The following is a 72,089-nucleotide window of genomic DNA, read 5'->3' as shown; positions in this document are numbered from 1 at the left end:
CCTACGACGTCGTTATATCAAACTTTAAAAACTACCACCCAGACATTGAACCAGTTTCTTATTCTCCAAGAAAAGACATAACGAATGGAGAAATTTCAAATGGAACATCAACTGAAGAAATCATAAATAACGGCAATAACGATATCGACAGAAAGGCTCAATTCCAATCTAGTTCCAGAAAACAAAAAAATAAACGTAACTCAAATCTAATTTCTCGGATTATTTATTATATACAATATTTGTTAATGAGATTATGAAGCTATTCATTACAGAGCAGTAAATTTGACCTTTTGTATGAAAATTTAAAAGTGAAAATGTGAAATACTAGATTCTTATGTCATCTAACGAAAACCCTTTTCTATCTGCGAACATTTCAATTAATTTTCCGTTTATGAATCATAATTTTAAAAGACATCGGATAATTTCATTTACCGCGCGTAAAACTCTCACCATCCACGGGATTGCAGTTGGGCATGATAAGGAGGGTTAGCAGCGCCACCCAGTTACGGATCAAATAATCTATTTGCCTGTTAATCTCTCGCTGGGTCACTTAACTATTTAAAACCAATTTGGTTCTGGTGTTTCAGTTGGGCAAGTTTTGTTGTGTTTCTCCGCTGTGAGAAATGGTAAAGTTCTTTTGGACACGTCTGATCGGCCAGGACAGATGAATTGCCTCCACGGAATAAGGTTCATCAGTATGACGTGGATCATTCTAGGGCATTGTATTACTTTCGGTTTTGGACAATTTGGTAAGTTATTTTGAAAAATTGACCGTTATGCGCTGACTGGGCTGAGCAAGGAAACGCAAGGGAAAGGACAAAAAATTTCAAAAATCGTTGTGACGAAAAATAACCCAATTTTTAAAAGGCATCGTATTTTGTCTAAAATTCTGTGTTTATTACAATAAAACTAATTTTTTCATAAGGTTATGTTTCCCATTACCTTTTTCTATTGCGAGGACTTTCAGTTTATAGTACATCATAATATATGCTAAAATTCAAACTACTACTACACTGCTTATAGTCCAAGAGCCCATAACAAAATAAGCGACCGATTAAGTACACGATGGGTCTATATATTTTTAAATTACCATTATGAAGGGTAAGTAATAATTTTTTTCTTACGGGCCGGAGTGGGGGCTTTTGGGAGATTGGCCATCTTACGTCACTTTTGGGGACCCACTGAGCAACTTATAAGTTCATAGCTGAAAAACACCTTATTTATTAGGCATTGGTGTGGGTTTAACGAAACTATTAAGTCAGATGGACAAAGTGGGGCCATACGTCATATCAGACTGATTACATTCACCGTCTGACACGCCCATTAAGCAACTCATAAAGTACAAAGCTGAAAAAGGTCTAATTCCATAGAACTCGACGTCTACTTTCTGAAAATTGTTATTATGACTACCAAAGTGGGGCCATTTAGTATATCTGACTATTTTTATTGTACCCCACCTTATAATTTCTTTAACAAATTGATTAAGGAAATGGATTAAACATTGGTTCCATTTCTTCATAATTAAAATTTGTACATTGTTTTAGTCAATTTGGCAAAGCCGATTCTGAATATGGAGCTTTCCAGTTTCAAAAAAACTTCCATATTTGAGAAAATTTTATGTTTGTACATAAACCTAATATTTTCTCTAAAAAAGGAAATGGTGAAATTAATAATAAAAATCAGCTAGGCTAATACCCAAGGTACCAGCTTATTGTTTAGGGTTTACCTTTATTATCCCTTTTTTAATGGACTAATCTACTTATTCGCTAATTTTATCATCCTTTACAATACAGTCCATAGGGCTATTTTACTTAATTTAATTTAGTTTTCACTGGTTTGAGTTTCGCGTCTTTTTGTTTGCTCGAAGACCTATCGGTACGAGCTATTAGTAAGTTTTTTTAAATTTCTTCAAATTTGTTTAGGGTTAAGTTTTATTATCCCTTTTTTAATGGACTAATCTACTAATTCGCTAATTTTATAATCCTTTGCAATGCAGTCCATAGGTGGTTCCTTTTAACTTGGTCATTTATGGTTTGTTATAACCATATTTGCAATAAAAATTCACTTACAGAAAAATGGGGAAATTAGCTCTATAAACATAAGAATTTCTCAAATAATAAAGTTTTTTTGAAACCGGAAAGCTCCATTTTCTCAAATTGACTAAATTCAATGTACAAATCTTAATTATGAATAAATGGCATCAATTATGTATAACCCCATTTCCTAAATTATAAGGTGGGGTACAATAAAAATATTCAGATTTACTCTATGGTCCCACTTTGGTTGTCATGAAGACATTTTTCAGAAAGAAGACGTCGAGATCTATCTAATGAGATTATTTCCAGCTTCAAACCTTATGAGTATCTTAATGGGCGTGTCAGACGGTGACCTAATCAGTCTGCTATGACGTATGGCCTCACTTTGTCCATCTGACTTAATAGTTTCGTTAATCCGACACCAATGCCTAATAAATAAGGTATTTTTTAGCTATGAACTAATAAGTTGCTCAATGGGTCCCCAAAAGTGACGTAAGACGGCCAAAATCTCCTAAAAGCCCCCACTCTGGCCCTTAAGACAAACATTTATTGGTTAGCCTTCGTAATGGTAATTTTAAAATATATAGACCCATCGTGTACCTCTTATTTTGTCATGGGCTCTTGAACTATTAGGGCTAAGAAATCACAGTGTTTAGAGAAAATATAAATAAACACGAACCAATGGGAATAATCTTAACGATTTCAAAATAAACTAAATACATTTATTGTAATGAGGGTTTAACCCGTTTGAGGGTGTGGTTGCTGACGAATAAATACCTTTCAACTATAGAATGGCATTCAAATTTCGATTGCACAAACTCAATATTTATAACTAAAAATGAACTCACTAAACGATATTAGGTCACGTCACTGCGTGTACTATTTCCCAACTGCCCACTTGCTTGTATACCTTGTTTGTGGTTAGTCAATAAATTTGTACAATATCAAATAAGATTCTGTTACTTTAATTTAAAAGATTTACCCCTACTTTATATAGAGGGTCCCAATTGGTTTGAAATTTTCTCATTGCTAAGAGGGCATCGTTTTTTTTAGAACAGGTGAACAAAATATTATTCGGACTTCTGAAAGTGATTGCTCTTATTAAATTTGATATTAGGTAACAGATTAGACATATATATGCTGTTGAGAACCTGGACATTTCAAACAATAATAAATGGAAATTTTGCTGTCGATACATATTTTTTGTTAAGGTAATATTTTAAGCTAAATATTTATAAATTTTAATTTTCTGGATAAGTACCTGATTTTCTATATTTAGTGGTTTCCTTGTCACCTACCTTTTCCTCAAGGAGAAATCATCTTTTACCATTTGGAAGGTGGCACCACTTTACTTGCATCGCTTCATAAGGTACTTTTCGGATCAAATACTTGTACATTTAAGCCTTTCACAGAAAGTGTGGAAAAATAAATCCCGAAATATGATTCGCCACATATCATATATTAAAACAAGTTATTTTAAAGTAAATTAGCATTTTATTGTTAGGAATAGATTTTGAGATTTAATGAATTAAGAACAAACCTAATTTTGTAGATTTTTTAAATGTGTTACGTTCTTAGAGGAGAGGGGTCTTTTCTATTTCAATTGCTTCTCTTTGTCACAAGGCAGTCAATTACGTAATTTGTCAACTGCCCAATCGAGGTGATGATGTTTATGATCAATATTCCAATGATCTAGCTGTGCTGAGAGACAATCCAAAGAAATAAAATAACGACTTACTTGTAGATATTCTAGTACAATATCTTCAGAGATATCTTTAAATTTGAGTAGAATCAGAATTAAAATATGTGTTAAAACCCATTTGTACCAAAACTAGCACCAATTATCCCTAATTTATGTGGTACAAAAATGTGAAACTCGTTAATCCACTTCAAAATATTAATTTTCTACATGGCCATCTCGACTTTGAAAATGCCATTCTTCCGCTCAAAGAGGTCGCTCTTGAAAATAAAATCGGTAAATGAGAAATAAATCTTATAAACCGGGCTATCACAACCTTCAAAATTACGATCTTCTAATTGGAAATACAGGAAATATTACTGTTTTCAGATTGACTCCTGTGTATATGGCGGCAGTTTTTGTTTATACGACTTTGTTTACCTTCATCGGTGACGGGCCTTACTGGCTGTATTCAGCGCAACAAGAAAGTACGTGCACGAAATACTGGTGGAGAAACCTCCTTTACATCAACAACTTATTTCCGAGTTCAGAAATGGTAAGTTAATTTACTTTGCAATGATAATAATTCTTATTAGTATTCATTGCACGATTATAATAATAATAATAATAATAATAATACTAATAATAATAATAATAATACTAATAATAACAATAATTATAATAATCGGCTAGGCTAATACCCAAGGCACCACCTCAAAAACAATACTTGAAAATCAAATCAGATAACTATTAAATATATTTTGAATTTTTTTAAATAATAATGGTGAAAATCACGTGGGATTTTATTTATCTTATATTTTACCTCATTACACTGAAGCACCTACGGAAAGGAAACACTACTAAGTTTTCGTGTCGATCGATCTCAGTTCTTTATGGTCCCTAAATTAGTTAATTGTCTCTGTATTATAAATTCATTAATAATTTATTTTTTAAATTGCAAACAATATAAGCAGACCTTAACTAATTAAGAGCCAAAAGGCAAAACTACGGTCAGTGTTATACCTTTACTAATTCTGGTACAAAATTTCTATTTCAGTTCAAATAAAAATCTGAGTAACTGAAATTTAATGTTCGCTAATTATAAATATTAAATAAATAAATTTCCTTAAAATTCACACGTGTAAAAACGAAACAGAAATGAAAACGATCCCAGTTAGTTTGTTAAATTTAAATTTCCCGCTGTCTCCTATAAATTAGGCTGCACTCAGTACTTCTATGCATTGAGGGAATGTCCATAAGTATCTGAAGGGGTTTCACAGTATCGGGCACTTCATCTATATGCCACTTTTTCTTTGGCCAAACTCTCCTATGGTAGAAATGCTAAGTGATCGAACCATCTCTCTACAACCCTGATATATAGTTAAGAACCCCTCGCAAACGAACAACACTGTTAAGGTGTTTAATGGCAGATAATTTCCACACGTTATTATCTGCGCAAAATCTAAAAATTCAAACGCAATCCTGCCAAAGGAGTGGCGTTTATTCTTCGAGCTGTTTTTACTGACGCTATTTCCTATTTTTTTTTATGCTGAACTTTTAGTGTTTTGGACACTCGTGGTACTTGGCAAACGATATGCAGTTCTTTCTACTCAGCCCACTATTTCTCATTTTCTTGAAAAGGTACGATGTTGTTTGTTTGGCTTTCTTCAAAATTTCAAGGTTTCCAAATTTAACAAAATACTGGTGTTGTAGATTAAAACATTTATTTCCTATAGTACAAAAAAGGCGAAAAAGTGGATTGGATTCATAATTTTGATGGCTCTTCTTGTCACCTCTTGTGTAATAACTGGCGTTCTTACCAAAATTAATAACTTTACAAATATGCTGCAATCACTGCAAAATACTGGGTAAGTTTAGTTACTTCCTTATTTATAAACTCATATGCCATCTAAATTTTGCTATTTCGAACAAATTATCATTTTATGAGTTTAATCATTTACACTCGCGAATACCCTTCACGACATCAGCAGGGGCATAACTTACGCCTCATCCCACAATCCTTGTCGCTATTGCACAAAAGAAATTAAACCACATGTATGGGGAGAGCAGCTCTCTCATTGTCTCTAGAAAAACCAATGGGCACATTTGTCTAGCTGTAGTTTAAAAGTGTCGACGATGCCGTTGATAGACCAACTCCTCATTATATATTCAAGGGCCAATTGGAGAGCGGCTTCAAAATAAATGAATGTGTTCCTGCCTCAACGACAGACAAATCGTAGTCAGGCAATTAATGTGCGTTCTATATTGATTTTGGTATAAGAAGAATTGTTTAAACTTTGCTAAGAATAAAATAGTGAAGTTCAAAAAACGATGAGAAAAACTTACTCTTAATAATTACATTTTATTGCTATTCGACTCTTTTACTTATGCAGGACTGACAATTTCTTTGACATTATCTACGACAAACCCTGGACCAGGATTGGAGCATATTTAATTGGTTGTCTTTTGGGCTTAGCAATTAAGTTCGAAATCTCTCGTAAATTTATGAATGTGGTAAGTTGTGCTACATTTTCCATTCAATTCAGCAAAAAATTATCACTAATTGGCTAAAACAATATTTTTTGGCCATTGAAATCGTATCAGTATTTAAAAAACCTTGGCTGATCCTTTAAATCTAACTTTTTGCCACAGTTAGCGTACAATTATCAATTTAAGCCGCATAATTGATTATAACTGACTAAATAATTGTACTTCTGAAGATATCACAAAATATTGGGATACGTTTTTTATTAATAATCTTGTACACATATTTTATTTATTTAGATTTTATGATTCGAGTAATTCGTATTAGAATATCACTGTTTATAAACGAGTGATTTGTCTCAAGATAATAATATCATCTTCTCAGTTCTCAGTGGGTACGACATATTTGAGTCATGATAAGTTGTGAAGTTCTTCTTTAGATGCAGGAATCCGAATACCAAAATCTTACCATAAGATTATTTTTGATCGGGAGATTCGTCCGCCGTTTAAATTTCTGCAAATTTATTTCCGAAATATTGCCATAGTAATCAACAAAATGATTTCGACGTCAAATAATAACCAAAATTTCACGACAACTTGGTGTAAAACCTAAAAATCTAAGAAAAAATCAAAACAAAATAACATAGAGAAATAAAAATTATTAACGTTAGGCTAATTTAATTTTGTAAGGAGTTTAACTATTAACACAGACTTTTAACCGGTTTTGCAATTCTTGATTAAGCCACTGTTTTGATCGTGATCTTTTCAGTGGCGGCTTAAGAAGGCTGGGTCCCCGGGGCGGCGGCAGTGTTTTGTGACACCCCCCAGGACCGTGCAGAAGTTTTCACGGGTCCATCTTCTTCAAGTTTAATCGTTCTGATTTGCACCCCCCTCGAGCTTCTCTGATGGCACCCCCTGCTGCCCTGGTACCCGGGGCGGACCGCCCCCGCCCCCCCCCTTAGGCCGTCACTGGATCTTTTATCGTACATTTAAAAAAACACATTTTAATTTACATATTATCAAGTGAATATTTTTGTTTTAAGCCTGTGGCCTTGTTCGGTTGGAGTGTGGCGATCACAATCAGTTTGTTGGACATGTATGGACTCTACGACAAAGAAATTACACTGATGACAGCCATAGTTTATTTCGCCTTATGCAGATGCGCTTGGGCCTTCTCTATTGCCTGGGTGGTTTACGCTTGTGTAACTGGTTATGGAAGTAAGTTATTGGGGTATCCTACTGTTGGATCGATTATAAAATAAAATGTCCCCATTTTGCTGATATCCAATGAACCGAATTCTATTAGACCGATTAAATTCGCATGTATATGGCATTTTACAAATATAAAGCAAAAAATATATTAGATAGGGAGCGGTTTCCTTCGTGATTGTGTGGTCGTAAATTAATATGATGTTCCGTAATAATAAAAAGGGTTTCGCTTAGGTTAAGTTGGGTTAAGATTTGCTTTTCTGAAGTAATCTTAGTCGGTCGTAGTTGGTTTGGCGTCTATGGAATTTTTTATTTAAATAACGGTAGTTCGAATAGGACATTTTGACCGAATGCCATTTGACCTAGTGGAATCGACCCAATGGGACAGAAGCATTTATTGGAAAAACTCAAATTACGAAGCTAAAAAAAATATTTTTATCTGACTTTGGTCCCTTCCAATCGTTTAATAGAGTAACAATTTGTTAGGGTTGGTTATTAATTAAAAAGGCATTTTTAAATATAAAAATGACGTAGAACATGCTGACTCTTTACACCCCACCGTCCTGACCTAGGATATGATTTTCTTTCTCTCCCCGAAACTTCTTGCTTCATTTTCAATCAATGTGCCATCTAGCGGTGGATGGTGAAACTAATTATACATACATGTATTATCATTATCCCCACATTACTTTCCCTTTTCCTTCAATGTTCAAAGATAAAAAAATCAAAGGTTCGTAAAGAGACGAGGTTGAACGTCGAGATTGAAAACCACGAGGCTGTGTAGGAATAAACGAAGGCGGTTGGGCCGCACTGCTTGATAGTGGTGGAGGTAGAAAATTAAGACGTTTTTGTATGGTAAGCTGTTGGGTGGGAACCAGAGCTTGAGCTGGAGACTGTCGCAACGGTATTTGCACCTGGGAAACTGGCATCGGCGTATGTCTCGGGAAAGTCATGAAAAATTAAATGAGAGGACCAACAGATTTACTCGGTGATACAACTGGAACATGCTTGGGTTCCGAAATCTCCTTGGCTGGGTAGACATCGTGTATTGAAGGCGGTAAAACATTAAAACGAATTTGATTACGGTGACGTCTCTGTATTCCACCTTTAGTTTCCACTTCAAATATGACGGTTCCCAAAGAGCGAATGATTATACCTGGAATCCAGAGATCACTTCGTGCATAGTTACGGATGTATCTTTACATTGATCAACAGATTGAGTGGTGGGGGTGTGTTATTTTGAAGCGGGTAAATTCAATAGTTGGTGAAGTTTGTCTATTTAATTTTCTTAAAGTTGATTTATTTAGTGCGAACAGATCATTCAGCTTGTCCGTTGCTGGTAGGGTGATAAGGACGAGTTGTCATATGACGAATACCAATTTCTTTTATGAACTTCTGAAAATCGTCACTGGAAAAACATGTAACATTGTCAGTAACAAGTGTTGGCATGATTCCAAACCATTTGTGTGCGAAGGAAATTAATGACTGCTGACGAAGATGCAGATGATGTTATGTCGATTTAGAGCCATTTGGAAAATGCGTCCGCATTAATTAATAGATAAAGATTTTTAACAGACCCTGCAAAATCCATATGGACACGTTGCCAATGTGAATCTTCTTTTTGCCAACTAGAGAAATGTTTTTGGGGCCTAAAGAACATGATTTTGAATAATTGTTCAACTTCTTGGTTAATACCTGGCCATCATACCTTCGATCTAGCTAATTCTTTCCTAGATCTTGAACCTTGGTGTGTACTGTGTAATTCTGATAAAAAAAGCATGTCGCAAAGAAGTTGGTACAATCACTTTGTTGGATATAATTAAAATGTCCTCAGTTGCTGTTATGTTTGTTAATATGTTTAAAGTGCAACTGACAATTTAGTGCAATTACGTGGCCATCCATTCATGGATAAGTTGAGAACCTGTGAAAGTACATCATGGTCTTTAGTAGCTTGGGCCATCATTTTAGTTCAAAATTGTTTTAAAAAATTGACATTTATCATGATTCAGCTTTACATTTTAGACAATTTACATTCCCGAAAGCTTGTCCAGCTTGATTCAAAGGTCATAATCATCTTTACCACCAAGAAGGATATTATCCTGAAATGGAATGGTGGGCAGTCGACTAAACTTCAAAAAATTAAAAGTAGATCGCGATATACGTTTACCGTGTGTCGCCATTTTTAAAGCCAGTGCTGTTTATAAAGAAAAAGCGGATATACCAGTTAGGTACTAATAGGGTATTTTATTAACAGGTGAGGTGGGTATTTTAAGAACTGGTTTTTCATATTATGGTTTAGAGATGTTAAGGTTTGGCATGCGGGCTACCAACTATAACTACGAAACTTGGCCATCTTTAGAGCATGAGAGGCCCCTGGGCAAAGCAATGCGTTTCGCGCCCACCCAAGAGCCATTTCAGTAACACTGAAGGGGCTTTACATCGTAGAACCCCATTTGCCCCTATCTAGAGACGTTGCTTAGTCTGAGCTTATACATCAAATGCCACGTACGCCTTTTTTGGTAGATTCCTTGAGTGGCAATCGAGCATTGTTTCACTATAACTCTATTCCCTAATTCAAAATAACTTTTTCAATGCCTTCAACATCAACCATTTTGCATAGCGCTGCACGGAATATTTTTCTTAGCCAACAAAAAGGGCACAATGTGGCCAGATTTAGACTTTTTTTTTAAATCATAATTTGCGATAAATATGGAAGTTGGATTAAATATTTGGCGTCATAGTGCCTCGGCTAAATCTAGTAATTTGAGCTTTTTTCCGGTTTCACAGAATAATTGGAAAAACTCGAGGCGTGGTAGCAGATCCTAACAATCCATTTCTAGAAACTATCACGAGAAATCATTAAAAATTAAACTTTTATGTATCCCTTTAATGTAAATGATGCCTACCTTAGGCTACGTGGTGCGCACAAAGGGTTCAGGGAAATCCCCCCTTTTACAAATAATATAAATGAAAAATTGCAAATTTTCTTTATTATTTTTTGGTAATTGCGAAAAATCATGTAAGAAACCGAACTAAACTTCTGCTCAATGGTTAGTCCGTTGGGCGTTAAGACATAATTCTTAAGTAGGTTGCCTCATTAAATAATGAACCCTGAGAAAAATCAAAAAACAAATTTTGAAAGCTTACTCTAACTAAAATGGGTTTAATTCATTTATCTTAAAGGTTTCATTGATAAGTTCCTGTCCTGGAGGTTTTGGCATCCGTTGAGCCGTCTTACATACTGCGCATACTTGATTCATCCATTGATTATGTTATTTTACTTCCAATCACTTCGACAACCGCTTCATTACAGTCACCCTGTTTTGGTAAGATTATTTGGTCAATTTTTAAAAACAACGTTCTACGAATTAATAAAAGATTAAGAACACGATAACCAAAGGTTCAAAGTATCTTTTTAAAATAAGCAAAAATTTTAAATATATACAAGTATTCATTTTCCTATCAAGATATTTCCTTAAAACAGGTCTACCCAAATGGGCGACCTTCAAAATGCTTATCTTGAAAATATTATTAACTATAGACTCAGTTTTAATTTCGGAACCGAATACTCTTTTTAAAAAAACGAAAATCTTTACTTAGTCAAATTTTTATGTAATAGATATCTATTTAAATATAATTAATATTAAATTGGTTTAGGGAATGTTTGGTTCTGTACCCTCGTCCATTTAAGCGCTTTTATGGTTGAAGTTCCCTTAACTACGTCGAGTGTAAGACGTAACACGACATTTTAAATTCATTGGCTCGAGGTTTGACGAGAAAATAATGCGTCGTCATGGTAACCAATAGGCGATCTTCCCGCGCAAAAAAGGCTTATAAAATAATGGATTTAAAAACCTCAATTTGTTATCGTTCTTAATATTTTGAAGTGATTATAATATTTTTCGCGAAAGAAGTGTAGTGATACCTAATTTCAGGTATTTGTATGGTTATAAAAGAGATAATCAGGTAAGCTAATAATATAATAACCATGACTAGGCTTAATGACGAGTTTTCGTCGAATGAGGGTAGCGAGGCGCGAGAGTTTTTCTCGTGAGTTTTCCCGCTTTAAGACACGCCCGTTTCTACGAGCTTCATCACGGCCATAAAAATCTTCCTTAGACAAGTGTATACTTATATAGTTTCCTGGTCTTATTGTTTAACTTTTAACATTTTTATTGACCTACATGTCTTACCCAGTGGCAAATGAACCTTTAAGCGGCTCATGCTTATGTTCAAAGACCCTTATCTAGCCGAAAAGGTAGGGGCCACCCGAGACGAACTTAGAGTAAGGTCACAGGAGCCCTAATTAGACTCAAGTCTAAGGGCTAAATAGTGTACTTTTATCAATAATAAATAAACTAATGAATTTAATTTTTTCTAGACGATTCACTTCATAGGATTAACAGTGTTATCTTACGCTCTCGCCCTGATTGTGTCCCTGATGTTCGAAGCGCCGGTAATCAAGGTGGAAAAGCTTCTTCGTCAAGGCTTCTCAAGATAAGCTGGTTTTACAAGGTGTCAATAGGATGACATTTTTTTAAAATTATAAATCTTTTATTCAACCATGGAGATTATGAGAAATATACTTTAAAAGAAAAGCCATTTCAATTATAAATAGATATACTTTTGTATGATTAAATATGAAACTTTGAATAGACTAGTTAGTGAAAAAGAAGCCTATAAGTTTTTCCAGTTTACTAAGCGCCAAGTATAGAGGCCAGCGCAGTAGTCTGAAAAAATGCTGTATTTTCGTTAGCTGATCAGATGTTTTGTGTTTTATAATTATTAGAAGCAGACGAAAATTCATCAATTTCTGATCTTCTCCTGCTGGCTGCTATGCAAACTGAAAAGCCAATTAGAACCCACATTCAAAACAGCTAGTCCCGATTATCTCATAGAGAGATTTCGTCTTGATCTCTTTTTCACTATGCCAAAACGGAGCAATGTCAACCGTCGACATTAGAAACTATGTAAGGTCAAAGAAAGGTGCTATTGGGCCCTTCCACGAACAAGAAGTCACATGTTATCAACCCTCCGCTCCCCACAGATTTATTTTAATATACGTTTTTGGGGTCCGTTTCTTCGAAATTTTCCATCCGATGAATAGTCTGTGAGGAAAAAATGTCATTGACCTCTAAAACAGGCAAGTAAATATCATAGTAAAAAAATATCCGATTATAATGAAACAAACCTTGATTCCATAAATAATATTAATAATAATAATTTAAGAAATTTGGTACATTGGACTCTTGACCTCTTTAATTTAAATAAAAATCTAAGACCTTTGACTTTTGCTCTTAAAGACCGAGAGGAAAGCGGATTTCCACTCTTCTTATGATGTTCTAATTTTTTTGACGAGTGACATCTGATTGACATTTCTGACAACTTTCTTGTCAGCTCTGACAGATTGAGTGATGCTCAATATCGATATTCTATTAAAAAATAATCTGAGCCGTCGGTCAAGCTGTCCACGCTGTCACTCCTCAAGAAATTTATTAGTTCAGTTTTGCAGAATTCGCGCACGAGAAAATAGAATCTCTCTACTCTGCCTTTAACCTACTTGTAGGTTCTTTTTTATTTCTTTATTTCGAATTCCCTGGATGTAGTTCAGTAGAAAATACTAAAATCCAAATATTATATTTTGTTCACGAAAAATATAATAATTTTTAGTAACCCCATAAAAAATATATTAAATTGACCAATTTTATTGTAATTAAGCTCATTTTGAAACAATTTTCTTGTGTTGTCAGATACAATTTTAGAAAACTAATTTTCCTTAACCCTTTACCCTTAAAATGCGGATTAAAATATTTGACCTCTGACCTTTATTTGAACTGAAAAACTTTTCCACCCTTGTTTTTGATTTACCTGAGTGTTTTTAATATAAATTAATTTCTAGAGGAGATAAAATATTTTGTACCAACCCTCCTTTTCTTAGATTTTAAAGACAGTGTTTTTATTGGTATGGGGTTATAGAGTGTATTATATTTCTCGAGAACTATAAATATTATGTAAATTGGGATTCGAAATAACTAATAAAAACACCTAGGTTAAAACGAAAGTTGAAAGATTTCAAACTAGAAATATTTAGGGAATGTGCCGGATTACGTCTTTCAATCAAATTTTGTTTAATTAAAATCGGATAATTTTTCATTATGATAGTTTAATTGCCAATTTCAGAGGTCAAGGCCATTTTTTCAATTATACAATGTCTAATATCTCAAAAACTATTTTTCGGATGTCAAATATATTTCGGAAAACACCTTTTTCGCAAAACAGAACCCCAAGAACGTATTTTAAGAGAAATCTGAGGGGGTAAGGTTGCCAACCTGTGACCATTTGTAGTGGAAGGACCTAATAGCGCCTTTTTTATGCAACGTTTTGGCATAGTGAAAAACAGAATCATAGGAATATTTCTATGAGAGAATCGAAACTAGCTAACTGGTCAAGTATCTATGTAATAATTCATATCAATACATTCAATGCTTTTTTGAACCGGCTGTTATCCCAATGGACTGTTGATATTGTCGGTACGGAGATATTTTTAATGTAACTAATCAAGTTTCTCATAAGAAATCGTCATCCTTTTTAAGTATCCTTTCAATTTGACTTGATGTAGTCATTAATTTTGGACCCTTAAAGCAAGTGGTATAAGTTATTAACAAAATTTGGGAAGTTGGGAACGTGTATTTCTCTGTTATTTTTATTATTTAAAAAATCCAAGAGGATTAAAATAAATTAACCAAATGTGTTGTAACAAAAATTAAGAAATTGTAATACTGAAATAAAATATTAAAATTTGTAACAAAGCAACTTGCAACCTTTTTAGGAAATTCCGAATCGTGATGATTGATAAGAGATATTCCTAGCCCTTGCTCAAAGATATTAATTAACCAAGGCGGGGGAAGATGGCGACAAAATGCGGTTCGTGGCATTTCGTGGCGTGAATCAGATCTGAGAGAGGGGGTTACATACGGGGGAAAGAAAAAATGAAAAAAATGGGGGAGATTCGAATTCAGAATGGAAACCCCTTGTCTCTAGTCAATCACAAAATCTTTATTTTAACATTTATACACTATATACAAAACAAAAATGAACCACATTGCAGGTGGACTGAGGGGATAATTCTTTTCGTTAGTAGTATGGTTAAGCCATCCCTAATGCTAGTTATTACTTTTAAGCGGGGGATAACATGCACAATAGATATAAAAATTAAAACACTCTTACTAACTGGTTAATTAAAAGATTTTCTTACGATTCTCAATAGGGTCAGTTCCAACTTCTTTTCTTTTGGACTTAAATCAGCGGGGGAAACAAATAAAATGTGTACACTAAACTCTTATCACTACAATTAAAATAAAACACTACAATTACAACTAGCTACAATTAAATAAAAAAAATTAAAGAATTCCAAATAACTCAACAACCAAATAAATATACTACGGTGAGGGGAAGAACAGCAAAAATTTATTCGTAACAGTACAACGATACAAAGTGGATATGAGCACTCGAACTCGGGGGGTCTATTTTAACCTTTCCTTGGACAATAGCGAGGGACTGCACCTTTCTTAGACTTTTTTCTCTACGTTTAAACAGTTATTTCAGACTTGACCCTGGGTATTCTACGAGGGGAGGGGGAAACTAAATTTGGTACTTATCACTAGATTTTCTTCGTGGCTGCTCGTGGTTCCGGATTACGCAAGACACACGAACACGCGTTTTCTTGGAGGGGCTCGACGGGGGACTTCTTGTTTCGCGGTGACAGTTCCAAACCGTCCGCTGGTCTCGCTTACGGCACGGATGCCCGGATTACGGTAACTAACGAGCCGGATTACGGTACGAGTGTCCGGATGACGACGACGAACTTGTTACAAGCGGCGTAGGTACTTCGGGTTTCGATCTAGAACATCTGGCTAGGCCAGGGATCGGATATCATATCGTCGGATGCTTACTCTCGGAATCATCGGTGAATTAACTCGTTCGAGGGGGCTCATGAAACGGCTCTGGTTGCCTGTCCGAAGAGTTAGTTTCATCGGAATTAACTTTTGTGGTATAGCGGGGTCTGACGGTCGAGGCCGCTAATGCCCTTAGCGGGCGGTCGTTCCGGACTTGGGCTCCGGAAGTTCATCTCGGGTGCAGGTAGAGGTCTCTTCTCGTGGCAATCGCAGACTCCTCTCGAGAATCCAAATTATTTTCTTTTTGGGGCTCTGTCTCTTAGTTTTGTTCGGGTGATTGGGGGGGGGGGGGGGCGTAGTTGAAATAAAAAGCAACTGGTGACCTCCCATTTTACGTGGGTCGTTGGTGTACTTAAGACTCGTGTCTAGTCATGCGGTGGTGATGTTGTCCGATTTACGAAAGGTCGCTCGGGATTGCGGGGGGGGGGGGGGGGGGTACGAGAGAGTCTCGAGGTTCCCGATTTTCTGTCTCCGAGCGGCAACGTCCTGGTGCCCTCTCGACCCTGTGGCGACGGCTCTATGGGATCACTGTTAGCTGATGGGATATTACTGGTCTAGTTCGGGAAGTTTTAGAAAAAACCTGGGCTGGGAAGGTTTGCGGAATGTATTGCACCATGGTCTTGTGACCGAGAGCAAAACACTTTAATTAGCCGCACAGAGCGAGGAATTTAATTTTAGCATTGCCGAAGGCAGGGATTTCGTTTATAATTATATTAAGTACACTGTTTAATTATTTAACCTAATTTTATATTGGGGGTTGATCGAGTTCTATAAGATTTATAAACTATTTTTAATTCATGTGGCGTTCAAAGTTATTTAAGTTTTTAGTTTATCATTAAGTTTTATTATTTCTAATTTGCGGATGAGTATTATTAAGTATTAGATCTTAAAATTATAAGACGTTTGGTATCTGGGACGTTACTAGGGGTTAAGAATATCCCCCAAAATTTATTAAATTAATAGAAAAACAATATGTACTAGACCAGATGGGTCTGACGCGGGGCTATAAGAATCGGTAATCAGAGTGCGTGGAGGAAATGTAATTACAAAAGTAAATACCATACAGAAAATTTAAAAACAAATTGAGTATGCTGGGGAAAAAGAACCTGAATGGTTACAAACTCTTATTAAATTCCGAAAGACAATAAAAAGGTTTTGGATTATTGAACTCAATTCCGTGTATAATTAACATTTGAAACCTAAATACAATAATTGATTGAATAAATAAATAACTTATTATTTGGTAAACTGAATAGTGTTACAACTTAATTTAGAAATGGCTCAGTTAAAGCTTTTTAAGGTAAAACTAATTTATTTTTGTAATAACTGAGTGAAATTTAAAATGTTTCGATCCAAAAAATTTAATTTGTAGGCTCGAAAGTACGACCTAAAACTTTCTCATTGAAACGTTTTGTCTAACGCCTATAGGTTAAAATAATTTAAAGAAAAAACCGAAACACTTTCCCATTTTTCCGATACTTCAAAATGTAAGTGCTTTTACCAAATAAATATACCCTAAAAATTTCAGAACTTTAGATTTAATTTAAACCAAAATTATTTTACAAATGTAGATTAAAGGCAGATATAAGACTAAGTTGGGACCTTTCAAGCAGTAATGGGCATTTTCGATAATAATAACTTTGATCAAGCTTTTATGAAAATCGTTTCTTAAAATTCAAATCACCCCTCATATTTGGATTTCCGAACTCATTTGATTCGGATGACCTTACAGATAGGTTATCACTCTCCTCTCCAAAAATTACAACCAATGACAAAATCTTCTCGCTCTCTCTTAAAAATAATTCCCTAACACTTCATCTTAACATACACTCTTCAACCATTTGATCTACTGAAACTCTCTTTAACCTAACCGCCTGAAACTAATTCTAATACCTCTCACATATTTCTAAATTAATCTTAACTTAATCACTCTTTTCTCCCAATTTCACTTTTGAACTAGAACTCATCTATCATGAATTTTCCATTTCCTCTTCTTTCTCAATTTGTATCCCTCTTCTCACTCTCCACTCACTTTAATTGTGAAAAGTATTACCCTCTCAAAAGTTTTCCACCATTTACAATAAGTTTCGTTAATCACATTACCATATAATGAATTTAAGCTATTTGCAACGCCACTAGTTTCTAATGAATATTTTAAAAATTAACATTTCTTTGAGGTAAGCTGTTTTTAATTTTGTGTAAAAGCATTTTCAATTAATTTTCATAAATGAACCATGATGGCGCCTTTCTCTCTTATTGTTTTAGTTCACAAGCTTCACTCGGGCATCAAGGTCAATTGTTATTGAAATGAGTTGTTTATTAGCGTCGAATATGTGTGGAGTCTGTGTACATTTTATATGTTTAAGTGTCCTCAAATGGTGTTTTATCTTTAGAACAACGGTGGATTTCGTTTTTTCACATCTGTGTACATTAACACCATCATTTAAATTTGCTACTTACCTGATCCGCTACTTAATTTACTTTCCTCATATGATGATTGACTTAATGAATTTTCATCCAGTGGCACTGATTCCGATTCCGAGTTTGGAGAATCTCTATTTTCATACAAATTATTCAAGTCTAGTGTAACGGATACAAACCAGCTGCACCTGCTTCCATAACGTCCCCCCCCCCTTGGAAATAAAATGGGCCCAACGCCGGCCAAAGGGGCAGTCGAGTTTCAGCTCAACTCCTGTTCTAGTTGACCTCCGATTTCCTGCTACTCCGTTCTCGCCGCTGAACTCAGCCTTGCACCTGACGCTTCCGCCGCCTGACGACCTACCGGCCACGCCACCTTCCGACCTCTCAGTTCCGCCACCGGAGGCCCTACCTGACCCGCCACTGGATGGCATGCAAGACCCACCAAGCAACCCGTAACGCTAGTCCCTACAACACGGCCGATATACCGTGACTGACCAACATTCTTTTTAATACGTCAACCCAATAATGAACTTTTTACCGCAGAGTAAAACTTGTAGTTTCACTAGGCAAACTTGATGAATATTAGGCCGAGGGGTAGATACATTATTTCTTGTCATTTTATTTATTTTACGCGAGCCTTTTTCATCTCAGATCCTTAACTTTATTCACATAATCCGTAAATCAGACGAAAATTATAAAAAAATTCACTACAACTTGTGAAAACAGGACACAAACCACTGAATCCGATCATGAAACAGACTTTCGACCACTAATGCCAGTTCTGAGTGTCGTTAATGAAACTTAAACTTAGCCCGAAACCAAAGCTACGTCTGCATGAAAGAGGGAGAGGCAGCGGAGGGCAAAAAATTAAAATACATCATCAAAATTTAAAATTTCCGCCACTTCAGAGCCCCCTAGTGAAGTCTTTAACTTGAAATTATTGAGTAAATAATAAAAAAAATCGTGCCAGGCTTTAGGCAATATTTCCACTTCTTACGATCTCAAATAATTGCAGTGGGATGCCACTCCTATCGATCTCCTTCCATGAGGTCTAAAGTTATTATTGTATCATCTTTTCCTAATAAACTGCTCTCTTTTCAAAGCTTTGCTTATATCATTTAATCTCATTTCTCTCACTGATCCCATGGTGAGAGGAAATAATAATTATCTGATAATTGATAGCAGAGATGTATATACACATCTCTGTTATCAATTATCAGATATTTTTTAGGAGCTCCCCTCTCGGACGAGGCTATCCCAACTTGCTTGTCCTCTAAAACCGAGGCATTGAATACCATGGTCGGAAATCTTCAGCAAATATCTGCCCATCAGGGTTTTTTTCTGTTGAAAATCTCAATTGCTATCCCGAAGCTGTCGTATCTCCTCCACAGTGCCCCCGTTTGGCGTGACGTCTCTGGCCTTACGTCGTTCGAAAACACCCTTCGTTCGGGGCTGCAAACAGTTACGAACAATCTCATGGACGAGGCACCTTGGCTACCGTCGTCGCTTCCCGTGTCTCGAGGTGGCCTGCGTATTCACTACGCCTCTACTCTCGCTCTCCCCGCCTTTCTCTCGTCGGTATCCAGCGTGGAGGCCTTAATCCACGCTATTCTCCCTGCCTCTATCGAACCTTAAGGGTTGGATTTTTCCGACGATTCATCTCAGTGGGAAATCCTTCCGGGTGCGATCTTGCCATCACCGGATCTCCGAAGTCATCAACGCGCGTGGAAGGGCCAACTTGTCGAGCAGTCTATCATTCGGTTGTCCACCCGTACTTCCAGTGACAGGGACAAAGCCCAGCTACACTCGGTCAGCTCTGCGGACTCTGGGTGCTGGCTAAACGCCGTCATTCTGGGCGCCCCACTCGGTGATTGTTTGTACTCGCTACCTTAAGTTCGTGTGGGTGTTTTTGATTTTATTTTGTACTATTGTTCATATTTGTTAATAAATAATGCATTTATTAATTATAAAAAAAATTAGTAGGATATATTTTGGGACTCAGCGACTTGAGTTTTGGGATATGAAATATGGCGCTGATTAGTCGTGGGCGGGTATTACAATTGAACGAGAATGGAAGAGTGCGGTGAGAAAATCTGTGTAGCGATCATGGGGTTGAATATACATCCGTTGGAACTCATTCTTCTATGCATCGTACTATTGGGGTTGATATTGCGTTGTTACGGGACTATTTCCCCCAGTAAGTGGCATCTTTATTACAAACCTAATAGAGTTTATTGTTAAAAAATATACACTTGAACTCTATTTTTATTTCAAAGAAATCGTGTACTGAGTTTCTTCTGATTACCTTGAGAATCTTTGGCGAATTAGTTTTTCAAGCTTGATAACGGGAGCTTCTAATGTAATTGACGTAACAAATGCCAATCCGAAAGTAAGCACCACAAATCCAAGGTAGTGAATAGCCTGTTAATTAAAAAAAATATTAAAAAAAAAATTTACCAAATGGATTTTGGGTAAAAATATATTAGTTAAATGAAACTAAATATTTAATGGATGACTTTTAATATTTATTTAACAAGGGTAAATTTGTGAGGGAAATTCTAATATACTATAGAGATATAGTGCAAATACGGTTGAAAATGGTACATAATAAATAACAACCATCCCATAATCTTTTTATGAAATTAAACATTAATTATCTATCTTTAATGTCAATAATGTTGGGAAAGCTTTAAATGTCGAATTTTATGGCAGTTGAAAAATGTTCATTGTTAACAATTAATTTTCTTCATTAAACAATGTACAATTCTTTACATACGGTTATTTACGTTCATTAATCAAAATAACAACATTTACCAATTTTTACAAATTATTAATGTACTAAGGGATAGAGACAAAATCACCGCAGCCTTCTTTGCGTCGCGCATGCATGAAATAGATTGAATCGTAAACCAATATGTTTAAATATTCCTTCCTCTATCTCGTGAAAACGTACTTCGTCTACGTCACAGAGCCGTTTGTTCTATCGTCTAACCTTTTTGTAGGGATAATTAAGAAAACGAAAACGATGGAACATACGACGTTGCTACGTACGGGAAGTTCATGTGTCTTTACAAACAGGGAAATGGTAATCCTCATCCACTGATTAGGGAAATCGACGTGTTTTTCACACAACAGAATGTTACGGAGTCTGCGCACCCATTTTCCCTCTCTGTATATCAAAACAGTTGAAGACTACATTTTGGTATATTTATAAGATTCTCCAACTATATTGATGTTTAGTGTAACGTGGTATGTGTCACTTTTGTATACTCACTGATTTTGTGATATATGAAACAAACAATTACCTATAATTATTAAAGGTTGATACGCCTTTCGCTCATGGATAAATGTTTTTTTTGCATACTCAAAATTATTGAGTAAGTAAAAGCTTTTTATTTAATTAACAGATTAGTTTCAGAAAGAACATTGTGCCATTGTTAAGGCATATGAAGATAAACTTCATTTAATGCCCCAAAATAACTAACTTCGACCAGAACCATAATAACCTGCCAATACGATAGAAGTCTTAAGTTTACAATGATTATTAAGTTTTTTTTAATTTTAAAAAGTTTTATCTCTTTATAAGTCTCAATGGATTCACTCGTACTTCTTTGTTTGTCAAATTTGGATTAAGCTTTAATTTGATCGTCAGCAAAATTTATGGAGTGCCCCTTTTCGTTGAATTGATGAGCGACTGCTGATTTTACCCACTATTCCGTCTTATAATACCATTATGTTCAATTCTTTTTTTTGCCCAATGTAGGATTTTCCAATACCATGTTTTAAATCTTTATGGATTTATCTTTACCATTGGTAAGTATATTTTTCGAGATATTTTGGGGTTTAAATGCCACATTGATATATTTTTTCCTTAGTTGATAACAAATTTTGGCAAACGCTTTCTCATCATACGTTAAAGCTAAAAAATTTGGTTCTTATTAGTTGTATAAGTTGGTACCAACTTAATTTTTTTATTTTCTTATTTTATCAAAAATGTTATCAATAATATGCGGTTTAAATCCTCCGTGAATAGCTTCATTTATAAAATATTCGACTTCGTAAATTACAGACTCAGAAACCGATAATGTGCAGTGCATTACTGTTTTATAAACACCAATATTTTGTGAGAGAGGGTGCAAAGATCGAAATTAACTAATTAATTAATTGTTTCTTACCACTACTGTATTCGTTATGAGAATTGGAGCTCGCAGCGTTTGGAAATAATAATTCATGATTATTGGATGGATCAAATAAGTACAATAAGTCAGACGACTCAGAGGATACCAAAGCTTCCAGGACAAAATCTTATCGACGATACCTATACCAAAAAAAATAAAGGAAGTTATTGTGTTTGCGCAGTCCATATTACCAGGATGTTTTTAATAAAATTTATCTACCATAGAACTAACCCGTATACCGCAAACGTAGCGTGCATCTGGTAGGAAAAACAAAGAGGATACAATGTGTGTGTCGTTGAGCCATCTAATAACCACCATTGAAATTAATGTGATGTTTGACGCAGGATAAGAAAATTAAATTTTGATGTTAATTTCTTTGAATCTTAACATTTCATGATAAATTACAATTTTTGTTTGAATAAAAATGTATTTTAAGAAATTATTATGAAGAAAAAAATTTACATAAATTATTTGTTTAATGTATTTAAGTGGCTTGCGTTGAGGGTGTGACCGTCAGTAGTAGGGTTCTACTCAGTGGTGTAGTCGGGCCAGGGCGGGTCAGGGCGTCGCCCCGGTGCTTTTTTCAAAGGCAGGGCCCCGCCCCGCCTTGGTTTTTCCATTTTGCCAGGGCGGGCCCTGCTTCAATTTCGTATATCATTTTTCTGCAATAAAGGGTGTGTGAATTTATGATAAATTTTTTCCGCGGGAAAATACCATAACAATTTCAAATCGTTACCTAGTTACGGCCAGCTTCGATCACGCTAAAAATCGAAGTTGGACGTACATTAATAGAGGCCGGTACAGCCAACTTCGATTTCGCGCGTAATCGAAGTTGGCTGTACCCAGGTAGCGCCCCGGTTCTTTTTATTTTAGGACTACACCACTTCTACTACCCATGACTGTTTTTGCCAGGCTTGTGGACGCTGGCGTAGGGCAGTGTAATGTAGTGTAGTAGGCGTTAAGAGTTATATGCTGAGCTTGGAGCACTGGTATATAAATATCTGACCCCCTACTTCTAGTAGATTGTGGTATTTCTGAAGTGGTGCTTACCGGCGTTTTTAGTGTGACAGGCAAGAATAACCCATGCAACAGATAGAGACCATGCTGAACTGGAACAGGCGTTGTATAAAGCGCTAATACTAATCGGAATTTTCTGTTTGTTGAGGCCGTACACATTAACCAAAGCAAGCGTTATAGCTCCCAACCAACTCGATATTACGGAAATCTATAAATAAAGTAACACAATTTAACCGCAAAAGTATCCAAGAAAAAGAAGATTATATTCCGTGTTATATTGTTTTTATTTATCACACTTCTACATTAGACACATACATGTATTTATATCTATTATGATTGCATTAGGTAGACTGACTTCAGTCGATTAAATGGACGTGGCAAAAATTCTGTTGATCGGAAAGATTTTTAAACTTGGCTGGAAACTAGCCAAAGCTTAGCCAAGGCTTAGCACAAAATTTATTTCGTGATTTTTAAGGCGCATCTGTTTGTTTAAACGAAAACTGTTATAATATTAATAGCGATTGTATGTTCTATATGGTTTTCAACTGATGGTAATACAGGTATTTTTTCAAGAATAGCTATTATTTTACTTCGTCGGTCAAAATACGCAATAGCGTAAGTATTTTATATATTGAGTCAACGACCAACTCGTTGGCCTGGTCTAATAAAGTCGTAACTCTAACGTAATCTAAGTTAGAGTTACGACTTTATTAAACCAAGCCTACTGAAATATCATAGGGATAAACTCAGAACTATTTATTCTGCGTTGAGTTTGCAATTTCTCTCCCTACTCGTTTAAAAGGTTTTCACCCGAGTTCTACGGTTTCCCCTTTTCATAAAAACTTGTAGGGCTTAACGGTAATATCATGAAGGGCTTGACACCACCCTCCTATACGCATTGTAACCCGGCCCGCAGTTTAAAGTCATTCAAAGTCGCTAGATGACCAGGGCCTAAGGTGGTGCTTTGGATATAAGCCTAGCTGATTATTTTTATTATTTATACTTAATGCGAAGGACATAACACTTATGGCGCCGGAAGTACTCTGCATATCCAGCTCCGGAGACGAATTCGGCTACATAAATAGTCGGAGCCGGAACCGGATTTGCAATTCGGCTCCGGAGATTTAATGGAGCCGGATCTAAGCTACGGGAGCCGGCTGCGCTTCAACTTTTAAAACCTCAAAACCAAAGGTTAAACCGAAAATAAAAGCTGAACTGTCGGTAAATAGAAATTGAGGTTTCCATAAATTAAACAAAAAAATAAAAGTGTAAAATGTTTATCTTAGCGTCACGAGCTATTTATGCTTAATTGGCACGCGCGTTTCACTCATAGATTTCAAAATATAAAATATGTATCGACTCCAGCGAGTCCTTTCTATAGACAATTACTATATCTCGTGACGTTGAAAAAACATATACACGTGACATACTATAGATCTTAAAAGAAATTCATTTAAAAAACTTCAAAGGTTACATTGCATAAATAGCCGGGCGTAGGTTCGGAAAAGATAAACTTATTGGCTACGTTCAGTAGCTTGCAACAAATTAAACGTTGCAGTATTTCGGAACTGGTTTTCTACTGTACGCTTTTTTTCCATTCCCGGTTTGACGTAGCGTTGCAGAACCGTTGCTGAAACATTTGAACCTGCTCTTCCAGTCGGTTTCTTCGTTGTTAAACGGAATCGTGACGTCTTCGCACGCGTGAAAGGCTAGCTGCGGACGACACAGCAGACGATATTTTATAAATTTACAACAATCGTAAAAAAGCGTTCAACAAGACAGGATAAAAAGTCTCAACGGAATCAACGCAAACGTAAAACGGTTTAAGACCGTTAAGCTTCACTGAACGTAGATATTGTCCAAGACAAATGCGGATAAATATTGTAAAATTAAACATGCGCGAAAAAATATTTTCGAGATTCCCGCGTTTTGAATTAACAAATATTTCCTATTGACGGTTTTATTTTTACGCGAATAATTTCTACCATAATGTAATACACATTATCGTCGATTACGTGGCTAGTAATATTCTTACATTTGTAAACTTACTCTATTAAACAATTTTGTAGATTTTTCTAAATGCAATAATACAAATGCTGTCAGGCATCCTATTAGATAAGGTCCAATTCTCGTCCACGGTTTATCATAGATTGTGTCAAACATTGTGCTTTGGCTGAACGAAATAAAATAATTTAACAATTTTAACTTATAATATATAAAAAAACACTTACGCCAGTAAATTTTTTAGTGCGTCATCTTCCTCAAAATCTCCAGTATACATGATAGTGTAATTCTTCAATTTAACTATTACTCCTGTGTATATCCATGACGAAAAAAGGAGACCTAACACCACTGCGAAACCCAGCCATCGTTTCTTGACTTCAGAACTACAAATATGCAAACGTATATTGTCAAAAGAGCACCTGACATTACTACGAAACCCAGCTATCGTTTCTTGGTTTCAGAACTACAAATATGCAAACGTATATTGTCAAAAGAGCACCTGACATTACTACGAAACCCAGCTATCGTTTCTTGGTTTCAGAACTACAAATATGCAAACGTATATTGTCAAAAGAGCAACTGACATTACTACGAAACCCAGCTATCGTTTCTTGGTTTCAGAACTACAAATATGCAAACGTATATTGTCAAAAGAGCACCTGACATTACTACGAAACCCAGCTATCGTTTCTTGGTTTCAGAACTACAAATATGCAAACGTATATTGTCAAAAGAGCACCTGACATTACTACGAAACCCAGCTATCGTTTCTTGGTTTCAGAACTACAAATATGCAAACGTATATTGTCAAAAGAGCACCTGACATTACTACGAAACCCAGCTATCGTTTCTTGGTTTCAAAACTACAAATATGCAAACGTATATTGTCAAAAGAGCACCTGACATTACTACGAAACCCAGCTATCGTTTCTTGGTTTCAGAACTACAAATATGCAAACGTATATTGTCAAAAGAGCACCTGACATTACTACGAAACCCAGCCATCGTTTCTTGGTTTCAGAACTACAAATATGCCAACGTATATTGTCAAAAGAGCACCTGACATTACTACGAAACCCAGCCATCGTTTCTTGGTTTCAGAACTACAAATATGCAAACGTATATTGACAAAAGGGGACCTGACACCACTGCGAAGCCTTGTGATCGTTTATTGGTTTCAGAACTACGGAGTATTAGTGGAGTGACGGAGTATTAGTGGGGTGGCGGAGTTGTTATAGTACTTTCCCCTAGCAGCTTGTGGCACTGGGTGAAAACTCGGAACCATTCCTGCGTTGAGTTTGTAATTTGTCTCCCCGCTGGTTAAAGGGGTTCTCCACTTGGCTCTTCGGTTTTCCGTTCCCATGAAAAATTTGTAGAATTTAACGGTAATACTAAGTGTAGGGAGCTGTTGGCACGAAGGGCTTGCCAACACCATCCTACTAATTGTTACCCGGCCACCTGTTTAAGAGTCGCTTGATAACTTGGGCGGCTTGCCTAAGGTGGTGTATTGGGTAGTAGCCTTGTTTATTATCATAATATTATATTATACTAAGAAATCTTCCCTATTTTTAAGCTGCTGAATTCTAGATAATGCATGGGACAAATTACACCCGGCAAATTTGGCATTGCCATCAAATCTGTCTAAATAAATAAATTTCTAACATGGTTTTAATTAACTTATCCACTGATCTGAAATTCCGTTAAAAAAAACCAAGTGTATTGTCATTCTGACGGAGTTTGAATAATGATTATGAGTTTATAGAAGCATTAATTCTGACCCGCTGATCCAACTTCAGAAAAATTGAAACTGATGAAATTTAGGAAACGTTAACTTACCTTTTAAATAAAACCAAGAACAACGGGCTGATAATGAAGAATTGCATGTCGTTATCCAGGTACCATGACCACGACATACACTAACAAATGATAAATGTACAGTTTAAGAAAGTTAACGATCTTGTGTCACATTTACATAACGTTAGTAACGTTTTAACCATGGTTAAAAAACCTAAAATATATTAATAAAAAATTGAAATTGAAATTGAATAATTGTTTTGTTTAGCAAATTGAATTTGTCTAAATTTAAATTTCACTTTTGAATTGTTATGGCTGCCCAAGATATAACAGAAAATCAGTAACTTAAAGGGAATATAACCTGCAAAGCCATCTTTATGGAAGACCCCTTCAATATTTCAAATTTCCCTGCACAGTGCCGCCAAACATTTCAAATGCCAAAGGCAAGAGCGGCCAAAGCTGCAAGCGTTGGTGTTCCACACCAAATACCTGAGGTTATATTCCCTTTAAGCTCAGTCTTTGTTTTAGAAGTTTTGTAATAATATTTTATAAAATTTTGATAACAGGGTTAATTACCAGGTCTTTAGCTTGAAAAAAATTGCTAATATAGAATAGATTTCTCCACCAATATTGGGTACATGGATTAACTTTCTGCAATGCGTATCCCCAATATGGGCCGTCACCAATGAAGTTGAACCAAGTTCCGTAGAAAAAAATAACTACCAAATAGACTGGCGTTAATCTGCAAAGGATAAATACATTAGGTTAGTTCCCGACAGTATTCAGAGTAAGAAACTGCGTAAAATAATCCATTGAAAACATTATTTTTCTTGTTCTTGCTTTCCTCTCCATACACGAATACCCTAATTATAAATATTAACTGATTTAAAGTCATGGTTGCATGATGACTTAGGCCTAAGGTGGTGCCTTGAGTAGTAGTTTAGTTGATTATTTTTATTATAAATCCAAAATGTCTTATATACATGGCTGAAAATTATAAACTCGTTTAATTAAAACTTATTTTAAAAACATATGCAATTTGTAAAAAAAGTAAATAGACACAGGAAGCTCATAACGCTCAAACTAAATCGAGCAGATTCGGCTCTGGCTGGCTTGTTTCTTTGAATTTCAGACCCAAATTTCAATTGTAATTTTAAGCAAAATATTTTTTATCATTCCATTTTAATATTATTAATTTTCAGAAATGCCAATAATATTATCTTGTAAAAATTGACCAATTATTTTTATTTATTAATGTATAATTTAAAAGTATAACCGTTTATTTTAATTAATTTTAGAAGAAATTTTTTGAAGAAAAATCTTACGCATATTAAGAATAAAACCGCGGGACGGCACCCTACACTCTCAAATTATGAATACAAAACTAAGAACGAGAATTTGAAATACTCACTTACAAGCAGACTACCCGAGGTGGTTATCTCCGATTTGGTTCAAACTCGGGTGGTAAGTAGACCTTCATGTAACTTGAAAAGGCCTAATAGGGTTGACAAGAATGGGCTTTCGTTTTGCCATGGCAACCAAAAATAATTTTCGCAACTTAAAAACTGATTTTATCTATGAAAATTAACATGGGAAAATCAATATTTTCAAAAAATTGAAAAAGGTTCATCAATTAGATACATTATTCAGATCATGGCTAAATATGGTACATTTCGACCAATATACGTCAATTTTGGTAAAAAATGAGTAAATATATATATATATTGGGTAAATACGAGTAATCAGTTTATAAGTTGTTAAAAACATTTTTGGTTGCCATGGTAAAACTAAAGCCCACTCTTGTCCACCCTTTTAGGGATTTTCAAGTTACATGAAGGTCTACTTACCACCCGAGTTTAAACCAAATCGGAGATAAACACCTCGGGTAGTCCCCTCGTTAGTCTGAAACCCATTAAAAATGAATGTCCTACTCGTAATGGTTTGCGGTATTAAGGAAACTGACAGACTTATGTGCAAAATATTTTGAATATTAAATATATACAAATATAGCAACCAAAAACATGTCTTTTCACTAAATTCTCTGGTACGTTTTTGGAAATTATAAATATAAATTATATTTATTATTTATCTTATCAATAGTTCTGAACGTTTGTGTGTCTGACAGCTTTTCCCTTTGAACGCCCAAGGTACCACAAACGCCTAAAACAACTAAGCCACGTTCACACTTACCCCTAAAATCGCTTCGTTTTAGATAACTAGTTTTCAAAACCAGAGTGAGAAATCGGTTCGTGTTGGTTCGGGAAGCAACTCGTCCAAGTCGGTTCGCTTAGAATTGATTTCAAAATGACAAAGCAAGGCGGGGGAGCAAAATTGCTCGTATTTTCAAAAATAATGGGAATTAAATTCTAAATATTGTCAATTAATATTACTGAATGTATAGTAAACATGATTAACTAATTGTTTTGGGATATATCAGTATTTAGAAATTTGGATCATATTTTGAAATGACGTTAAGCCTTGGCTATAAGTGAACCGGGGTGAAAAGATTTCACACGTGTGAATTAAGATTTATCGTCCGCGGTGAAAACTGACATTCAAACCAACCTAAACTGGATTTTTAGCTCTAGTGTGAACATGGCTCTAGTGACTTAAGAAACCAATTAGTGGTGGGCGGTTAAAATTGCTTTGAAGGGTGGTAGCAAAACCTTCAAAGACCGAAAAGCTTCCTGCACTTACTGCAAAGTAAGTTAATCGTTTTTTTCAACCTTCGCGGGCCCTTTTCGTTTGTCGTCGCCTTCCTTAAGGCAGTTTTCCATTTATTTCAATAGTGAGGTTTTAAAACTTAACAGTGTCCGCGGGCCCCACAGGTAATAATTCTGTAAACTCCATGAGCTAAAGCCCGTATAGTGGATGGTCGATGTAAATAGCTAGTGTTTATGAGAAAATTACCTGATGTATCTATGAAAATAGAAATATGCCATTTTTTTTAGAGAAAACGCAGATCGCTCTTTAAGGAAAAGGTATGAAACCAGGAAACCGCTGAAAATAAAAACAGAGATCTTGTGAAAATGAAAATGTTGAGACTATTCGCGGGCACCTTATGACCTTTGTCTAGTTTCCCCTATCACGAGAAGGGGAAGGAGTTTACGTACCATCGTTGCGTATATCAACTTCCTTAATCCTTTTGGAAGAGTAAGTTTTAAACGACTAATGAAACATCGCTCTGATATTTTACCAGAAGGGTTAGGTTTTATGTGCAATTGTTTTTATTTTAACCAAGTGATGTAAGTGGCTAACCACTTCCTTAAATTCTGTTCACTGATTACGGATAGTGGTCAGCCCCTCACGCAGATGTTTACTGAAGAAAATACTTGCTGATATAGCCTCAACATAGTAATTATCCCAAAGTATCAATAATTAACTTTTTTGGTGTCTAATAGTCATAATAGATAATTACCTTAGTAAGAAAAACGTGTCAACAGAAAATCCTCCTCTGAGAATAACTTGAAAAGACCAGGTGTTGAACATTTTTAATACTTCCAATGTGTTTGCTGAAAGACCATTATCAAAATTTTTTCTTTAAAGTTATAATGGCTATGATTTTAATGTATGTAAAAGATCGTCACTTGTGCGCCATCTACGAGAGTTTTTCGAAAACAGATACTACTTAAGTTTTATATAAATGGGTTTAATATTAATTATTGCAATGGGAATGGTTTGATCAGATTTTAAAAAATTACATAATTATAAAAAGCATAAAATATTTAAAAAAAATGTTTATTTCAAAAGTAATACTCTGGGATCTTTTCTTAAAAACTTTATTTGACCGAAACTTTAATTATTTAATCGCATTAGCATGCTCCAAATATCAAAAAATTTCACCGAAATCTATTTCCTATTGAATAACCCTATTAAGGAAACGGTTACTTAATTTAACTAAAATATGGTGGCTTATTCAGTTGAAATAAAATATTATGCAAGAAAAGACGAAATTCCAATTAAAATTGGTTAATTTTCCAGGATTATATTAGTATAGTAAAGAATAGGTGCAACTATCTAAGCTCGAAACCTGTTCTAGAAGCACAATTAATACTTGTATAGAAACTTTCACAGAATAACATTGTACGAAAAGTATATTTAATGAGTTCCCTTACCAAAAAATAAGTGGTCTAGGAAATACTTTAAATTGGTATTTGGAACAAATACCAACTTAAAACCTACTTAAAACCAACTTACAAATAACATGTAATTTCCTGACAACTAAAAACCAACTAATTACCAACTTAAAGAAAAAAGTATTTCTCATCGATTTAATTACAACCTAATAACAACTTATTACCCTTTAACTAGTTTATTGAAATATTCTGACCACTTGAGCCTACACTGTTAAAAATTACTGTAGCTTCCTGTTAAATTTTAACAGGTAAATTCCAGTACCAACTTTTACTGTTAGAGTTCCTAGATAGTTGCTGTACGCAACAGCTATAGTCCTGTTCGTCGATTAACCGTTATATTAACAGTAAATTTTCGGTAATACCGTGTAACCGACGGCTTGAGCCCGCCATCTTGTGGAGGTTGCAGTTTTCACTAGTTTCAAAGTGTAACGGCTTTGCTGTGGTGCAATTGAAGATGATCGTATCACGGCACACAAATTATCATCAAATACAAAATAGTGAGTAGAATTTTAAATTTCATTATTTTAAAGTAATAATTAAGTTAATAATGGGGCCATTTTAGTTAAGTAGATATTTGTATTGTGTATAATCAGTGATGGGCGCGCTCGTATCTTTGGATACTTTTAGGATACGAGATGATACTTTATCCGAAAAATAAAAATTAAAATATACGATTTTGATATGATCTTCTTTATTGCAAAATGGTCGCGATAGAATTTTTAAGAAATAAATTCGGGAGCGAACTATATTTAAAAAGATTCTTCTCTTACCTAGCCTAGCGAACAAAAGAGCGGAATAGAGCTAGTGCTTCCATTTTTTGTATTAGAAATTACACGATAGATTTTTTCTGGTTTCTCTTCAATTTTGTTTGTATTTGAGATGAAATATTTTAGCGCCATCTAGATATGCCGATATACACTATTTGAGCGGCGAACGTATCTCACGTGATACCGAAATATAGCCAAACCCGAAACAATGTTAAGTGATAGAAGGGAGAGGAGCGGTCAAAGGTCGCGCCGTTTTTCTGGCTGTTTTTTAACGGGGGGGGGGATAATTCCCTCTATCCCTAGGCAGACAGAGGAGGGAAAGCAAAGACTGATTCTAGCCATAAAAAGCTGCGCCGCGTAGCCAGAAAGGCGATTTCAAAACTAAAACCAAAACTTTCAAAAGTTATTTTTCCCACCGTCCCAACTCCCACGCAGTTAGAGTGTCACGTGTGTTGCAAACTGGCAGCGTGGGCTGTGGCGATGCAATAGCTTTATTTATTTTCCATAATTTAGTTTTTGAAAATACGAAAATTAAGATCGATTCTAATCCATAAAATCAAAATCAAATATTGGAGGGTTTACTACTGAATTAATAATCAAAAGATAAAAATTGAAATATTCATTTTAATACTTCGAACTTTTGATATGAAAAAATTTGATTCTACTTTCTCGTGAAACGTACTTGAAATATTTTTAAATATACTTTTCAAAATAATGAAAACTAAAGAAGTATTTGAAATGATACTTATCTAAATCTTTAAATATTTCTACTGAAATTTTTCAGGAAAGGGAAAAAAAGAATTGAAAATAATTGAAACTCTCATATATTAAAGAAATTTGAAAGATCGTCAAAAAATCAAAGGGCCAAAACTGAATAAAATGAACGATTGTGAATGATTTTGTCACCATCCATACTCAAAAATATCAAAAATAAAATGATATTTACAGAAATTTCAGAGGGAAAAAATTGAAAGTATAGTATAGCTGCTGCCATCTATGTAAAAAGATAGATTTTTTTGTGCATCACAGTGTATTTGGTCAAGAATGTATTAAGTTATGCTTGATTGGTATAAACAAATCGCCTAGGCTTAACTCAATAACGCGTCAATTTTTAAATTATCCCGTTAAACGCTATAATTTAAAACTTTAATTATGATTCTGAGTGATAAATTTGTATATATTATAGTTATCACTTTGAAGCAAAATAGCAGTTAAAAAAACACTTAGCCAATTTAATACTGTAATATATACAAATATTTCACCCAGAATCTCAATTATTGAAACTAAAAATATTTAGCATAGCTATTATATTATATTATATTATTACCCTAGTCAGACTTAGGGAAGGTTGTTTTAAGTTATGATTCAAATGAATTTGGAAAAAATTTGCTATAGCTTTTAAGTATATTTTACACGATGATGGATACCAAAATTTTAAACTTAAATTTAGTAAAAGCTGGATAAATTAAATTTTTTCACTCGTTAACATATTCAGTGGGTGAACAGAAGACTTCGCTCTGAAAACACTGAAGCTTCCATCAGTCCAGTAACTTTACCATATGAAAATTTTTCATCAGGTTTATTTTAAACCATGAAGTATCTGTCTCTATAGTATATTACTTACTATTTACTAGTTTAAACTAACCATGGTTAAATTTTGCATTTATGATTTCATCAGGTCAATTGAACCAAAAACATTTTCTACGTTATTAGTACTTTGCACAGCTATTCTGACTTGAACCTGGTTTTTTAATGCTTGTTGGATTGAATGGATAAATTACTTCAGCTTTTATATAAATTATATAGGTAGGATAGAAAAAAATCTTATTCAAAAGCTGAAGAATATTTTTTTATTTAACACCATCACTTAAAAACAACCTTGCCCAAGTCTGATAAGCTGCGTTGGGTAATTTTTCGATTCAATAATTGTAATTCTGGGAAAAAAATTGCATGCAATTAAGTTATCATATTGAAAGAAGCTTGAGTGTTTTCATAGTGAAATGTAAGGGAAGTTGGCTTTAAATATAGTGGAAAATTACCTATGTTATTCTATGTTCACCCATTGAGTATGGTTGCAGATGAAACAAAATTAATTAGCCAAACTAATACTGTAATATATGCAAAGTTTTCACTCATGAATCCAAAAAATATTTAGCTATTTTATTATTACCCTACAGAGCTAGTCAGACTTAGGGAAGCTTGTTTTAAGATAAGTTAAAAATGAATTTGGAAAAAAAAATTGCTTGAGCTTTTAAATTTACGATACAGATTGGATCACATTTAATGTGATGATTCTGAGTGAAAAATTTACATAATTCAAAGTTATTGGATTGCAGGAAACTAGTGTTTTCAGGGTGAAATTTAAGGGAAGTTGCCGTTAAATATAGTTGAAAATTATCTTTTTAAGTCTGTGTTCACCCAATTAATATGTAAGGAAGTGAAAAAATGTCATATAGCAAGCTTTTATTAAATTTTATTTTGAAATTTTGGTATCCACCCTTTATCATATATTTAAAAGCTCAAGCATTTTTTTCCAAATTCATTTTAACCAAATCTTAAAACTAGCTTCCCTACACATAACTGAACCAAGAAATATGTATCTACGTTATTTGTACTCTACACAACTAATCTGACTTGCACAAGGTTTTTAAAGTGATGGTTAAATTATAATAAAAAAATAAATTATTTCAGGTTTTATATAAATGATATAGGGTGGATCCAAAAAAAATCTTATTTAAAAGCTGAAGTTATTTTTTTTAAATTGAACACCATCACTTAAAAAACAACCATGCCCAAGTCTGAATACCTGTGTTGGGTAATTCAAAGGTGGTTACATATTTTTTTCGATTCAATAATTGTAATTCTGGGGAAAAAATTGCTTGTAATTAAGTTATCGCATTGAAAGAAGCTTCAGGGTTTTCATAGTGAAATGTAAGGAAAGTTGGCTTTACATATAGTGCAAAATTACCTTTGTTATTCTATGTTCACCCATTGAGAATGGTAGCAGGTGAAAAGAAAATTAGCCAGCCTAATTCTGTAATATATGCTAAATTTTCAATAAGAATCACAATTATTAAACCTAAAAAATATTTCGCTATTTTATTATTACCTTACAAAGCTAGTCAGACTTAGGGAAGCTTGTTTTAAGATATGGTTAAAATTAATTTGAAAAAGAAAATGCTCGAGCTTTTAAATGATACAGGGTGGATACCAAAATTTAAGAAAAGCTTGCTAAATGAAAGTTTTTCACTTCCTAACATATTCAATGGGTGACCACAGACTGAAAAAGATAATTTTCAACTATATTGAAAGGCAACTTCCCTTAATTATCACCCTGAAAACACTGAAGTTTCCTTCAATCCAATAACTTTAACATATGCAAATTTTTCATTCGAATCATCACATTAACTGAACCAAGAAATAATTATCTCTGTTAATAGTACTCTACACAGCTATTCAGACTTGCACAGTTTTTAAAGTGATGGTTAAATTAGAATAAAAAAATGATATGTAAATGATATAGGGTGGATACAAAATAATATCTTATTTAAAAGCTGAAGTAATTTTTTTTAAATTGAACACCATCACTTAAAAACAACCTTGCCAAAGTCTGAATACATGTGTTGGGTAATATTAAGGTGGTTACGTATTTTTTTTCTCTTCAATAATTGTGATTCTGGAAAATAAAACTGCATGTAATAAAGTTATGGCAGTTAAGGAAGTTTCAATGTTTTTACAGTGAAATGTAAGGGAAGTTGCCTTTAAATATATTTAAAAATTATCTTTGTTAGTCTATGTGTGACCATTGGGTATGGTAGCAGATGAAAAATTTTATTTAACCAACTTAATACTAGTAGAAATTATGTTTAATTCAGAGAAAACGGCATGGTATTAGAAGATAAAACTTATTTTATACAAGACGTTTCGAGCCGAGGCTCTTCTTCAGTCGTTCGTTAGTTTTAATTTGATTTAAAATTTTACCACGCGCCATATTCAAGTTCTAATATCACGCGAGCAGAAGGTCAGCGTGTTAAAAAATAAACAAAAGTTTTACTGATTTTAACAATTTACGTGTGTAATAGAATCAATGTAACCGATAAATCCAAAGTATATGTAAGTCAGTGTGAATTATTAAAATATAAATATAAAATAAAATAAAATTTTAAATCACAATATTACCCCAATTAGTTACTTCTTGACATCCTTTATCTAAATTTAAATTACCTAGTTTACGAATATACAATCCTTCATAGAATTTTCTTTTGTACCAATTGGTTTCCCGTTTTAAAATTTTGTAATCATCCCATTTAATAGAGTGGTTTAACGTAGACCAAATATGTTTTGAAATTCCGTTATTCATATCGCCCTTAGCCACGCAGGATTTATGTTCACGTATCCTGTCTAAAATGGAACGTTTTGTTTCACCAATATACGTTTTTCCACATGAGCAAGGGATTTCATAAATAACGCCTCGAATGGCGGAATCTTCTATTTTAGGTTTTAAATGAGAAATTTGATTTTTTAGTATATTAGTGGTTTTTGATACTAAGTTTATTTTATAATTTTTCAAAATACGTTTAAGTTTCTCTGTGGTTTTAGGTATATAGGGTAAAACTAAAACCTCCTCTTTAGGTTTACTTTTCATATCAGAAGGCATGCTGATTAAGTTTCTGTCAAATATGGTTTCTATAAGTGTTTTTGGATAATCTGATTCAATTAACTGATTTTTAATTTTTAATTTATCCGCAATTGGGTTATCAGATATGGATTCAATATGGTGTTTTAAACCTTTTACGACTGATGTTTTTACATGGTTGGGGTGGTTTGAATTAAAGTTTAAAAAGGTTTTTGAATGAGTAGGCTTTTGGAATAATGAAAAGGTTAGTTTACCATTAACATTTTTAATAAATAGGTCTAAAAAAGGAATTTCGTGGTTAACTTCTAGTTCAAGAGTGAAGTGAATAGAGTTATGTAAATTATTTAAATCATTGTGAAAAGTCGTTAATGAATCCAAGTCTCCCTTCCATACAAAAAATATATCATCCATAAAACGAAGCCAGCAAGCCAAATGATTTTTGTCCATGTCCGACCCAAAAATGGTATCCTCTAGATTTTCCACGAAGAGATTTGCTATAACCGGTGATAATGGATTCCCCATTGCTAGGCCGTCTTTTTGTTTATAAATTTGGGAATTAAAGTCAAAATAAGTACTATTTAAACATAATTCCGAAAGCTTAAGAATTGTATTGATTTTAAGAGGAGATCTTTGTAATAAATTAGGGTCATTTCTCAATTTAGATTCCAATAATTTAAGGGCTTCATTTATAGGGATACTACCATACATATCGGTTATATCAAAACTCCCTAAGACGTCATTCTGGGATAAGACAGGGCAATGGGATTTTAGTTTTTTAATACAATCTTCAGAGTTTTTTAAACAAGAAATATTGTTTCCAATTAAAGGGGAAATTATATTACATAAAATTTTTCCCGTGTTGTACGTTGGGTTTCCATATGAAGCTACTATAGTTCGTAGTGGGTTATTCGGCTTATGAATTTTGGGTTTTCCATAAATATGAGGGGTCTGAACATTGTCATTATAGAATCTAAATCTCTCCTTTTCCGTAATTTCTTTTGATTTCACCGCTTGATTTATAATAATCCTAAGTTTCCTATCAATGTCCTGAGTACAGTCATTTTTTAGCTTTAAGTAATTGTTCTTATCTAAAGACTCAGCCATCTTGTGAACATAATCAAGTCTATCCATAACAACTACTTTTTTACCCTTATCCGCTTCTAAAACAATAATGTCCTTATTTTCTTTAAAGAATTTGAGAGCTGTTCTTTCAATTTTGGTTAGATTTGATGGAGTTAAGTTTTTCACTTGTTTCTCGTGTTTGAACGAATTTTTGATTAGACTCCTTATTTCCTGTTTATAAACAGGAAATAAGGAGTCTAATCAAAAATTCGTTCAAACACGAGAAACAAGTGAAAAACTTAACTCCATCAAATCTAACCAAAATTGAAAGAACAGCTCTCAAATTCTTTAAAGAAAATAAGGACATTATTGTTTTAGAAGCGGATAAGGGTAAAAAAGTAGTTGTTATGGATAGACTTGATTATGTTCACAAGATGGCTGAGTCTTTAGATAAGAACAATTACTTAAAGCTAAAAAATGACTGTACTCAGGACATTGATAGGAAACTTAGGATTATTATAAATCAAGCGGTGAAATCAAAAGAAATTACGGAAAAGGAGAGATTTAGATTCTATAATGACAATGTTCAGACCCCTCATATTTATGGAAAACCCAAAATTCATAAGCCGAATAACCCACTACGAACTATAGTAGCTTCATATGGAAACCCAACGTACAACACGGGAAAAATTTTATGTAATATAATTTCCCCTTTAATTGGAAACAATATTTCTTGTTTAAAAAACTCTGAAGATTGTATTAAAAAACTAAAATCCCATTGCCCTGTCTTATCCCAGAATGACGTCTTAGGGAGTTTTGATATAACCGATATGTATGGTAGTATCCCTATAAATGAAGCCCTTAAATTATTGGAATCTAAATTGAGAAATGACCCTAATTTATTACAAAGATCTCCTCTTAAAATCAATACAATTCTTAAGCTTTCGGAATTATGTTTAAATAGTACTTATTTTGACTTTAATTCCCAAATTTATAAACAAAAAGACGGCCTAGCAATGGGGAATCCATTATCACCGGTTATAGCAAATCTCTTCGTGGAAAATCTAGAGGATACCATTTTTGGGTCGGACATGGACAAAAATCATTTGGCTTGCTGGCTTCGTTTTATGGATGATATATTTTTTGTATGGAAGGGAGACTTGGATTCATTAACGACTTTTCACAATGATTTAAATAATTTACATAACTCTATTCACTTCACTCTTGAACTAGAAGTTAACCACGAAATTCCTTTTTTAGACCTATTTATTAAAAATGTTAATGGTAAACTAACCTTTTCATTATTCCAAAAGCCTACTCATTCAAAAACCTTTTTAAACTTTAATTCAAACCACCCCAACCATGTAAAAACATCAGTCGTAAAAGGTTTAAAACACCATATTGAATCCATATCTGATAACCCAATTGCGGATAAATTAAAAATTAAAAATCAGTTAATTGAATCAGATTATCCAAAAACACTTATAGAAACCATATTTGACAGAAACTTAATCAGCATGCCTTCTGATATGAAAAGTAAACCTAAAGAGGAGGTTTTAGTTTTACCCTATATACCTAAAACCACAGAGAAACTTAAACGTATTTTGAAAAATTATAAAATAAACTTAGTATCAAAAACCACTAATATACTAAAAAATCAAATTTCTCATTTAAAACCTAAAATAGAAGATTCCGCCATTCGAGGCGTTATTTATGAAATCCCTTGCTCATGTGGAAAAACGTATATTGGTGAAACAAAACGTTCCATTTTAGACAGGATACGTGAACATAAATCCTGCGTGGCTAAGGGCGATATGAATAACGGAATTTCAAAACATATTTGGTCTACGTTAAACCACTCTATTAAATGGGATGATTACAAAATTTTAAAACGGGAAACCAATTGGTACAAAAGAAAATTCTATGAAGGATTGTATATTCGTAAACTAGGTAATTTAAATTTAGATAAAGGATGTCAAGAAGTAACTAATTGGGGTAATATTGTGATTTAAAATTTTATTTTATTTTATATTTATATTTTAATAATTCACACTGACTTACATATACTTTGGATTTATCGGTTACATTGATTCTATTACACACGTAAATTGTTAAAATCAGTAAAACTTTTGTTTATTTTTTAACACGCTGACCTTCTGCTCGCGTGATATTAGAACTTGAATATGGCGCGTGGTAAAATTTTAAATCAAATTAAAACTAACGAACGACTGAAGAAGAGCCTCGGCTCGAAACGTCTTGTATAAAATAAGTTTTATCTTCTAATACCATGCCGTTTTCTCTGAATTAAACATAATTTCTACTAATATTCACCATGGTAAATAATAAGTTTAATATATACGATTATATACATGATCAGAGACATGTATCATCATTTTATCGGACTCGTCATGTTGGCAATACTTTGGCAAGAGTATCGAATCAACTAACCTTCTTGAGTAAATGTAAGTCATGGAATTTGATACCTAATGGATTACGAATTAGATCATCCTATACACCCACGTCGGGTGGGAATGTAAGAATTCAACGCGACACTTATACTCTGGAGAGTAGCATCCTTCATGATAGTATTCTAGCCCTAAGACGAAAGAAAGCGGACCTTCAAAAAGAATTTAAATTTCTCTCTAACCGCCTCTCCAACACCCTTGATACTCAGATTTTATCAATTTTACTTGACGTTATCTCACGTTCTAACTCTAAAGAGTTCCAAGAAGCTAAATCTAAACATATCCGAAAATTCAACGAACTGTGCCTCAGACACGCTACAAGTAATCCGAAATCGAGACATCACATTGATCATCCATCTAACCCTTCTATAATCACCAACCTTTCTAATCGACAATTGACAACCGGCGAAACTTCGCTACTAGAAAAGGGTCTTAACTTCAAACCAACACAAACCAATCCCAATATCAATGATATCTATGCTACAACTGAAAATTTCTTACGCACTTCAAAACAATCCGATCATGATAAACAGGAAATAAGGAGTCTAATCAAAAATTCGTTCAAACACGAGAAACAAGTGAAAAACTTAACTCCATCAAATCTAACCAAAATTGAAAGAACAGCTCTCAAATTCTTTAAAGAAAATAAGGACATTATTGTTTTAGAAGCGGATAAGGGTAAAAAAGTAGTTGTTATGGATAGACTTGATTATGTTCACAAGATGGCTGAGTCTTTAGATAAGAACAATTACTTAAAGCTAAAAAATGACTGTACTCAGGACATTGATAGGAAACTTAGGATTATTATAAATCAAGCGGTGAAATCAAAAGAAATTACGGAAAAGGAGAGATTTAGATTCTATAATGACAATGTTCAGACCCCTCATATTTATGGAAAACCCAAAATTCATAAGCCGAATAACCCACTACGAACTATAGTAGCTTCATATGGAAACCCAACGTACAACACGGGAAAAATTTTATGTAATATAATTTCCCCTTTAATTGGAAACAATATTTCTTGTTTAAAAAACTCTGAAGATTGTATTAAAAAACTAAAATCCCATTGCCCTGTCTTATCCCAGAATGACGTCTTAGGGAGTTTTGATATAACCGATATGTATGGTAGTATCCCTATAAATGAAGCCCTTAAATTATTGGAATCTAAATTGAGAAATGACCCTAATTTATTACAAAGATCTCCTCTTAAAATCAATACAATTCTTAAGCTTTCGGAATTATGTTTAAATAGTACTTATTTTGACTTTAATTCCCAAATTTATAAACAAAAAGACGGCCTAGCAATGGGGAATCCATTATCACCGGTTATAGCAAATCTCTTCGTGGAAAATCTAGAGGATACCATTTTTGGGTCGGACATGGACAAAAATCATTTGGCTTGCTGGCTTCGTTTTATGGATGATATATTTTTTGTATGGAAGGGAGACTTGGATTCATTAACGACTTTTCACAATGATTTAAATAATTTACATAACTCTATTCACTTCACTCTTGAACTAGAAGTTAACCACGAAATTCCTTTTTTAGACCTATTTATTAAAAATGTTAATGGTAAACTAACCTTTTCATTATTCCAAAAGCCTACTCATTCAAAAACCTTTTTAAACTTTAATTCAAACCACCCCAACCATGTAAAAACATCAGTCGTAAAAGGTTTAAAACACCATATTGAATCCATATCTGATAACCCAATTGCGGATAAATTAAAAATTAAAAATCAGTTAATTGAATCAGATTATCCAAAAACACTTATAGAAACCATATTTGACAGAAACTTAATCAGCATGCCTTCTGATATGAAAAGTAAACCTAAAGAGGAGGTTTTAGTTTTACCCTATATACCTAAAACCACAGAGAAACTTAAACGTATTTTGAAAAATTATAAAATAAACTTAGTATCAAAAACCACTAATATACTAAAAAATCAAATTTCTCATTTAAAACCTAAAATAGAAGATTCCGCCATTCGAGGCGTTATTTATGAAATCCCTTGCTCATGTGGAAAAACGTATATTGGTGAAACAAAACGTTCCATTTTAGACAGGATACGTGAACATAAATCCTGCGTGGCTAAGGGCGATATGAATAACGGAATTTCAAAACATATTTGGTCTACGTTAAACCACTCTATTAAATGGGATGATTACAAAATTTTAAAACGGGAAACCAATTGGTACAAAAGAAAATTCTATGAAGGATTGTATATTCGTAAACTAGGTAATTTAAATTTAGATAAAGGATGTCAAGAAGTAACTAATTGGGGTAATATTGTGATTTAAAATTTTATTTTATTTTATATTTATATTTTAATAATTCACACTGACTTACATATACTTTGGATTTATCGGTTACATTGATTCTATTACACACGTAAATTGTTAAAATCAGTAAAACTTTTGTTTATTTTTTAACACGCTGACCTTCTGCTCGCGTGATATTAGAACTTGAATATGGCGCGTGGTAAAATTTTAAATCAAATTAAAACTAACGAACGACTGAAGAAGAGCCTCGGCTCGAAACGTCTTGTATAAAATAAGTTTTATCTTCTAATACCATGCCGTTTTCTCTGAATTAAACATAATTTCTACTAATATTCACCATGGTAAATAATAAGTTTAATATATACAACTTAATACTGTTATCTAAGATTTTTTTTAACCCAGAACCACAATTATTGGACCAAAAGATATTTAACCACTTTTTTATTTTAAAAAGTTGGCGAAGTGAAAATTTTACACCTGCTACCGTATTCAATGGGTGAACACAAACTAATGATGTTTCTTTTCAGCTGCATTTAAAGGAAACTATTTTATTTCACTACGATAACTTTAATATATTCAATTTGTTTTGCCCTAAATCACAATTAATGAATCCAAAAATATTTAACCACCCTTTTATTACTTTACATAGTTATTCAGACTTTGGCAAAGTTGTTTTAAAGTGATGGTATCAAATTGAAAAAGAAAAAGCTCTAGCGTGTATACCACCAAAATTTCACTTATTTTAAAATTTAAGTTATTGTTTTAACACCTCTAAAAAACTACCTTGCCCAAGTCTTGAAGTAGGGGATTACATTTTCTTTATTCAATAAATGTGATTCTGGGTGAAATGTAAGAGAAGTTGTATTTAAATATCTTCAAAAATTATCTATCTTAGTCTGTGGTCACCCATTGAGTAAGCTAGGTGAAAAAAAAACATTTAGCTGCCTTTTTAAAATTGAGTTTGAAATTTGGTCATCTATTTAAACTTTTTTACTAAAAATAATTGTAATTGTATTTTAATCACTACCGCTGAAAGAACCTGCCTAAAATCTTAATGACTATGCTTAATGTGCATAGAAGACATTGAACACTGATGAAGAGTTTAATTCAAATTGAAAAATATTTTGGCTGAATTTATTAAAATCAAGATTGAGAAATGGAAACAGCTGGATTCCAGGATTTGACTTAAGTTTCATTTCGAGTATCTCCATCAATGGCAATCAAACAAGAAAGCTGAAGCTGATAATTTCAAAAAACATCAATTGTTAAATTAATTAAAGGTCTTTTTTTTGCCTGTTACCCTTTAAATTTACTTACCTGCCGCACAAATACTCTGGTGGTAGGCCAACGTTTTCTGCAGTTGGCCTACCACCAGTATATTTGTGTGGCAGGAAAGTAAATTTAAAGGGTGACAGGAAGAAGAAAACCTAACCCTTAGAGTATTAAATAGCAGAAAATTCGCGTTTATAATTTAATTTCACCGAAATACAAAAGTTAACGAACGTTGACAGATTTTATTTTATTAATTGATTTGAAAATTTGAACTTTAAATTTTTTAAATTGTATAAGTATTTTTAGTAAAAACAATCTTGGTGAGGTTTATGCACTTTTTGATGTTTTAAAAATTTTGTTCACATAACCTGATTTGATTCAATTGCTGTATCATGTTTTTCAAATAAAAAAGTTCGTCAATAATTTAGTTTTATCTATTTAAATTTAAAATTGCCATTCATGTACAATTATCATGTAGTAATTAATATTTTGAATTAATTTTGGGTAGGCCTATAGCCCCAGCATAATTTTTGCGACAACAGGATAATAAAGTTCTATTGTTAAATTACCGTAAACGTAATGGGAAATTTCATGTTGGAACAACAGCAATATAAAATTTACTGTTAATGGTACTTTATATTTCTCGTGTCTAGAACAGGTTTTTACTTGCTACGGTTACAGGAAAAAATACCTGTAAATTTACAGGAATTTTCCTGGTAATTTTCTGCCAGGTAAATTCCTGTAAATTTTAACAGCAATTTTAACAGTGTACATAAAACCAACTTAACGTCAACTAAAATGTGTATACCAACTAAATACCAACTAAAATCCAACTAATTTTTTGGTAAGGGTTATTATTATCATTTACAATCTAATTGTTTTATTGTTTTGGGTTTTTTACTCAGAAAATATTAACTCCGATTTGTATAAATTTATGTAATAAAGTTGCGTAATATTAGTTTTTTTTTAACTATGGCCAAAATCATTTTTCTATTTGAAGAAGAATTTCATTACGTTAAAAACCACTTAATATTAAATTTAAAATAAATTTTTGTTATCCTTGAAACATGTCGTACCATATGCTGCCATTCCAAAAACATAGGTGTGCCCTAGTAATATCCAGGCCATACTGATAGACCGAATTCCGTGAAGCCAATTCAACTGGCCAGATTTTTTCGACGTATCAAGTATCGCTTTCGCATTTTCCAGTGCCGAGAAACACATCAAAAAACCTTCAAACGTTGAAATAAAATAAATAGTATATAAATATACAATGCCACGCGCATTACAATCAAAGTGGCTCAGGTCGCCAGAAGAACGGCTCTTTTCTTCTGAATAAGGGCGCGTAACAATTTAAGGCTCTGGTCATACGAGTCAATCGGTTAGTGGACAAAGGTGCAGGAAGGAAATTATATGAAGTCGTAAATGAACGGCCAACACCTTTCCTTCACATGGTTTGCCGTAATATAAAAGCTAATTTCTAGTCAAGTCTTCTTTGGGGTACCGGGAAAAGTGGCTACTATAATTAAAGGGATTATATTTTATTCTGATAACTGAACGTAGGATTAGTTCGGCAAGTGACATATTTGCAGACTCAGACGAAACCGTACTCTATTATCAGAAAAAAACACGAATTTTCTATACACACCCATGAACTATTTTATATACACCCATGAACTTTTTTATATAAACCCATGAATTATTTAATATACACCCATGAATTATTTTTATACACCCATGAATAATTTTTTGTACACCGATGATTTATTTTACATATACCTATTATAGTTTTTATACCCACCCATGAATATAGATTTGGCATCAGCCCGTCGCTGGGGAATGACTTAAGCCTAGTTCCCACTTGACGGAATATTACGACGAATTAATTTTTTTTGCGTAGCCAAAAAAAATTCGATTTTTTTAATCACTAGGCGGCAGGTTCTCAAAAGACACGAACAGCGCTATTTCAATAACCTTGTTCAAGTAATGAGTTATTTAAAATAAACAAGGTTTGACAGATTAGGAAATTAAAACTTTATTTCCTTAGTTCGAATGAGTCCAGAACAAAACGATGTATTACTAAATCTGGTGAGTAAATAGGATTGAGATGAGCCGTCAGAGCTGATTGGAATAAATGGTATTTCACTGAGACACAAAGTTTCAATTGACTTAAAGGGAGTAGAACCCTCCTTGTTTGGTAGGGTGCGCCATAGCTTCTCTCTTTTCTCGCTCATGGCGCTAGTCTAGTACGATAGTAGAAACACCCAATTCTTCTATTAGAGGAAGCGTGCCCGCCCCGAAGAGGTTTTCTCACTTGAAACCTTTATTGTCTCATATTTAGGGTTTATTTTGTAAATACACCCTCAATCAACATATAAACAACAATATCCGAGCTATAAATTAATTATTTGCATTATAGTTTGGATATTTATTCAAATATAATTTCTTAATGATGAGGTACGTGGTTTTAGATTTACGAAAGGCGTTCTAGTAGATATGAGAAATTAAAGCACTACCAAAGCGGGGATACTTTTAGTGGGATAATTCCTCAAAAACCACTGTAATTCACACTACGTATAATACGTGGTTAGAAAAATAAGGTGAGGGAATTTTGTATTGCCCCAAATTCCTGAAAAGATTATACTACCTTTAAGAAGCTAAAATGAAAGTGTTTTGTGAATCAGTTAAGTACCACTTAATCGCGATTAATGCCACAATTTTGATTTTCTGCGAGCAAAAACTTTAACATTCACCCTTTCAAATGTAAAAATCGTCATGTATCTGAGTCGAAAAACTGGGATCCATTTAAAAATTAATAGAATTTAGTAACGGATAGTTAAAACAATACCTACCACAATTTGTTCTGTTTTCCTCCTCTGAAATCGATGTTGAGTTACCTTTCAGTTTGATTTCGCTACTTTCCCCATTTACGAAACTGTCTTCAATAGCATTAACGTGTTCGACTTGCTTCAATTTTAGTGTAATCGAATATTTATTCCAAATATCATAAGATGTGCCAACTACTGTGAGTCCAAAAATGATCACTAACAAAGTACTTAAAAATATAGAAGAATTGTTAACCTAAAAATCGTTTCTTAAGTATCGTGTCAATTTGATAGAAGATATAAGCAAATACAATTTCATAAGAAGATAGTAGGAGCTGTTATTTCATAGGCTTATTTTGTGGCAGAACCATGTCATTAAGGTGTAATTAAAAAATAAAAGGCTCTGATAATAATATATTTCCGATTTCCAACAGCGGCACATTTTCCTTTAAGATGAAGCTATGTAGCTTTTGAATTAACTTTATGTTTTAAGTATTTTCGGATTAGATTTTATAACAGTTGTAAGGTTTCAATTATAATAGTTAAACAGGTAAGAGAAGTACTTGAACTTACATGCAGACAATAGAACCAGCACTAAGAGGCACGCTTTCTGGTAAACATGTAAATGATATCTTTGGCAGTTTGATTTTTCCAATAATTGAAGTTTTGTCTAAAAAAAATATAAATCATTTTTAATTCTTCTGAAAAAGTGTGCATTTGTTTCTGCTTAATTTTGAAATTTGAATATGAACCACTTCAATTGGGATTCATATATTTTAAAAATGAGCGTTTTTGGTTAAATTTAATGTATTCTTTTTGTTTGTGAAATTTAGATAACACTCTCTTTATCCTTTGAATTTGTTTTACCAAATAATCTAATTATTTTAAGGTCAGGAAGCCCTAACTGGTGATGAATCGCATATTTTAATCTCAAAAGCTCAGTTTCCAAGCCCAAGCGGATCGTCTTTTTAAGCAGATCCAAAGTCTCCACACTTCGAGTTTAAGGTGGTTCTCGCCTTTATGGTTTAATGTAACATCGTGAGTACCGAATGCGTTCTATTTTCACATATCACTAAACGCGATGCATTTGGCTCAGAAGATTAAGTTCGTAATTTGTGAGATCTGTATTAAATAAAATTTATATCTTCTCCAACAATTGTACAAAGTGGTGCACCCAGAAGTGATATTTTAAAGGCTAGGATAACAATGTAATTAAAAAAGGTTAAATAAATTTCGTTCTTTTATAGGACTCGGGTACTTCCAAACGAAGTCGTAAAGGCCTAGTCAACCACACCGGCTTTACCCCTAAAGATGTGTTACTATGCTATACAAATAAACTAAAAGCCTATAAAGTTACTCAAAATCTTACTTATTAAACTTAAAAGTGTACTGAAATCTTCATTTAGTTCGGATGATCCACAACTCCTAGGCACGCAGACTGCAGACGTTACTGAAGTCTCGCTCTAAAAATAAAATTTTGATAAATAAATTTAGAGATTTGGTTACTGGCGTCGCTTGTATTGTCATTGAGGAAAGGCAATTTATTTCACACTGGGGTGTACTTCTTGCTATCTTTTTCAACGTTCGTGTTACTTTTTTTACTGATTTAGTGTTGATTTTTTAGCGATCAAGAAATCAATTTATCAATTTAAAGAGGAATTCATAACTATTGTTATGATTAAAGTGACACTATAATTACCACATCTTAAAGCTAAGAAGTCTGATATTTTACATTAAATTTATTTTATTAATTAAAGTAGCAGTGTTGATATTTTCCAATTAAATAATTTTATTTTATATTATCAGCCTTTTTGACGTTGACTTATTTTAAATCTTTGAGGAATTAGCCCCACAAAAATTGTCAAGTGACTTTACTGAATTAATAACTTGTTAAAAGGCATAATAAGTCGCTAGATGACTTGGGCCTAAGGTGGTGATTATTAATAGACCGATACATCTTTAAAATCCACTTTATTACAAATACTGTGTAAACGATTTATTAAACTGTAATTGTTGATTTATAAAGAGGGTTTACCACGTTTTTATTATTGCAATCAAATTGGATATGTTTCAAATAAAGAGATTTGTATCTAATTTACTAAATATTTATCCACTTCTCTTAACTGATCAAAAAACTAATTCCATTTATTGAGAGCTGTAGAAAACATATTAATATTTAAAAATAATAATAGTAATCAGCTAGGCTAATACCCAAGGCACCACCTTAGGCCTAAGTCATCAAGCGACTTTTGAAGCCATTAATTCAGGTGGCCGGGTTAAATGGCGTAGGAGGGTGGTGGCAAGCCCTGCATGTCACACGATCGAGCCAACAGCTCCCTACACTAACTATTACCGTTAACATCAACAAGTTTTTATGGAAGGGGAAACCGAAGAGCTCGGGGGAAAACCCCTTAAACCAGTGGGGAGAGAACTTGCAAACTCAACGCAGAAGGAGTTGTTTCGAGTTTTCACCCAGAGCCTTACTAAGAAATCCATCGGTAGATATGTCTAATTGAAATAAACTCTTGTAAAAGCCTTTGGGTCATTGGTCCTTACCGGCGACCCTAGAAGGGGAGTATAGGTCGGGGCTTTTTTGGGCGGAAAAGGAGAATAGAGGTTACTGATGGGGAAATTATACTTGAACACGCCAAGGAATGGTCGCATAAATGGTGTATCTACTTTCAGAAAAGAGAAATGCTTGTGTTTAATCTCCTTTCATTACGTTTCTACAAAACTTAAAAAGTATCTGCTTTCTAAAAATAGACTATAGCATTACAGTTTCGGTTGCGAAACTCATGAGACAGTATCGGCCTTGTAGTCCATTTGAGAAAAGCATTGTCTTGGGTGAAACGAAACTCTGGCATTCGTCGAAATCGCCTGGCCATATGAGGTTCCCTTTCTTTATTCCACTCGGTATCTTTCCGAAAGAGTCAATCACTTTAAAAAAGAACCAAATATATATATTTTTACTGTAGCATGTTCCATATTTCTTGCGAAAATAGTGCATGGAAAATCTTAAATATTGTATCCAAATTTGTTTTCCAAATGAGTTATATTTTATGTGTCTTGATTACATTTATATCTAAATTTGAAAGTATGATCAATTCATTTTCGCAATGGATTTCATGTGCATTTCGCCAGATACGAAAATAACGTACATAATAAACCTTTAAAACAACTACTCACAAAAAAAGTAAAAATTAATGATAGTTCTTAATAATAACGCCTGAAATTTGTAATATATAAACCCAATTATTTGTAAAATAATTTTATCTATTTAATATTAATGGGTAACAAGATAAGCTTTGTAATTACTGGCAGGACTGAGCTCAAAGGAAGCCCAAATTTTTGTCGATCGTTTGGAATCGCTATTTTTCCATTATCTGAGTTACTTTCCTCTATCTTTGCCGAGGAACTAAGCCCTTCTTTTAAAACTCTACACCAATTAGGAGCGTATGAAACTGAGATCAGCCTTTTTTTATGCTAGATCTATAATCAGTTACGTAGTTATTTTTTCTGCAGGCTTTTCATTACTACGAGTGAGCAACCCCTCAATAAAGTTAATTATATTATCCTATGTTTACGAGGTAATAAACAAACAACAAGGAAAAAAGTTCTTACGCTCAAATGCCCAATTCTGTGTGATTGAAAATGTTAAACGCAAAAGGTCAGCGTTGCACTTATTGAGAAGATTCTTTTGATTAGCCTTCTTAGTCGGATCTCGACTTCCAATCTTTGCGAATAAAGGCACATTCCATCTTATTTCCGGAATTTTTAATATCAATTCCTTCAGAGCTTTTTCTTTAGCGTGCAAAACTTGAGAGAGAGTAGTTGACAAGTCTTCGAATGTTTCGTTCGCCCAAATATTTTGATCTCTGACGGAGTTGTCCGATTTAAATTCTATCTCGCTCGAGGAAGTGATTTTGACAAGCAGTAGTGAAACGAAAAATATGAAACTGACCAACTTTAAATATTGTTTGGCTGGGTAACGGGAAGACATTTTTTACTAAAACCCCTAAAGGAGTAAAAAATAATACAACGTTTGATTTAATTATAGAAATATCAGTAATTAGATAATTATTTCATAAAATTATCCGACAAAGTCAAATATTTTTTATCCTTCTCTGACTATAGTCACGCAAAGATATGTTTATTATTGAAATAAAGCTGTTCCAAAATCTGTCAGCCTGCTTAGTTTTAACTTTACTTCATGTTGGTTTATAGGAAACTACTTCCATCTAATCTTAATGCAGCTCATGTAAGATTCACGTACTCCACTGGCAAGAAGCCACGGAACGTGGTTTCGGAGAGCTCTCATAGCTTTGCAGAAGAAACTTTCTAAATGAACGACGATAACATTTTGAGATAACCTGAAAACGGCCCGAGACCAAGTTTTTTAGTGCCAAGAAAGATTTGTTAATTTGTAAAAAACTTCGCATTTCTTTTATTTGCTCGTTATCGGTCGAGTCACCAGTCGAAAAAGCTAGGATATTGCCAGTATAGTCTTCAAGCTCACCAAGAGCTCTCCGATTGTGGAAACGCTTAATTTGTGTCGTAAAATAGACTTTACACCAAGTTCCTCCAACGAAAGCTTACGAAAGTTAAAAATAAATTAACACACGCAGGTAATTCCTCTCAACTATGACCAAAGACAACGATTACATTTCATATAGAACAATTTAGTCTTTAGTCCACCAAAATTGTATGGTCAGCCTAAAAATATGCAACAGTGGTTTTTCTTTACGTTAAAAATTACTCTGTAATAATTAAACACAATAGTATAAACATTGGTTATTACGTAGAGGCAAATTGACAATTTTGAGTGCGCTTGGTTAATTTGATGGTGTTATATACTGATTCTGGGGGTATTATCCAAAGAACAAAGAGATGGTGGAGGTAAGAAATAAAAAATACGGAAGAATTTTTGGAAAAAATTTCCAAAATTTCTTAATCAATTATAATATTTACAAAATAATACATTACTTATTTGGTTCAGTGCAACGAAGAGTGGTGATAGTGTAACTCTTTATGCAAGTACCGCACACTCCTCGAAATGTGAATTCCTTAATTAACTATTTTTATTCTTTCGTCAATAGCTTAATATAACAAAGGGGAATTGTTATCTTAGTTTTCTTGTACTTTAACGTAGATATTGATTAAAATCGAATCATGTGATTTTCCAAAACGATTTTGGTTATCGCATCTCTTTCTATATTGACTGCAAGACGTAACATATAGACTGCTTCGCGCGAAAACGTGGACGCCTTCAAGTTAAAAAGTGTGACAAATATTTAAAACTTTTATCGAAGTCGATTCTTACTAACAATGCAATTTCGTAATTTGGGGGGGAAGCAAACATTCAGTTTCCAATATCGATTCCTGTTGGAATGTACACATGAAGGTTACGTTAGGAACATTCTAAAACGGATGTAGACGGACAGAAGAGTTATGTAGTAGTGCGGAACGGTAATTTAGGATTTCTGGCGGGTTATGTAGTATTGCAAGAGTGATATGATGCATTGTGATGGAGAGCTTTGTAGGATTGCTGGGGGGTTAAGTGGTATTGCTGGGGAGTTAAGTAGGATTGCTGGGGGGTTAAGTAGGATTGCTGGGGGGTTAAGTAGGATTGCTGGGGGGTTAAGTGGGATTGCTGGGGGGTTACGTTGTAGTGCAGGGAGGTTATGTTGAATTTATGGTGGGTTATAGAGGATTGCGAGAGGGTTATGCAGTAATTCTGGATGGTTCTGTTGGGTTATGTAAGGTTGTTGCACGGTTTTGCAGGAATCCTAAAGTGTTATATAGAATCCCTGAGTGTTAGGTAGGATTGAGGAAAAGTTATTTCATATTGCTGGAGGGTTATACAGGATAAATATTCAATCATAAAACAGTTTATTGTTTCAAAATGTACACTTAAATTACATTTACGCTTCAGAATGCAGAAATTCGAAAATGACAGATAAAACGCGTTACTCCTTTCCGTAGATTACCTTGAGAATTTTTGACGAAATAGTTTTTCAAGCTTGATTATGGGTGCTTCTAGCGTAATTGACGTAACAAATGCCAATCCGTAAGTTAGTACAACAAACCCAAGGTAGTGAATAGCCTATAAAATATTTAAAAAAATTATAAATATATTGTATAAATGATATTTAAAAAAATCAAAAAGGCCAAATTGATTTTAGTTTAACTTGAATTATATGAAGCCATCACCTGTCAAAGTAATAAAACAACTAGCAAGTTTTAAAAGAACACAAATATCATTATCTCAGTTGTTTGCCTAGATTTACCTTCGTGGATGTAGAACATTTTACAAGATTTTATCTTTTACTTACACATAAATAGAACTAGCCTGGTTATACGTATAAAAAAAATTTAAACTTCAATAGTTTCAAAACCAATTTAAAATAATAAACGGTTGAATTTTTAAAAGTAGGAAACATGTATTTAATAAGGGTTAACAAAGAGCTTAATAATTTAAAAAATATAGAAAAATAATGCTCAATCTATTAAGTACTGAAACTAGATTTAAATTATAAGTTAAAATCTCACATAGAATGCTTCTGCTACAGTATATGAGTATTTTGGCACCACGGAAATTGGTGTACAGATCATTTTATTAGTGAAAGAAAGTTAAGTTAAAAGGCACCACCTATGGACTGCATTGTAAAGGATGATAAAATTATTGAAAAAGTAGATTAATCCATTATGAAAAGGGATACAAAAGCTGTATTCTAAACCAATTTGACTGACGAGTCCCAAATAGGACGAAACCGGTCTACCCTTGGAATTTCTAACTGTTTCATTTAATTTAATTTAGTTTTTCACTCGAAGATCTATTTTGTCCGAGTTTCGCGTCATTTGTTTGCTCGAAGACCTATTGGTACGAGCTAGTTGTAAGTTTTTAAATTTCTTCAAATTTGTTTAGGGTTAAGCTTTTGTATCCCTTTTCATTATGGACTAATCTACCTTTTCGCTATTTTTATCATCCGAAGGAAAGTTACGCATTCTAGTTCTTAATTTTTTTCTGCACTCATTCAAGTGGTATGAACTTAGTCAATAATTCAGCTTCTAACACCGGCTACGACCTGTGGTTGCTTGTTAACACATTGTCCATGCGTAGTGCGGTAAGAAAGAAAGAAAATGGATCTCCTTTATACTAACGCTACTGACAGTTGGCCCGTCGTGCCAAGCAGCTAATCTTGTTGGCCCTCATAAATAAGATGTGCCCTAAAGCATTGCACTGGGTGAATTAAGATAAGAAGTAACATCATAATTCTATTACTTTATATACATAATAACTTATTTAAAAGTACAATAGCAACTTTGTTAATTGTTTATCATATATATCAGTGTGATTAGCATCTTTAATGCCAACAATAGTGACGTTTTAATTATAAGTATGACAACTAGCAAAAATTATCACTGAACTAATTTTAGGAATTATTTCCCCCTTGTATCTGAATATGGCCTAGATCAAAAATACAACTACCAAGGACGATAAAATACTATTCAGTTTCGTTGCAAGTCCTAGTCAAAGCTGAGTGATAGTGTCATTGTCGAAAAGAGTTTTGGTCATACTAATGAATATTATGTTACTTTTTATGTACTACAATAATTAACCTAATTTGGAGTAAAATGAAATAATTTTTAGATAATCGTTTTTTTTACACCGGAGAGGAAAAAATATCTGTTACGCATTTTAGGGGTAATTCCCATTGTCACTTCCGTAACGAATAGAGGTCGGCGTTTGGATAAAAATTAACCGTTTATTTGGATAATATCCATAAATAAACATTATCTAAAAAATAATCAGTTATTTTTGGACTTTTCCCATATTAAATCGTTTCTATCCATTTATAATATCCATGGAAAAACGGTTAACCGCAATTTTTATGATTAATCGAAATTTTGCCAGTTAATTTATCTGCTCCGCCGATCTCTAGTAACGAACGGAAATGGATGAGTCGAAAAACGTTTTTGCGTTTCGTTATTTGTTGCCTGTTAAATTATATGTTTCTTACCACAACTTCATTCGTCATGAAAATTGGAGCTCGCAGCGTTAGAAAATGAAAATACATGATTAATGGATGGATCAAATATGTGCAATATGTCAGGCGACTCAGCGGATACCAAAGCTTCAAGGACAAAATCTTATCGACGATACCTAAAAAAATTTAACGCTGCTTATTGAGAAAATTTAGAATATAACGTCAATTTTTATAAAAATAAAACTTTGAAAGAAACGTTTTAGGAACATTTTACTATGTAATCAGTAATTCAAATAAATCGAAAAATTTAAACGTTCTTGGTTTTGTAAATAGGATCTCAATATGATGAATTGTAGAGCACCTTACGAAAGTGAATAGTTGGATGAACCTTTGGTTACTACGACCCGTTTACAGAAGAAGTTTATCAAAGCCAGACTCATAATCTCATTTCTAATTGAGTTACTTTAAAATATTTTTAATGGTTATTTATAATCTTGCATAAAGTTTAATGCACTGGGTATTTACGAAACCAAAAATCCAAAAATTGGCAAAATGTTGTTGATTTTTAGACATTTTAAAATTAATATTTTTTCCACAGACTACTTAATATAGAGAGTTATTTCCTAGAAATAATTTCCAGACTAGAACAGAAATTGTTTTAATTTGAACAATAGTGTCGTGTCGGGAAAAGTATGTTTTATTGAACTTACGACGTTAGTAGACACTGGGCTGATTTGGGAATGTTAGGAAGGAAAGGATCACGAGGGAAAATTAGAAGCAACGCTAACAACTGTGCCAAATTAGTCATTATTCCTAAATGCATTTTTGCTTCAATCTTTTAAATTAATAAATATAATTATTTTCGCTCATGAGCTTGAGTGTTAAGCAAGGAAATAGTGAAATCATTGTTAAACAAAAATACCAATAGATATTTCTTGATCTGCTATACAGATAAACTGGAAGTCCTATTATAGTGACGCTATGTTCCAAATGTCTATAGCTTACGAATATCGTCGCTACTAAATACAACCTTACATTTTTTATTGTGGCGCCATCTACGTCAGTTTTTCCGGAAGACAATTGCTTTAAGTTTTCTACTAACAAGGAGAAAAGGAAATTACTTTTTAAGCATTTGTCTTTTCTGATAGTAGATGGCTCGTTTGTCACAGACCGTTTTTCTCGAGTGATGATATCGTGAAAGATTTTACCTGCGTTATCTGTTTGGCATGCGAAAATAACCCAGGCAACACACAGAGACCATGCTGAGCTGGAGCATGCGTGGTAAAAAGCGCTAGAACTAGCCGAGATTTTATATCCATATAGACCATATACGTTAACCAATGCAATCGTTGTAGCTGCCAGCCAACACAATATAACTGGAACCTTGAAAGGAAGAAAAAAACTTCAACCACTATAAAAATTTCGTGCATTGACTTTCACACACCAGAGACTCCAATGTTTCGGCCCGTTAACATATGGTGCCGTTCAGTTAGGTCGTCACCTGCTGTATGTGTCTCTAAGAGACAGCCCAGGTTCGTTATAGCCAGATTAACCATGAAGAAAAATACAAACGTTTTCGTTGATAATTTTTGCATAATTACCTAATTTTTAAACTTTAAAGAGTCATTCAAAAACTAAACTAAAACAAGAATCATTACTGGCTATAATTACTGGTTTAAAGGTTTTATCCTATTGGATAATCCCCTCTGTTATGATTTGTAAAAAATCCTAATATATTTCTACAATCATTGCAAAGAATTTTTCTATCATTTGAGTTGTAAGGGTTTTCCAATAGTTCAAAGATGTGTGCTTATATTTATTTAATGGTTTTTATATTCATTAAAAAAGAAAAAAAACATATTTAATTGCGTTGTTAATTTTATATTCATAATAATTCTACATTTTGAACACATACTCTAATCACGTATGACATCATAGCTATATAGAAAAGAAATACGTTTTGGCCCTTGTAAAATTCCAAATTAAATTCTACTTTTCTGCCTGCTGCTTGATGGAAAGAAAATATGCCCCTGCCTATAAACAACGATAATAGTTGTGATATTCATTCAGGGTGCCCTATATGTATGTATGTATACAGTTGTAATGTACATTAGTTTTACTGATATTGGCAGATTTCCGAGAAAAGTCAGACTGCCAGCACAGTACTGTTGAGCCACAAATAGGCAAAACCCTTCTACTGTTGGAATCTCTGGTTGCAAATGTTTACTTTTGACATTAAAGTTGTGAACCAAATAGCAGTGTAAATATTTGAGCTTGAAGCTAAAGACTAATTTACGGGTATTTTGAACTTACTTTAGTAAACAATCTTCGATAGTTTCCTAAGTCCAATACGACAACAGCTGTCAGGCACCCAACAAGATAAGGACCAATTCTCGTCCAAGGTTTGTCGTAAATTGTGTCGAACATGGTGCTTTCGCTAATTAAAGTAAAATATTATTAAGTGGCTTCATATTTTTTTAAACATTTACTTACACTAGTAATTCTTTCAACGCGGCATCGTCCGCACCAAGTCCATTAAAATTGACCGGGTAATTTTTAATTTGAACAATTACTGCTGTGTAAATCCAAGATATCAAAAGAAGACATAACACCACCGCCAAACCCAGCCATCTCTTCTTTCTTTCAGTGCTAAAATTGTGCAAACGTTAATTAATAAGAGTTGAAACTGATAACATTTACAAAAATATCTAATCCTATCATAGAAATTTGTCAGTGAGTCAAAATAAAAACTTATATTATGAGAGAAGTGACGTTCAACATGTGTCATAACAATGAGTGCCACTAACTAAAACAAGCTTATGTGATATTTTTTAAATCATGGAATTAAAAACGGACGCAATATCTTAATTTTTTGAACTTCATAATTTTTTAAATAGCCTCAGTTCATTCTTGAGCCATCATTTATTAACAAAAAAACAAATGAAAAAAGACTTAAAACGGTTTTAAAATTCACAGTATATTTATTTAAAAATCCAACGTTTCGGAGGAACTGTTCCTCCTTCTTTAGGGATTCTTATAGTTATTATTCATTTTAATTATATAATTTTTTAGAAGGTGTTTAAGTGTGTTCAGCCAGGGCAATTTTCTAAAAATATTTTTAATCTAGAGTTCCGAAATATTCAGGGCTAATTTATTTGCAAGAAAACGTTTCAATTTGTAAATTTCAGAAATCGTTGTAAGAACTTTCCATTACCGATTTAGAAACGCAGATCACAAACTCTCGAGGTTTGACGAATTTATTTGCCTTAAGCACATACGATAAGCTTACATTTGTTGGAGATGGATATTTTTGTTTTTCAATAATAGTTTTGTGAAACACTGACTGCTGCGTTTTAATTGTTTTAACTATAAGTAACTGCATAATTGAATACCCTTTATATCTATATTGAGTAATGGAACGTTTTTCTTAACTACTCGGTATCTGGAATAAGTATCATTTTACCTTCATAACGACGACTCGATCAAAATATAACCCTACTCGACTACCCAACCAAAACAATTTATTTTTCAATATAAAATTGATCGGCTAAATTCAATACTCCTCAAGCCCTATTTACCTCTCCTCTGCCATCAAATTTCCGTGTAACGTCTGGGAGCATATTTTCTGGTCCATTAACTTACCTTTTAAATAGAACCAAGAACAACGGGCTGATTATGAAGAATTGCATGTCGTTATCCAGGTACCATGACCACGACATACACTAACAAATTTAAAATAAATGGAATGTTTATTAATAATGTACTAGATTTAATAATTCTTTATAGTTAATCTTAAAATACGAAAAATACGATTAATCAATTTATTTTATTTTATATAATATTAATTAAATAGTTATAGTTATCTTAATTAATTTAATCAAATTTCCAAACCAATCTTCAATTCGTACTTTTCAATTATACCACAATATTTATATTCCGGAAGTCAGTGGGTGAAAAATATATTCCCCTAACTTTTGACGGGCCACTTCTGACGTCACATCGACGTTTTTTCCGTCATCTACTATCTCACTCTTCTAAGTTTAAAGTATGAAGACAGTAAAGATGACGCTATGACGAAGGGAAAGTTAATCTTCGCCAACTAGAGCGAAGCGAATTTTCACCTACTGACTTATGAACAAAATTTAAACTACGCACGAAGCCTATTCTAATGAAGGTTATTAAAATATGAATCTTCAAGTAATATGAAATATCTAGTCGAGGATTCTTAATTCGAATCTATTTCAAAGGTATCCTGAGTTGTGTTGAGATTGACCTAATTCTTTAGTTGAAATACGCCTATATTAAAGGGTGGGTAAAAATGCCAGAAAAATTTCCATTAATATGAAAGACCAATAAGAAATTGCTATTTCGTTACAAGTCATCTGAAACGCAGACGATTTTAAACAGAAAAATTAACATAAATTAAAATATCGCGGGGTGGGTAGAAATTTTCACCCACCTTTTAATATGGGAGTACAAAAATATTTGTTTATTAAAGACACGGTGCTCATAGACCTATCGTTCTTTCCTTTTGAGCTTCCAAAAATTGATGATGTGCCAGCCAGTTTATTATTATAACTCTCGGGTTCAAATTTTGGTACAGTGGGCCCTAGTACCAACAATATTCTTTGAGGATTTGTGCTATTTTTAACATGTAACATCAACACTTTTTTAGTAATTCAAAAATTTTTGATTGTCGTCTAAAATCTTATTTTTGCTTTATATTTTGAGCAAGAAATAACAATCTCTAGCCAGAAATATGTAAGAAAATAAAAGAAGGTATGGATTTTTTGTATAAAGTCTGAGCGGGTTTTGATAGAAGTGATATTTACCAAATCTTGGTTTCTAAAGAAGTTGCTAATATAGAAGAGATTTCTCCACCAATATTGGGTACATGGATTTTCTTTCTGCAATGCGTAGCCCCAATATGGACCGTTACCAATAAAGTTGAAGAGAGTTCCATAGAAAAACAGAACAACCATATAGACGGGCGTTAATCTGCAAAGAAAAATGTAGATACTACTTAAAATGGAAGTAATATTTTCATATTTTGACCTATACGTTATGTACAAATAGGCAAATAACATTCAAATGGTATATTAAAGGTCTAAAATATCTATAAAAAACTCTTTTGGGTTTTTCTTGTTCCAAATTTAAAACTTGAAAAGTTGTACATATGGTGTTATGTAACATACAAACAGTGATTAAACACCGGGTATGGTGAAGCTCCCTAATGGAAATATTTTACTATCCTAAAGGGAGTAATTAAGTACCATTAAGGGAGGAGCTTAAAACTTCAAAGGGAGTATTGTAGTACGATTAAGGGGGTAGTGTCATATCACAAACTAAAAGAGAGGCGTTTCGTACCCTAAAAGGATAAGAATGGTTATAATAATAATAACAATAATCAGCTAGGCTAATACACAAGGCACCACGCTCGGCCCAAGTCATCTAGCGACTTTTATTGCCTTTAATTCAGGTGGTTGGGTTAAATTGCGTATGAGGGTGGTCTCAATTCCTTCATGCCACGTGAGCCAACAGCTCCCTTCACTCACTCTTACCGTTAACCTCTTCAAGTTTTAATAGCAAGGGGTAACCGTAGAACTCGGGGAATCAAAACGCATGACAAAAGCATCCGAAACCGTGTAAATAAACACATTAATAGGGAAAATCTATTAACCCTGTACATCATTTATAAACCTGTTAAGGTGTTAAATATGGGACAGGAAAAAACTCTTGAATGCTTGAAAATAAACCTATTTAACAGTAAATGATAACGAACGTTAAGCGGTTAGTATGATTTTGAAAGTTATCTATTTCTGAAAGGACGTCTGCATTATTTAGCTTGGATTATGGAAATTCAATTATCAAATCAAATTTTGGTTTGACATGTGGCCTCTACAGGCGGCAATTTGAATTCCCATCGTGGTAAACAAGTTCAAGGGGTGCTGACGGTGCAAATCGGGATTGCTGTGCAGTATTTTAAATCCTTAAGCAAAGGTCACTAGAACGTTTCATGGTTGCATTACTGACGAGACAAGAGAAGCCATTGTTTAGAGCTCAAGATGTAGTGCTCGGATTTCGATTAATCTCTATCCATGAATAAAATAAGTTCGGCGATATTTGAATAATATTTATTTAAATAACCGATAGTTGAATAAAAATTGTAACATGTTTAAATTATTATTTTAATAAAACAAACAATTATTTAAATAAATGCTTGGTTGCGTAAAAAACATAATTAAATAAGTAAAAATTATATTCTTTTTACCAACGTTTTTTAAATATATCGTAAAATTTGTGGATAATAAATAAACAATTCCGAGCACTATCAAAATGTCACGATTTGCTGATTTTATCAACAATGCAAAGTTGTTTGTATTTCAAAGCAAAATATTTGTTTTCCTTTACTTTAATAATAAAAATAATAATAATAATCAGCTAGGCTAATACCCAAGGCACCACCTTAGGCCTAAGTCATCAAGCGACTTTTGAAGCCATTAATTCAGGTGGCCGGGTTACAATGCGTAGGAGGGTGGTGGCAAGCCCTGCATGCCACGAGAACGAGCCAAAAGCTCCCTAAACTAACTATTACCGTTAACCGCGACAAGTTTTTATGGAAGGGGAAACCGAAGAACTCGGGGGAAAACCCCTTAAACCAGTGGGGAGAGAACTTGCAAACTCAACGCAGGAGTTATTCCGAGTTTTCACCCAGTGCCACAAGCTGGGATCGAACCCGGCGCCTCTTGCTGCGGGGCGAAAGTGCTAACCACTCCGCCACCCCAGTTTAGTTAACCACAGAGTGGTGTACCCAAGGTGTCTTGGGCCCGTCAACAAAATTCGATTCAGGTACCCTTTCCATGTTGAGAACCTTTAATTTGAATTGAAATCTTTTGGGCTCCGTTAAGCCATTATTTTTGACACTGTTCGCAAAATTTCATTCTAACAAGGTAAAATTTAAAATACTGCCATGAAAACCAAAACAAAAATACAAACTAACTCTTTCGTCAAATCAGTTCACAAAATCCAGAAATGCAAAAATTCGTCGAGAAACATACATAAATCCGACAAAAAATGCGATTAAAAAAGACGCTAATCTAAACAGAAATTAAAGAAAAGTATCTATTTGATACTTTAATTTCTATTTGATATTTACCTAATGAATCTATGAAAATAGAAGAATCCCAGTTTTTGTAGTGAAAACGCTGATCGCTCTTTAAGGAAAAGGTACGAGACCAGAAAACCGCTATGAATTAAATGGTATAAAATTTTAAATAGTTTTTAAAATCAGAAAATAGCTTTTTACCTTAATAAGAAAAACGTATCCACCGAAAACCCTCCTCTAATAATCACTTGAAAAGGCCAAGTCGTACTCATTTTTAAAACATCCAATATGTTTGCTACATGAAAATGATCAAAGATTTTCGTAGAAATAATATTTGTTGAGATTTTAAAATAAGAGTATTTGTTTAAGAATTCGCTCCTTGTGGCGCAATTTACGATTGTTTTTCGAAAGCAGATACTACTAATGTTTTGTTTAAACGGATGAAAAGTAAGCTTCGTTAAAGTTTCTTAAACGGTATCCCGATTACCGGGAATACAGCCTTTGTTAGTCTGATACGCAACCACTATATTTCAGTCTAGGCGTGTACGCCGATTACGGAGAGTAACCATCTTCTTATACCAAGGAAAAGTTTTAGCTAAAAAATATAATTTTTGGAAAACAATCACAAATTATATACGTTTTTACCTCTATTTCCAAAACAAATTTTGACGTAAAATTTTGGTTTACCCCGCTTTAAAAATTATTAAATAAAATTATTAAAAAATGTTTTCGTTTAAAAATAAAATATTGTGCAACAAGATAGTAAATTCCTTTTCAAATTTGCTAAATTACACCTAAACGATTCATTAACAATTTACGGTAAACAATCAAATTACTTTTAAATAAATGGTTTTTTGAGAAAGTGTTCCTTAGCACAACAAATAGAGTATTGTCCTCTTTAGCGAACAGACTAACAATAAAATTAAATTTACGCCATCGAGCATTAGGAAAATTGGAGTAACGCTAACAAGAGCATCAACATAGTTATTCATTATAAATAAATATGTTATTGGTATACTTAACGTTATTTTTACTGCGTTGCGCAAGTTTAAACGTTTTGCAAATAATGTAAGATAAGGTTTATTTCTCTTACTTAAGGGATATTTCACGAATAAAGTATATATTGTAATAGGACAAACACTCAATATTCCAAACTAGTATTGAATGTTATATTTATTTTTATTACGCTTGAAACATGTCATACCATATGCTGCCATTCCAAAAACATAGGTATGCCCAAGAAGAATCCAGGCCATACTGATAAAACGAATTCCATGGAGGCAATTCAACTGGCCAGGCCTCTCGGATATATCAAGTATTGCTTTTGCATTTGCAAGCGCAGAGAAACACATTAAAAAATCTGAAACTATTAAAAAAAAGTATATGAATAAAAAATCATGTTGTACGACCCAAACAGCAAATATTTCCATATAAGAATCTTATGTATAGACATTTTATTATGCTATATCTTTCGAGGTGCGGGTCTAGACTCTTTGAAATTTGAAATGTCTTTTTTGTTTTGAATTCTTAGAGCTTTCACCAACATCCTTCAAATAATTAGTGCTTATTAAACAATTAACTAAAAGCGAAAGAAGGAATCTAGAAAGAAATGTTGCGATTGAACATCAAAACCGCTCCTTATGGTCCAAATATGCCCCACTATTTAAAATAACTTTTTATCTGTAAAAGTTTGGGTGAAAATCGGTTACATACCTTTTGGGAAACTTTAAAAGAAGATATGTATACATTTTATAATTTGATTAAAATTGGTTTCACTTGAGTATATTTCATTAAATACTAGTAAGAAGTTAGTAGGAAAAACATTTTGTTAAGCTATCGGTAATCACGTTAACACAATCGGCTACAAATTTCGATTAAGTTCGAGATAATTCCAATTCTCAGCGCCACCGTTTAAATCATAAAAATAATTGTGAAAAGCTGCGACCCAGTTATCAATAAATATGTTTTAACAAGCAACAACTGCAGTTTAAAACAAATAATACTAACCAAAATTTCTTCTTTTTTCGTCTTCTGGACCTTTAGTGGAATTGCCTTCCATGTTGATGCTATTATCGGCATTTCCGTTGACTAGATTGTCTTCAACAACATTAACGTGTTTTTGTTCAATCGAATGTTGAATCCAAATATCATAAGTTGTTCCAGCAGCTGAGAGTCCAAAAATTATAACTAACAAAATGCTAATAAAATAAATATCCAATGTTACTTATAAAACATGAAAACAAAATTTATTTATCTATAATTAATTATTTTTATGATAAGTGAAAGGAGCTCCCTTGGGGAACAGCTATTGACTCTGACGAGTTATAATTTTAAGTGACCAAATCTGTTTTTGATAGAAAAGTAATTTATGAAAATAAAAAAATCGTTAGAATGCCACTAATAATAATACAAGTGGTTTATTTCGTATAAATAAACATTACATAAAGGAATGACCGACAAGTATTTATACGCGTAAAAAAATAATTTAGTACTATCGTACTTCGTTTAGGGTTTATATTAAAAGGGTAAAGTATGTACAAAAATTAAATACTATAAAAATTACTTTGATAAGTTAAGAGCATTTTTTTGTTCTCGAATAGCTATAAATTATCAATGATACGACTCAATGGCTGCAACATATTTGTGTTACTACTGCACATGTTCCTTATAAATCGTAGCATTATTAAGATCTTGAAAAAAATTGTTATTACGCACAAGAAATTTTAAATATGTTTTATGTAGAAAACTATTCAGACCCGTAGAACCAGCTCTTTGGAAAAACATAAAATTTATTTTTTGACAAGATTTGCATTTCATTTGTTACGCTGGATACAGAATTACTAAAACTTACATGCAAGCAATGGACGCCCCACTCAGAGACACACTTTCTGGTAAACACGAGAATGATATCTTCGGTAAATTGGCGGGCGCTTTGCCAACGAGTGAAGTGTTATCTAAATATAAAAACTGATTGTAAAAATGTGGAATTTATGTAACAATATAGACCAAGAAATAATGGGTCTTAAAATTTGAAAACTCAACAAAATATTTTCCCTTTATGAAATTTTTACATTTTGTGACTATTATTTAAAATTTAATTTATCTCGCTAAAGTGTGAATTAATATTTAAAAAAAAACATTTTTCGACCCAATTTATTTGTTATTTAGAGTTTGTAGAATGTCCATTTGAATTTTTTGGCTATGAGAATAGATGGATATTTAGGGTTTGTATTTTTCCCAGATTAAGCCTTTGGCAACCCAAATTAATATTAATTATAAAATAGTTTTGTCTGCTTATTAGTTTTTCTTCAGTAACATTTGTAATTAACACTGAAATTGACCGAAACCTTCCTAGTTTCTCGTAAAAATTGACACAATAATATTTGTCTCACGAGATAAATAACGTAAACTATGAGATCTAGAGAGGGCATAGGCCCATACAAACATAAGTACGTAAACTATGATATTTAGACAGGGCATGGGCTCATACTAACGAAAATACGTAAACGTAGACGGCATGGGCTGATGCCAACGAAATTAAGTAAACTGTGAGATCTAGAGAGGAAATGGGCCCATACAAACGAAATTAAGTAAGCTATTAGATCTAGAGAGGGCATGGGCCCATACATACGAAAGTACGAAAATTATGAGCTCTAGAGAGGGTATGGGGCCATACAAACGAAAGTACAATGTAACCGTTGGACGTTGTTCAATCAGACGGGATATTCCCAAAATTATTGTATATTGCAAATTTAAAAAATAAGCTCAAAAGCCTATAAAGTCATCAATAACTTTAAATATCTTACGTATTAAATTAAAAATGATACTAATATCTTCATTGAGTTCCATAGCTCCACAACTCCTTGGTACGCAAACTGCCGTCGTTACTGTAGTCGAAGTCTAAAAATAATTTATCACACAAAATCACATAAATCTTAATTGTATAAAAATGTTTTACATAAGCTCGTTAATTTATCATTTTCTTAAGCCTTACTTTTACCCATTTTTAAAATGAGCATTATTTTTTTATAAAATTGGGACCGAGTGCCTAACCACTCTCCGTGACGGTGTTCAGTGCTCACCGTAATACAATAAAATTTCAATTGTACACCGGTTTCAGATATTATTTGTAGTACATAGATATTACACGGTTTTATTCGTATTTGGCGAATATTTGACGGTTTTAAAGTTTTTCCATAATTGCTGCAATGCGATATTATTTCAAAATAGGACCTATTTTGAAACAATTACAAACTGTATTCATATTAATATTATTTTAGATATTTTTCATTTTATAAAAAGATTTCGCAAATATAAAGAGTATAATTCGTACAACGCTCAGACTTAAATTTAACTACATTCCCTTCTAAAACCATTAGTTTCTACCCTTATAAATCTTTATTCTTCTCAACTTTCATTAGAAATAATCCTACATTTTTCTATAGTTTATAAATATATCCCCATATAAAATCAAAAATATTGACAACACGTTTTCTACTTTGCCTATAAAGATTTGAGGGTTTTAGTGTGGTCACATTGATAACGTTATCGGAAAAGGTTTTGTTCGTATTAAAATTGGTATTCGTAGGTTAAAGAGTGTGCGGTTTACGAATATGAAATTAATTAACTCTAGGGGCCTTGATATATGAGCAAAATATGGGAGTTGCAATAAACATACAATTTATAAAAAAAGGTTAGGTATAAAATCAATGTGAAAAACACTTAGTTTTCTTTCAATCAAAACATTATTTCTTTAATTATGTATTTATTCAATAATATACTTTTTTATTTTTTATTATTTTATTTATTTATTCATTTATTCTCTTTATTTACTTCTGTATTTACTTATTTATTAACTTCTTTATTTAATTCTCTAGTTAATACTTTGTTTACTTATTTATTTATTTCTTTATTTATTCCATTATATATTTCTTTCCTTATATCTTTATTTATTCATATTTCTTTAATAGTTATCAATTTTAAATTCTTAAAAGCGGCTGCACACATAAGACGCGAAGCAAGCGACGCGACGTTAAATTATAAAAAATCCTACTATCGCACACGCTTCGCATGCAAAGCTGAACGGGCTCGTCTCACACCAAGAGCCTGAGCTCGATTTGAGACTAAGCCCAGGCTTTAATATTAGAATGATACGAGCCCGAGAAGAGACCAAAACGTTGTGGTCATTTAATTTGAGCCCGAGATGAGACCTTTATAATAAAACGTATTTTTGTGAGCTCGAGATGAGACCATTAAAATATAGGAAATTGCTGTGAGCCTGAGCTGAGTCCAATATAATCTAGTGTATTACTACGAGTCCGAGCTGAAACCATATTTTTGAAACGAACCCGATATGAGAAATTTTAAGAGACGGTTATGTGTCCGTTTACGCCCGGTTATGTTTCCCTTGGCCACTGGGGAGCGCTGCGGCGCAGAGCAACACGTGCCGTAACCGTAACGCTTTCTTTCTCTCCGACACGACCAACTTTGATTACGTGCTGTTTGTGCTATAACTAAAGCACGAACAGCGCGTGATCACAGTTGGCGGGGTCGCCCTTGAAGAGAGCTCTGGCTCACCGCGTTAACATGGAATTTACGTATTTGGCTATTTCGGATAACGTTATTTAACCCAGTCATTTTCTGATTGGTCCAAAGTAAACTACTTTCTAGAATTTTCGAAGATTTTTGTAGTGAAGAGAGTTCCAGGCCTGGTCACTCGGCTGTTTCGTTTGACTTATGATTTATATATCAATATGAAAAATATGAAGACTTATAAAAGCTATTAACAGACTGGAATGAGCCCCGCGAGTTATGTAAATTCTTACTGAGACGAGCCATTGTTAGTAACAGCAATAAGTATGAGCCCGAGACAAGATCAAATGTTTAGGGACATGAATTGTGAGTTCCAGTCGAGCTTTTGTGTTTTTGGGGAAATTATTGTGAGACTGAGAGGAGACTAAGGCCAAACAAAACGTTTGGTGAGACTGAGCCTGAGACCAAGTCTTCGTGTGTAGCTATGTTCGCTTGCTCGGGCGGGAGCTTCGCTTTTGAAACCACCCATGCGTGCGCGCTCAAAATTCAATGGTGAGCTTTATGTGTGCATACGCCTTAACAACCACCTACGGGTTTTTATGGGGCACAATTTTTTAAAATCTAACAGAATTACTAAGTATGATTTATAAAAAATGTCTTAAGAAGCTAAGAGGCGTATTTCCTTTAAGAACTTATACATTACAATTCTTTATGATTATTTTAAAATATATACGAAATATATTCCTTTGAGAATTATAAGGAATTTCTTGCTACGGAATCTGGTTTCCTTAAAAATATGATTTTCCTTAAATAATCATAAATTTGCTTTTTTTTAAGAATAATCAAGTATTTTTGGTGATAATTATAATTCCTTACGTCCCCATTATACTTTATGGGATTTTCTTTTGAATAATAAAAAAAATTCTCGGATGAATTAAGCCAGTTACAATTACTATTCTTTTATTACAAAACATTTAAGTCTCCGTGACAGTTTTCGTTCAAGGGTGTGGTTCTGCTTTCTAAAAATTGCCCTAGATGGCCCTACATTGAAGTGGCGTACTAAAAGAGAAACGTTTCTCAAATTCTAAATTTTGAAAAAATATGCTATTACATTTTTGTTTGCGAAACTCATGAGACAGTATCGGCCTTGAAGTCCATCAGGAAGTAGCTCGGTCTTGGGTGACGCAAAACTTTGGCACTGATCAAAATCTCCTGGCCACAGAAGGTTCCCTTTTGTAACTCCACTCGGTATCTTGCCGAAAGTGTCAATCACTTAAAAGAACAAAAAATTACATTTAAGGCCAAATAGGCTTATTCTTTATTTCCTCTTTAAAAAAGAGAAATAATTGGAAATATCAACCACTTCGTAAATTAATTTTTAAACTTGAAAAATCGCAAACTCGCTTCGTCGTCCTTGTGAACACATTCTGGAACCTGCGCCGCGGAGTAAGAACGGTAAGCGATAATTTTTTAAGTTACATTTTTTAGGCCAAAGCCGATTGTCATTATACTAGGATTTCAATTTTATCTCACTTCACATCAAACTATCTGTAACTCAAGCGCTGACCATAGGTTTGTCACTCTGAGCACCAAAAATATTTGATCATTTTAGAAAGGGCTTTTAGCAGTGTTTAGTCCTACAAAAAAGAACCGGGGCGCTACCTGGGTACGGCCAACTTAGATTTCGCGAGTGATTGAAGTTGATAGTACATCCAACTTCGATGTTTATCGTGATTGAAGTTGCCGAACCTAGGTAATGATTTTAAATTTAATTGGTACTTTCTCACGGAAAAAATTCCAAATAACCTCACACACCTTCAATTCAAGGATTATAGTTATACTCAGCACCTAATTTTACGTATAATTTTTGAAAAAAAAATATTTTATAAAAATCATGAAACATAAATTGTCGAGTAGACTTAGATAAGCAAAAACAATAATCGTGTTTTCTAAATACTACTTCATTCGCCAATATTATTTTTTTTAAATTGAAAAAAAACTCAGAGTTGACTAGAGTCAGTCTAGAAACAAATGTTATTGTTACGTTAACCGGACGCTTAAACACACTAGAGTGACGTCGTTTATAAAGTAGGAAACGTAAGGAAAAATAAGTAAATGGATAACAGGTACTAAAAATGAATATTGTACGCAAATCACTGTGCCAATGAATCACGAAATAGAAGCAAGGCGTGCCCTAGCAAGCTGGAAAAATAGAGGCAGGGTGTGCCCTGGCAAGATGAAATGAAGAGGCCAGGCACGCCCTGGATACACGGATAAACCTAGGCGGGGCTGGGCACTGCCTTTGAAAAAAGCACCGGTGTGGCACTATGGCCCGTCTACACCACTGATTGTCAGAGAAAAGAAATGGTATACTTATAAACACACAACTAAAACCCCACATAACTACATTCCTTTAAGATTGCCCAGGATGATTTACAAACGTTTCCAGAACCTAAGATATTTCAGAAATAGGAGACCTTGACGACTGCCTTAAATGCTTAAAGAAGAAATATTAAGCAATTAAGTTTTCCAATTCTCAAATTCCTTTGCATAAAAGTATTTGGAATTCAGCCTCAGCTTTTTTTGTGGGACATAACACCACCCATATTGATGGGAAATCTAAAATAGGACCTCTTAGCGATACACATTCAACTAGCTATGCTGCTTTTGATATTGTCTTGAAACATTTATTCACAAACATGTAGGTCCCCTTTGTTCTAAAATGTTTTTCCAGTAAACTAAAATATTGCGAGTAAAACACGTCATTCTTAAAATTGTTTTACGCCTCACAAGCAATGATTGTTAAATGGTGATTTAGAAAAAATGCTTTCACTTGATACTACTATGGTCCTACAAACCCGTATTTGTGTTATTTTCTTCTTAAATATATAAAGGAAAAATTTTCCTAAAATTTCAATATAAAGATGCGAGTACCGGTTAAGTTTCTCAAAGCAAATCAGTGTATGCAGTGATGTTACGATATTTCATGGTTGTGTTAGATTTATATTTATTACGTTGGTTCGTTTCTAAAAATCATCAAGTAACGTAGGGCACCCCTTTGCTATAAGCAAAATATCGACCGTCTGTTAGGGTTATTAAGATAGTGCCGAAATAAATGGTGATTTATTTACCGTACAATTTATACTGACTACATATAAACAAAGACTATAATTGGTATGATATGGCAGGGTTCACATTTTCACTCGATACAAAATAAAAAGATTCGTCGAAAAGTTGTTATATCAGGGGTACGTTCAGAAACAGTCAACGGAAAAAAACCCGATGGATTTATATTTTCCACCGATGAGCTTTTTCGTCATAATGACGTCGTAAGTTGTTGAACGCTTTCATTCAGTCTTCGGTGTTTTTTAAAATAGCGTAGCATTAATAGTAGTTTTACGTCAGTAATGACGTCAGTCATCGGAAAAACCGACTATCTCTTTCGGTGACTTCGGTGTCTCACCGATGACTATCGTGACGTCAATACCCGAAATTAAAATGCCGTTCAGTAAAACACCGGTGTCAGCGGTGACTCGGCGGACTCACCGGTGAGCGTTTCTGAACGCAGCCCAGGATAACATTCCTGCTGTGTGACGATAGAATTTTCCAACGTCAGGCGGTGTACATAATTTTGATCCATTATTTAGCTTATGCTTTGGTTGTTTCGCTTAGATTCAGGAATACATTTCATGGCTAAGATCAATATGTTTCTTTAAAATGATACTAGTACTAGTTGTTTGATACGCAAAGGTGTAAGGAACTCTTTCATATAAATGAATGCCATGGCAATTATACCGAAATTTTAGATCCATCGTTTTCAGGTCGTTGTATTTAAATCAATTAAATAAATTATTTTTATGACATAATCAAACTACGGGATCTACTTCCATGTCCTAGGTGGGAAAATATCTTATTAAAGATGCAATATATTCTTCTGATAATATTAATATCTGGTTTCTTGATAAGTGATGGTGTAAGGAATGTAATTAATTAAAAAATAAGAAGCCTAGTTCAGAAGCATGAGTATACGAATACAGAAATGAAAAATGTTATATCGAATTAGCTTATCAAAATGTACAAAAATGGTTTTAGTATTTCTGTATCGAAAATCTTTTTCTTATATTGATTGCAAACAAGTGCGATTTTATTGATTTTTTCCATAATCGTTTGGTGTCGTTTTAATTGAAATAACTGATTAAATGTTTTTTATTGGATACTAATAGTTTTTATGAGGTTCTAAATGAAAAGCGTTTTTCTTACGTGCAAGGGTCCAATTCTGGGGAATGGAAGCTGCTAAACCCAAAAGATCGGCGTTGCACTGATTGGAAAGAGCATTTTGACTAGTTTCTTTATAATGATTTTGACTTCCAAGAGACATAATCCATCTTATTTCCGGAATTTTGAACACCAATTCATTCAGACCTCTTTCTTTGGCCTGCAATAGTTCTGAAAGACTGTTTGGGAAGTCTTCAAATGTTTTGTTCTTACAAATATTCTGATCTTTAATGGCTATGTCCGATTTCAATTCTATCTCGCTGGCGGCTCTGATCTTGACGAGCAGCAGTAAAAGAAAAAATATGAAACTGACCAACCCTTCACATTCTTTGGCTGGGTAACGAAAAAACATTTTCTTCTCTGGCCCCTAAAGATATTAAAAAAAAAGAATATTGGATTTCTTTACAAAAATATATTGGTTATACAGGCGTGGGTAATATTTGATTCCATAAAATTAACCGTCAAAATCGAATACAGGGTTTTTGCTTCTTTGAAAAGACAGAAATTCAACTAAAGCTGTTCAAACATGCTTTGCGAAAGATAATAAGAAGTACAGGCAATTTACTTTGTGTTACTTTTAAAAAGATCACCTTCATTTCATTGCTAGGCCAATTCACTTTTTCTTGTATTGCTAATTCAAAAGTAGATATCATTTAACGGTAATATAATCTCAACGCATTTATCTTTCCTGAGTTCCAAAGAAACCTAATTTGATTAGAGAAATTTTTAAATTAATTCAAATATAATTATTTAAACAGTTTTTGTGGTAGATAAATATTATTTATGTGACTTATCGATAAAAATTTTAGTTAAACGCTTTCGCGATTTTTAGTTATCGTCAAAATTGTTTTGTAAATTGAAAATTAATTTTTTTTCAAATGCGCTCATTTAGATAATATTAAATTAATCTTAATCTGCTTGAACTTGTTACGTAAGTTTTGACACTTGAAACCAGCGTTTATTGGAAA

The 72,089-nt window shown here is 33.5% G+C and overlaps 3 protein-coding genes across 4 annotated transcripts in view; 1 reads left to right on the top strand and 2 right to left on the bottom strand.

The window, feature by feature from the left end:
• The first annotated feature begins 5,520 nt into the window (after positions 1 to 5,520).
• Positions 5,521 to 14,127, top strand: LOC149939198 (nose resistant to fluoxetine protein 6-like). Its single transcript, XM_090178318.1, has 5 exons — positions 5,521 to 5,582; positions 6,108 to 6,228; positions 7,242 to 7,416; positions 10,591 to 10,733; positions 11,789 to 14,127. The coding sequence occupies exons 1-5, from the start codon at positions 5,557 to 5,559 to the stop codon at positions 11,906 to 11,908; spliced, it is 585 nt and encodes a 194-aa protein (XP_090034444.1). The 5' UTR covers positions 5,521 to 5,556; the 3' UTR covers positions 11,909 to 14,127.
• Positions 14,128 to 20,078: 5,951 nt separating this feature from the next.
• On the bottom strand, positions 20,079 to 50,221 carry LOC149939197 (nose resistant to fluoxetine protein 6-like). The gene is made up of 15 exons (XM_090179042.1): positions 49,843 to 50,221; positions 48,998 to 49,158; positions 47,591 to 47,684; positions 46,795 to 46,891; positions 46,249 to 46,451; positions 44,473 to 44,628; positions 30,195 to 30,288; positions 29,687 to 29,776; positions 27,353 to 27,518; positions 26,819 to 26,898; positions 25,210 to 25,365; positions 25,028 to 25,151; positions 23,012 to 23,186; positions 21,959 to 22,101; positions 20,079 to 20,204 (listed from the first exon to the last, which is right to left on the bottom strand). Exons 1-15 carry the CDS (start codon positions 50,219 to 50,221, stop codon positions 20,085 to 20,087), a joined length of 2,238 nt encoding a protein of 745 aa, XP_090035168.1. The 3' UTR covers positions 20,079 to 20,084.
• Positions 50,222 to 52,148: 1,927 nt separating this feature from the next.
• The window catches only part of LOC149939196 (nose resistant to fluoxetine protein 6-like), a 21,610-nt gene continuing 1,669 nt past the window's right edge, over positions 52,149 to 72,089 (bottom strand). Inside the window, exons 2-17 of one of the 2 annotated variants that reach the window (XR_016481284.1) lie at positions 71,107 to 71,488; positions 67,958 to 68,118; positions 65,121 to 65,214; positions 64,166 to 64,268; positions 63,322 to 63,512; positions 62,519 to 62,680; positions 61,516 to 61,609; positions 61,366 to 61,455; positions 59,042 to 59,207; positions 57,852 to 57,931; positions 56,703 to 56,858; positions 56,523 to 56,646; positions 55,418 to 55,592; positions 55,245 to 55,306; positions 54,243 to 54,385; positions 52,237 to 52,324 (exon numbers count right to left, since the gene is read on the bottom strand). Coding sequence is in view for 1 of the 2 variants with exons in the window: in XM_090178535.1 (XP_090034661.1) it covers positions 52,205 to 52,324; positions 54,243 to 54,385; positions 55,418 to 55,592; positions 56,523 to 56,646; positions 56,703 to 56,858; positions 57,852 to 57,931; positions 59,042 to 59,207; positions 61,366 to 61,455; positions 61,516 to 61,609; positions 62,519 to 62,680; positions 63,322 to 63,512; positions 64,166 to 64,268; positions 65,121 to 65,214; positions 67,958 to 68,118; positions 71,107 to 71,473 (2,226 nt within the window). In the remaining variant the exon portion in view is untranslated. Of the gene's footprint in view, positions 52,325 to 54,242; positions 54,386 to 55,244; positions 55,307 to 55,417; positions 55,593 to 56,522; positions 56,647 to 56,702; positions 56,859 to 57,851; positions 57,932 to 59,041; positions 59,208 to 61,365; positions 61,456 to 61,515; positions 61,610 to 62,518; positions 62,681 to 63,321; positions 63,513 to 64,165; positions 64,269 to 65,120; positions 65,215 to 67,957; positions 68,119 to 71,106; positions 71,489 to 72,089 lie in introns of both variants that reach the window. The other variant, XM_090178535.1, reaches the window with a different exon arrangement.

Source organism: Leiobunum rupestre, chromosome 6 (genome assembly GCF_980474605.1).
Source record: "Leiobunum rupestre chromosome 6, qqLeiRupe1.1.hap1, whole genome shotgun sequence".
Taxonomy (NCBI): domain Eukaryota; kingdom Metazoa; phylum Arthropoda; class Arachnida; order Opiliones; family Sclerosomatidae; genus Leiobunum; species Leiobunum rupestre.
The sequence above is the reverse complement of the archived record's forward strand: the minus strand, read 5'-3'. Positions and strand labels throughout refer to the sequence as shown.

What these genes read in the sequence shown, in the direction of transcription:
- LOC149939197 (XM_090179042.1), bottom strand. Translation starts at nt 50,221, where the DNA reads ATGTCTTCCCGTTACCCAGCCAAACAATATTTAAAGTTGGTCAGTTTC. An exon ending in GGAAAACAGAACAAATTGTG is followed by an intron (nt 44,629 to 46,248) that starts GTAGGTATTGTT and finishes CAACGTTTGAAG; the next exon opens with GTTTTTTGATGTGTTTCTCG. An exon ending in GACACGTTTTTCTTACTAAG is followed by an intron (nt 29,777 to 30,194) that starts GTAATTATCTAT and finishes TTTTATTTTCAG; the next exon opens with CGGTTTCCTGGTTTCATACC.
- LOC149939198 (XM_090178318.1), top strand. Translation starts at nt 5,557, where the DNA reads ATGCTGCAATCACTGCAAAATACTGG. An exon ending in CAATCACTGCAAAATACTGG is followed by an intron (nt 5,583 to 6,107) that starts GTAAGTTTAGTT and finishes TTACTTATGCAG; the next exon opens with GACTGACAATTTCTTTGACA. An exon ending in TTGTGTAACTGGTTATGGAA is followed by an intron (nt 7,417 to 10,590) that starts GTAAGTTATTGG and finishes TTTATCTTAAAG; the next exon opens with GTTTCATTGATAAGTTCCTG.